General features: G+C 45.5%; 2 protein-coding genes and 1 non-coding gene across 3 annotated transcripts; 1 reads left to right on the forward strand and 2 right to left on the reverse strand.

The window, feature by feature from the left end:
* Positions 1 to 6,880: 6,880 nt before the first annotated feature.
* Positions 6,881 to 16,959, reverse strand: LOC136489062 (bisdemethoxycurcumin synthase-like). Its single transcript, XM_066485798.1, has 4 exons — positions 16,887 to 16,959; positions 11,868 to 11,997; positions 9,881 to 10,044; positions 6,881 to 7,914 (listed from the first exon to the last, which is right to left on the reverse strand). The coding sequence occupies exons 1-4, from the start codon at positions 16,957 to 16,959 to the stop codon at positions 6,881 to 6,883; spliced, it is 1,401 nt and encodes a 466-aa protein (XP_066341895.1).
* Positions 16,960 to 17,745: 786 nt separating this feature from the next.
* LOC136489063 (bisdemethoxycurcumin synthase-like) lies at positions 17,746 to 23,752 on the reverse strand. The gene is made up of 4 exons (XM_066485799.1): positions 23,719 to 23,752; positions 23,409 to 23,588; positions 23,155 to 23,158; positions 17,746 to 18,406 (listed from the first exon to the last, which is right to left on the reverse strand). Exons 1-4 carry the CDS (start codon positions 23,750 to 23,752, stop codon positions 17,746 to 17,748), a joined length of 879 nt encoding a protein of 292 aa, XP_066341896.1.
* A 41,114-nt stretch (positions 23,753 to 64,866) lies between these two features.
* LOC136490331 (small nucleolar RNA R71) lies at positions 64,867 to 64,975 on the forward strand. Its single transcript, XR_010767619.1, has one exon. It is a non-coding gene; the product is annotated as a small nucleolar RNA R71 (small nucleolar RNA).
* Positions 64,976 to 72,089: the final 7,114 nt, after the last annotated feature.

Here is a 72,089-nt window from a genome sequence, read left to right on the forward strand (position 1 = left end):
TTTCGTGAACAAGATGTTCGAAATTGGTGGTCTGGTCCTGGATACGGCCTCACATTATACTAAATAACATGAATATCATTTTTATTCATTTTTTTCATTATTCGAATGACTAGCAGTTATAATTTGAATTATCCAAGAAAATTCAATTAAATGAAATAAATTAAAGAAATATAGAAAAAGCCTGAGAAATGTGCCATATTGGAACATGGAATACTAGGTATTGTCTGAGAACTGCAGAAAAACTTTGGAGGTCAAAAGTGAAAAAAAAATATGTTTTGTCGAGTGTCAAAAAATGACACTCGACAAAGGAGCCTCTTTGCCGAGTGTCAGGAGAAGACACTCGGCAAAGGAGTCTCTTTGCCGAGTGTTAGGACCTATGGCACTCGGCAAATATTTTTAAAAAAAAATTAAAAAAACCCTCTTTGCCGAGTGCCTGGCCAGGTGGCACTCGGCAAGAATTAAAAAAAATAAAAAAAAAACTTTGCTAAGTGCTAGATCGGGGGCACTCGGCAAAGAGGGGATTTAACCTCCCGGCCCAGCCGGCCCACACACCGCACGCACGCACACACGCACGCCTGCGCCAGCGCCGCCGCTGCCCGCGCCGCCCCCGCGCCGCGCCACTGGAGGAGGAGGAGAAAGAGAGGAGGAGGAGAGGAGGAGAGGAGGAAGGAGGAGGAAGAAGGAGGAAGGAGGAAGAAGAAGGAGGCGCCAGCCCCGCCGCCGCCCTCGCCCGCGCCCGCGCCGTCCCCGGTGCTTCCCCAGCCGTCGCCTTATCCACCGGCGCCCTGGCCCCTTCACCACCGCCGCCCTACGACGCCCACTAGGTATGCCCTACCATCGTCGTCGTCGTAGTATTACTAGTAGTTGAGGTAGTAGTAGTGGTAGAGTAGCAGTGGTGGGAGTCATAGGAGTGGTTGTGACATTGTTATATATATGTGGTTGGATATAATCTTGTGCATGTCGGCCATCGTGCCGTTAGTTTTCTTGTAGGTTTTGGAAACCTCACCATGCAGGGGAGGTGCTGCCGAAATTTTGTATTGACAGTTTTATGTTTCTTTTTTTGTTGAGAATAGCCCGCCGGAGCGGAGCCGGAGTACCTCGGTGACCCCGATCGCCTTCCTCGCCGTTGCGGGTCTACCTGCACCGCGTCGCCTTGCCACTACACCGACCCACCATGGCCCCGCTAGCCTGACTCCATCGCCACCCTAGGTATAACCCCTCTTTCTGTATCATGGTCGTAGATCACGCAACCCAATTAGGCGTCTCCCGTTCGAAAGAGATACGGTAGAAAATATGCAGATATTTCTATATCTAAAACCGTATCTGTTTCGAATTGTCCACGTTTTTTGGACAGCCCGCGCATGCGTAGGTAGGGTTAGTTTCCATGGTCTGCTCTGATCCGAGACAGAGTTTCAGCATCATCTCCCTATTGTTCTCTGGATACACACTCTCCCTGGCAGGACGTGTATTTGGAGAACAGCGGGGAGGTGCTGTCAAAATTCTGTCTCGGATAGGAGTAGAGCATGGAAACTAACCCCACATACGCATCCTCGCGTGGGATTAGGACCTATCCTCACCTATTAGATAGTAGGAACATCGTGTAGATGCAATTGCTATTTATATTACTCGTCGCTATATATGTTAGAAGATGGAGGACCGTGAGTGGATGTACACGGGCCGCGCAAGTCAGGGTCAGGTCACCAATGAATGGATCGACAAGACCAATGCTTTCTTGGAATGTGCATTTAGCGTGGCTGCTAAAGGAGCGAGTAAAATTTGCTATCCCTGCAGCAAATATGCAAACAAGAAAAGACAAACGAAGAAGGTCATGGAGGAACATCTTTGGAAGAATGGATTTACGGCAGACTATACCCGATGGGTCTACCATGGTGAAGCCGATCGTATGAGAGAGGAGGTGATGAGACCACGCGTCGAGGATTATGATGCTGATGTCGGGGTAGCAGACATGTTAAATGACTATCACGAAGCACAGTTCGCTGAAGGACGTATGGAGGAGGAGCTAGAGACAACCGCAAAGGCGTTCTACGACATGTTTGCTGCGACATAGAAACCCCTTCACGGCTAGACAAAGGTTTCTCAACTGGATGCCATTGGACGCATAATGGCATTAAAGTCCCAGTATAGCCTGAGTCGAGACACCTTCGATGGTATGTTGATAGTTATTGGCAGCCTGCTTCTGGAGGGTCACCTTCTGCCAAAGAGCATGCACGAGTCATAGAAACTCCTTCGTGCACTTAAGATGTCGTATGAGCAGATACATGCTTGCCCGAAGGGGTGCGTCCTATTTAGAAAAGAATACGTCGAAGCAAAGTACTGTCCAAAGTATAAATCCTCTAGGTTCCTGGAGGTAGATTCTGGTGATGGCCAGAAGAGGCAGCTTGACATTCCCGTGACAATCCTACGGCACCTTCCGTTCATACCGAGGATCCCACGGCTATACATGATCGAGGAATCCGCGAAACAGATGACATGGCACAAAAATGCATCCGATAGTGAAGCATGAACCCACTTTGATGGCATTCATCATGAGAAAGCTAAAGAGGCTCGTAATGTACGTGTTGCACTAGCAACAGATGGGTTCAATCCTTATGGAATGATGGCTGCCCCATACACATGTTGGCCCGTGTTCGTTATCCCCCTCAATCTCCCCCCCCCCGGCGTATGCTTTCAACGACAGAACGTATTCTTGTCGTTGATAATTCCTGGACACCCGGGGAATAATATGGGTGTGTTCATGGAGCCTGTGATTGATGAATTGGTCCATGCTTGGGAGGAAGGGGTATGGACATACGACCGAGCTACAAAGAAAAACTTCAAAATGCATGTTTGGTACCACTACTCCCTGCATGACTTCCTGGCGTATGGGATATTCTGCGCCAGGTGTATTCACGGGAAGTTTCCATGTCCAGTATGCAAGGAAGGTCTGAGGTTCATTTGGTTTCAGAAGGGTGGTAAGTATTCATCGTTCGACAAACATCGGAAATTCCTCCCTCTTGACCATGCATTCAGACGAGACATCAAGAACTTTACGAAAGGTGTCGTAGTGACAGACCCTGCACCATCGATAATGACTGGTGCCGAGGTTCGTGAACAGATAGATGGTCTCGTGGTCAATCCAGAAGGTGGTTTTGTGGGATATGGAGAGCAACATATGTGCCACTACTCCTAGTCTCTCCTAGATTCGAGCAAGCAGCACGAGCAGGAGCCCAGCCATACAACCTCAGTAGGACACTTCACACCACCGGGTGGAGGCACTAGAGGTTATTCCTAGTTTATTCATCGTTCATTGGTTTTTTCATACATTTTCTTTGTATTATTGTAACATTGGGGTGAATATATTGTAGGCCCAGCTGGAATAAGAGAGGAGGATATGGGAGCAGATGCAGGCGAAGATGGAGAGGGTGGAGGCCGAGTGGGAGGCCGAGCAGCGGAGGATGGCGGAGATTCTTCAGTACATGCAAAGTCTTGGCGCCGCTACGGGTGTAGCTCTGCCACCTTCGCTATTCGCTCCACCTCCACCTCACTATTCTACTCCTGTGAGTATAAATATTTTAGTTTGTATGTTCATGCTTACGGTCAAACCTAGTGGAGTATGAAAGTTTTATTCATGTATGGTATATATTTAACTTGTCTCACACATGCAATCTCTTCTCCTTTGTGCAGAATCAATCGGCGACATCGAACGATCCTCATGCTTCAGCGAATCCTTCACCAAATCAGTGATGATACTTGTGGTTGTTAATGATACTTCTATTTGCAATTGTGGTTGACGATGATGGAGCACTTGGATTGCTTGTGTATTTATTTGTGATATATTGTGAGACATGTGACGTTTGTGATATATATGTGACGTTTGTGATATATATATGGGGTGTTGGTGATATATATGTGCTGTTGATGATATATATGTGATGTTGGTGACGTTTGTTATATATATCTTCTGTTTGTTTGGATGGGATGTAAAAAACAAATAAAAAAGGTTGTTTTTCATTCACTTTGCCGAGTGCAATGGCCTTGACACTCGGCAAAGTGACCATCTAGGAACTACCTGGGAACATGCTTTGCCGAGGGCAATGGCCATTGCACTTGGCAAACATCACAGATTTGCCGAGTGCCACGATCCAGGCACTCGGCAAAGGTCGCCACTTTGCCGAGTGTCGCGACAAGACACTCGGCAAAGTGGCCACCTTTGCCGAGTGTCTAAGTCAATGGCGCTCGGCAAATCAATTACCTTTGCTGAGTGCTTGACCTTGACACTCGGCAAAGCCACCGTCACGGTGGCGCTCGCCGTCACGGCCACTTTTCTTTGCCGAGTGTCGGATTGGCACTCAACAAAGCCTTTGTCGAGTGCCCGATATAATGCACTCGGCAAAGAGGTCTTTGCCGATAAACTATTTACCGAGTGCCCTTTGCCGAGTGTATATCAGCCTTTGCCGAGTGCCAAGTGGCACTCGGCAAAGAATCTGCCTCCGGTAGTGCCAAGTGGCACTTAGATAATCGCGTTAGCCATAAGATCACCTCTCTTAATACTATTACTATCTATCCTAAACCCGATCATGCACTCTATTGTGTCCTGGCTGACAAAACCAAATACCCTAGCATATATCTTTGCCTTGAGCCCAAGCATTTTGTTTTTCTCTTTCTTCTTTTCCATGTTGGAGCACTTGATCATCATCTTTTGGCCATCTCTATCACCATGAGTGCCATCTAGCTCCACCATGGACTTGGACCATCCTATCTCATCTATGCACTTAGAGCATAGGATTAGTCTAATAGGTTTCATCAATTAGCCAAAACCAAACTAGGGCTTTCAGGGGTTGTTTGGTTTTTAACCCTGGCAAAGGTGCTTGGGCCAGGCAGTTCCTAGGACATCGATTTTGAGTGCTGGTGGTCGGATGGACAAGCCTGGACGAGCATCCCTAGGCCAAGCTACAAACCAAATAGCCCCTTAATCTCTTCCTTTTTGGTAATTGATGACAACCTTCATAAAGATATGAATTAAATTCATTTTTGGATTTGAGTTGCTTGCTAAGCAATTTTGCCATCTGTAAAGGATTTGGGCAAGTACTACAAACCCGAATTGGTAGTATTAGCTCCCCCTACATATGTGCTCGTGTGTTTGGTTTAAAGCTTGCACATATGCATTGATATGAAATGTGGGAGAGTAATTACTACTAAATGATATTAAGGAGTAAAGAATGGACCTTTGAAGCGCGATACCAATTGGCGTGCACATTTACAACCATCCTTAGCACCATGGTTAGCTAGATGCATCAAAAAACACTAGATACCTCATGAGATCAACATTATAAGAAAGGCTCTAGTACCACTTAAAAATTCTGAATCTAGATACCAACCTATATATGCATGCTAGCTAGTTGTCAAATCATCATTCAAGTTCTATAATTAGCATACACCACAAAAGTATGTATATCAAATTTTAAAAACTTGTGCAGATGCAAGAAAGCATATGAATATGCACATAACAAATGCAACAATCAAGTTCATAAACAAATGGTCAATCTCCATACCCCTCCCTAAACAATATAAGTGCATATGTTTAACCGTTTAAGTATAGACACTGGGTATCCAAGGGTAACCTTATCATCAACCCACTACTGTCACAAGCGAATGGGAAATCTATTATATCATAGAGCGTCTCGAGCAGGCTACCTAAACATGACCCATACTCTATTTTTGAGTAGTGGAGCAAAAAAAATCCCCTCCAACAGACTACCTAATAGAGCCCCTACTTTTGTTGGACACATACTTTTCTCCTCCCACTACTTATTCCTGTTGGGCACCTCGTCGGCGCCCTTCTGCCGCCGTGACCGTCGTCCACAAGTTCAGTGAGGCTGGATCCGGTCGGCCCCAGCCTCCTCCCTGTCTGGCCCGGGTCTAGCGGCACCAACCTGGCGAGTGAGGGCGACACAACCGCTTTCCACAGGTCCAGTGAGGCCGGATCCGTTCGCCCCCCCCCCCCCCCCCCCCCCCCCCCCCGCCTTTCTCCATGCCAACGCGGCTTCCTTCCTCCCCTATCCAGGTGGCCTCCTGCTTGTCCGACCTGGTCCAGCGGCACCAAGGCGGTGAGTGAGGGCATCACAACCGGCCCCTTTCCCACCACCGTCGGCAACCTCTTCGGCTCCGGTGAGGGCAGATTCGGCACGTCCTCCTGTCGCCCGGCTTCTTCTGGCCTTTCTCGGCGGTGGACGCCCCTACGGCGAGGGCGGCTCTTTTCAGCGATGAGATGGCTGAGTTTTTTTATGATGAGGAGGGAAGGAAGAGGATGATATATGGGTCCCACATGTCGTTCTTTACTAGAATGGATCTGGTGGCCTGGTTTAGGTAGTGCTGCCGGAGGAAACAGCAAAAAAAAATGAGTAGTACCAGAATAGGTGGCCATCCAAATACAAAAGTTAGGGCCCTGTTTTAGGTAGTAGTTCTTGAGATGCTCTTAGTGTTTGGCCAATAAAAGAATGTTCCATATTAATTACATATAGACTACCAGGTTAATAGGTGACAAAATTAAAGTGCCCGAAAGATTATCCACCACTACCAAACTTATGATTTGATCTGTAGCAACGATATATTTTGGCAAAGCAAGATGACACAAAACACACAGCATAGTTTATTTATTTCTTTTCACAGGAAAGAAGTAAACGTACTGACACACAAATAAAAGGCTGCTTCCGTGAGGCATGTAGAATTCATGCATGCGTTTAGTTACACAACATGAACATATATGTATTGATGACTGAACATCTTGTTCTTGTGACTTATCAATGTAGTGGGAAGAACAACAGTGTTTCCAGCTTCCCTTTCCGCGCAATGGCTCCCACTACAAAGTACAAACTACTCTTCAGTCTTGGTGTCGGACTGACTCACCATTGCACGCATGCAACGCCATCACCTCGATTGTGAACCCCGGGCCGAACCCCACCATGAGCCCCCACTCGCAGCTCCCCTCCTCGTGGTTTCGCTGGCCACGGCGAATCACCTCGTCGAGGACAAAAATCGTAGTCGGGCCCGTCATGTTTCCGTACTCGCTGAGCACCCGCCGGCTGGCCGCCAACTTCGCGGGCTCTAGCCCTAGAGCCTCCGTGAAGCTGTCCATGATCGCGGGGCCACCGGGGTGCACCACCCAGAAGAGGCCATTCCAGTTCCAGCCAACACCACCAATGCCGAGCGGCGGCGACACCGCGTCGACCAGGCACCGCTCGATGTTGCCGCCGACCTGCGCCGCCAGCTCGCCAAACTCGAGGCGGTACTCCATGCCGTCCTTCGTGAGCTCGGCGGCGAGCGCGCGGTCCGTGCCGGGCAGCGTGGCCTGCGACGCCGACACCATCTCGAAGATCGGGCGCTCAACGCCTGCCCGCGGGTCGGCTCCGACGACCACTGCGCCGGCGCCGTCGCCGAAAAGGGCGCGGCCGATGATCCCGTAGCGTTCTTGGGCGGCGTCAGGGACGGCGGCGTAGCCATCCATGACGCTCCACATGTCCGCGCAGGCGACGAGGACTCTCGCGCCGCGGTTGTTCTCGGCGATGTCCTTGGCGATGCGGAGCCCGGCGGAGCTGCCGCTGCAGCCGTGGAAGCAGATCGCCGTGCGCTGCACGGTGGCGCTGAGCCCGAGAAGAGATGCGATGCGGAGGTCGATGTGGGGCAGTTGGGCGCTGGTGCTGGTGGCGAAGACGAGGTGGGTGATGTCTCCGGCCGGGCGGCCCCACTCGGCGATGGCTTTCTCTGCGGCAGCAGCCACAAGTCCTGGCATAACATTGGCCACGACGGCTAGCTTGCCGGGCAGAGTTGGGGCTGCAGGATCCAAGAACTCGGGGTGCTCATGGAAGAGCTCCTCGTTGACTTGCAGGTAGCGTTTTTTTACCTTCATCTTCTCACCTGAGAGACATGTAAACAAGACACCATGGTAAGTGCATTAATAATTGCCATCGTTGCTGCTAAACTTTTCACTCGAGAGGTCGTCGCCTTTGGCTCTAATACCACACTAAGTTGCACAAAACCAGTTGCATATTCTTGCACAGAATTGGGTGTCATTGTATTAAAAATAGAAATAAATTGTTTGTTACATCCGTGTCTTGTAATTTCATATTAATATGTTCATGCCCTTGTAACAAAATGAATAGCCACAACCAAATAAAGCCTAACAACCCAAAAAGAAGGCGATAATTGTAGGTTTGCGATGAGTCAAACTTTCTTTAGTTTGACTAAATTTATAGAAAATAGTATTAATATTTATATCTTTAAATAGGATTACCATAAAATATATTTCATAACTAATCTAATGTTGTTTATTTGGTATCAAAATTTTAGTGATATTTTTGTAAAAATTTGGTCAAACTCATTGGGAAGTGAAAATTGCTTCTTTTTTTGTTGGACAGAGAGAGTAATGGCTAATTCCTATAATAGCATAAATCCACAAGCCCCTAACCACCACAAGGCACCAAGGTGCATCTCCATGCCCACTTCTGATCATTTAGTAGTCTTTGGATCGACAAAGAACCATTTTCGGAAAAGACATTGTTCCATCGCTTCATAAAAAATCAAGCGCCATATCCTTTTGCCAACGCGCAAACGGATATTGATGAGCGATTGGACAGACAATGGGTGGTGTGCGCCACTTCATCGGCTCGGAATCATGTTAGGGGAGGACTGGGGTGGAGTGGCGGGGTGGGTGGTGGGTGGCGTGGCTAGTGGAGGCATATGGTAGTAGAGTTTAGCATTAGGGTTAGGGGTTGCAGCTTTGGTACATCTCTAGTGTCTTCCTTGCTTAGAAGTGATGGGTCTGATTGTGGCGGTTTGTGGGGCAGTGAGCAAGGCGGCGAGGGTGCCACCTAGCGAGCGGCAGTGGACAACCGGTTGGGAAAAGCCAGTGGTGAGGGTGAGAAAAGCGGCATCTTGCTCCTCTGATTGAGATTCGGGGATGGCGGGAAGGAGGAGCGAGAGTGGGCATGCTGTGGACGGCGCAGCTGGTGGCATGGACGCTGGTGGATGGCGTGGCCGGTGAGGGGGACACCGCTAGCCCGTGTGGTGGGTGAGGCAGGCAGCAATGGGGTGGGGTGGGGTGGGTGATGGGATGGAGATTGAAGATAAAAAGGAGGTAGAAGATGACGTGAGGGAGTGGAGGTTGAAACCAAGCGTTTGGTACTGTTACTTATGCTTACGCACAGGAAAAGAGGGTCGGCTTTGATATCATCTTGGCACAGAGAATGACTAGTATGTTGAACTCGTTGTGCAAGTTGACTGGGTGCACAAATCCTCCTACTGACTAAATAGAATGGCAGTTTGATCTATGTAATCATATTTTTCGCTAATCCATCCACTCAGACCATTTTTTTACGGTTTAGATGGTGAAAACTATTTAGGCCTTGTTTGGATGTTATCGGATTCACCTCAATCCACATGTATTGTGGTGGATTGGAGTGGAATTTAGTTTAAATTTCATCCCAATCCACCCAACACATGTGGATTGATGCGAATCCGACTACATCCAAACAAAGGCCTTAGTGTCTAAACGACATGGTCGCCCTGAATTTACCATTTAAATGCTGTTTAAACCTCTGGCCTCAATACTACACCAACAACAAAAAAATAGAGTAAACTCTACTGACATGCTGATGATAACGTATTCTTTCAACTTACCGGTTGAACGATTTCACCTGGTGGTTGTAGAAGCATTTCTATGTTAGCATTCAGCTAGTAAGCAGAGTCGTTTGTGAGACTATTTTAGAGTGTTGTACTACTCAACTACTCCCGTATCTATTTTTGTGCAGTCATCTGATATGGTAATTCTAGTACAAGGAGATACTGTATATAACATGAGAATGGAATAAAGTAAATCACTTACACATTTTCTTCATGATTGCTTTGGTGTGTGTTAGATGATCACTCTTGGTGATACGGAAGTACCAGTCAGTGTAGTCATCTTGCTGAATGCAGTTGCCAGGGTTAGCTGTGCCGACGCCGAGCACACACGCAGGGCCGCCGTTACGCCATTGCTGCCGGAATTCGCTGCAACAAACATGCATTTTTATTTATAAATAAAATCTACGTAAGAAAACAAAAAGTTATCGTTTACTATTCTCTTCCGAAATTTTATGAAATCTTTAAATTTATTTATGGTAGAAATTTTCTAGTCAGGGTCTGCAAATATATAAAATCGTTATATATATTTTCAAAAAGATTCTGAGCGGACTTGTTGGCTAAAGTTTGATGTGTTTGGCCGGGCCTCCAAACAGCATGTACTGTGCTTCTTGCATGCCCTTCTCTTTTGAATGAATGAAAATATTACAAACTAATAATCGCCAAGGGCATTCTTATTTAAACCCCTATATAATAAACATTAAGGTGTATAAAAACAGTCTTCCTCCAGCCATTTTGCTACTCAACCTCTCAAATTTAACAGCACCTTAAACCAACCAATATCTCTTCCTCAAATTTGGGTTGTGAGCCGAGCATCTTTAACAGGCTACCTAAACAAGGCCCTACTCTACTTTTGAGTGGAGGAGAAAAAAATCCACACCAACATGGTACGTACTAGGGCCCCTACTTTTTTTTTGGCCCCACTACTTTTCCCCTCCACTATCCAATTCTGTTGGTCCAACAGAAAGCTACCTAATTTTTTTTTGGCAGTTTCCCTCCGCGAGCTACCGCCCGCGAGTGCGTCCGTCGCCGCTGCCCCCGGTCCACTACTCCTCTCTAGCACTGCCGGCCTGTCGTGCATCCTCCCAGCCGCCACGACCTCCCGCCGTTGCCTCCATTCGGAGGATGCTCGACCCGCTAGTGGCCATGGCGAGTCCACAGGGAGCGCCCCGCAGGAGGCCGTAGCATGTCCCCAGGGAGCACCACGCCGGCTTCCTCTCCCATCCCCCATCAGCTCTTCCCACGTCCTCCGTCGGCTCTTCCCCGGAGGCCATGGCGAGCCTACAGGGAGATGGCCGAGTTTTTCTACGGCGATGTGAGAAGGAAGAGGATGACATGTAGGTCCGACATGTCATTCTCTAGTAGACTACTAGGATGGATTTGGGGTGCCTGTTTTAGGTAGTGCTGCTGGAGGAAACATCAAAAAAAATGAGTAGGGTATCAAAATATGTGGCTACCTTTGCATAAAAAAATAGGAGACCTGTTTTAGGTAGTAGTGCTAGAGATGCTCTAATCTGGTGCAGATAGCATGGGTGTTTTAGGCTCTGGCGCGATTTTGGTCGCCATAATTAGTGCCCCTTCGTCACATACTAACTCCAGGCAGATTGTGCCGTCCCTCCCTCGCTCCCATCCCAACATCCCATGCCGCCATCCGCCCACGATGCCCTTCCCGCTCACACCGGTGAGGCGGTGACCGGCCGTCCGGTGCCACCAAAAGTCATATGACTCCCTTCCGCTGGCTGTGCGACTTCTCCATACATGATAGCTGATGGATTCCGCCAACGTGCGCCGGCTATACTGCTTATTCCCTCAGCTAGTAAAGCTGTCACCTGTCGTTCGTTAATTGAGAAGAGAAATATGCAAAAGATGGAAGAGACAATCGGTGATATTCATACAGAGATATTCTGGCGGACCTGTGAGATTCCTGCTGATCAGCTGGCCCTGCTGATGTAGGACTCAACGAGCGGACGCCGCCGTTCGCGGCTGCAGCCACAACCAGGCGCGGACATACCAGCCGTAGCGGCGATCCACATCTTTCACGATTGTAGATAGGGGAAAAAAAGCAAATTAAACGTCCATCGATTCTAATTCAATATAGAAATACTGCTGAATGTATATATATAACAAGAATAAAATTTCAGATAATCAAGACATGCACACACTTGACAGCTCCGTAGTACTACACTAGTTACCTTAGATTGCCAGGACGAAGGGCGATGGAAGGGCAGGTTGCAGCCGCTGTGTGGAGGCGGCTGTTGCCGCGTGCCAAGCTCGCCGATTGCATGGCTGCGTGACGACGTTGACGATGGCTGAAGGGTCCGTCTGAGATATATATGACGATGGAGATAGAGCAGCAGCCTGTATATATACTGCGTTGAGCGAGGCTCTGCTGGTTTTGGTCCCTTAAATAGCGGTGCGTACCCGTATGTTACCTTATTTTACTGTTATACATCTATTTACTAAACAACACTAGCTGGCTTGCATGCATTAAGAGAACTTGAGATGACGTGGTTAGCTTGTATGAAGAGGTTAGAAGTTAGTGGCATGATATGACTACTAGTGAAAGATGATGCAGATGTCTTGCATGCTGAGATATAATATGTAGTGGGGACTAGCTTTATAAGAGATATAGTTGAGATAGAACTTGAGATGACGTGGACAGCTTGCATTAAGAGGTTGTAAGCTAGTGTCATGACATGGCTATTAGTACAAGATGATTTGTATGTCTTTCATGTTGAGATAGAACTTGAGATGGCGTTTAAGAGGTTGGAACTTGGAAGTTAGTGGTATGGCATGGCTATTAGTGGAAGATGATGTAGATGACTTGCATGTTGAGATAGAACTTGAGTTGACGTGGATAACTTGCTTTAAGAGGTTGGAAGTTAGTGGTATGACATGACTATTAGTGAAAGATGATGTGAATGTCTCATATGTTGAGATAGAACATGTAGTATAGATTAGCTTTATAAGAGAATAGATATAGATTAAGCCTCCTCTCCCTCAAGTGAAGGGGACGCATCCGCTTCCCATGTCTAAGCTGTTAGCTGTGTTGGGACGACTCTTTTGACGGTGAATCATGAAAGTGAGGTCGACCAACACGACCTACAGGGACTATGCAACAAAAGAGACACGGGGAGAGGGAGCATGAGCGAATGTGATGAGCTAGCACCACCGGACTCAGTGACTTTGCCGAGTGCAGGAGCATTCGGTAAAGCCCAATTTGTACTTGGCAAAAGCTTTGCCGAGTGCTGCACTCGGCAAAAATGGGTCGGCAAAGGTGTCTTTGCCGAGTGTTTTTTGTCGGACACTCGGCAAAGCCTTTGTCGAGTGCCCGACACTCGGCAAAGTTGGAACCGAAAAAAAACCCGAAAAAAATGGAAAAAAATTTAATCGGTGGAGGCCCCCACCGCCCAGCTCCCACCCATCTCCGGCATTTTTCGCGTAAATTTCGCAGCAACGCGGCCGACGGGATTCGAACCCGCGACCTCCCCTACGCGCGAACCTTCTCTACTACTACACCACACTGTCACTTGTTTCTGGATTCCGTTTTAGTTCCCAACATATTATACTGAACCGAGTGTAAATTGCTTGTTTGAGGCCCTAAATGAATTCAAATAAAAAAGTTGTAAACTACAAAGTTTCATAACTTTTTGAGATCTATACTTTTAGTTTAGGAAGTTTTTCCATCCAAAGTCGTTTACAAAATTTGAATTTCAAAATTTTGAAATTCAAACGCAGTTTTGCATGATAAGATGATTTCAAATCAAAAAGTTGCCAACTACAATGTTTCATAACTTTTCGAGATCTACAGAGTTTATTTTGGTTGTTTTTCCATCCGAGGTCGTTTGAAAAGTTCGAATTTTAAATTTTTGAAATTCAAATACAGTTTTGCATGACAAGATGATTTCAAATCAAAAAGTTGCCAACTACAATGTTTCATAACTTTTCGAGATCTACAGAGTTTATTTTGGTTGTTTTTCCATCCGATGTCGTTTGAAAAGTTCAAATTTTAATTTTTTTAAATTCAAACACAGTTTTGCATGACCAGATGATTTCAAATCAAAAAGTTGCCAATTACAAAGTTTCATAACTTTTTGAGATATACAAAGTTTATTTTGGTTGTTTAGTCATCTGTTCATCCGACATGGCCATTCTAACATTGTTCACAAATCTTATATATGTCTCTTGTAGTTTCATAAACTACAAGAGAGATATGTTAGATTTGTGAACAAATTTACTTTCATTTTGTCATATGAAGAAAAGACCAAAACAAACATTGTACATCTTGATGAGTTATACAACTTTGTAGTTGAAAACTTTTTCATTTGAATTAATTTACTGCTTCAAAATATGCTTTGAAATTTTCTTTGCCGAGTGTAAAAAAACACTCGGTAAAGAGCTTCTTTGCCGAGTGTAAAAAAAACACTCAGCAAAGAAGCTTCTTTGCCGAGTGTCAAAAAAAAACACTCGGCAAAGAAGCTCTTTGCCGAGTGTAAAAAAAAAACACTCGGCAAATAGCTTCTTTGCCGAGTGTCAAAAAAAAACACTCGGCAAAGGCGTCTTTGTCGAGTGCCCGAAAAATAACACTCGGCAAACCACTTGGCACTCGACAAAGAGCCGGTCTCCGGTAGTGTAGATGGTAGCTTGGGCAGATGTGGGACGGCGAGCTCCTTATCCGCGACGACCCTACCAGTAGATCGCCAGAGAGAGAAAGAGAGATAGTGATGGTGCTTGATGTTGTTGGTGTGGATGACAGCACTTTCGTCACCGATGGAGAACATGGGGAAGGGGACGAGGAATGGGGTGGGATCCTGGCCTGTTGGAGTACTTGGACCCGGGTTGGTGAGCTCATCGTTGCTGCCCGCTGAGATGGAAGGACGGAGGAGGGCTAGCCACTAAAAAAAGGAGAGAAGGAGCATCGACCATAGAGCAGAGAGAGAGAGAGATTGGAGCGAGTGAGGAAGTACCAATGAGAGTGAGTGAGGGGAATGCTGAGTGAAATATATAAACATACCATTAACCCGTGGGGCCACATGTTAACATTGGTGTTGGGGAGTGGGTTGTAGGTAATGTACTCCCTACGTCCAAAAAAGAAAGATGTTATGGGATGCATGCAGGTCAAACTTTCTTAGCTTTGACTAGATTTGTACAAAATGCGTGCAATATTTATATCTCCAAATAAGTTTATTATGAAAGTATATTCAATGATCTATCTAATGATATAATTATGTATTATAAATATTAATATTATTTTATATATAATTGGTCAAAGTTTTAAAAAGTTCACTTATCGAGAAGTGAGAATGACTTCTGTTTTGGGACAGAGGGAGTATTCGTGTAAAGGGAGGAAACATGAAAAACCAATAATAAGAGGACTTCTATACATGCTTTTCAAAGAGAGGGAATATCTAATTTGTTAGAGATGCTCTCGCTATTATTAATTCGAGACCCAAACGGAGTATATACGTTAATTATCATCGGACATGCTTGCAAAAAAAGATGAATCCTAGATTTTCTCACAATAATTAGAAAATATTTGACCTTTAATATGGTAGACTCTAATCATTATCACTAATAAAAATTACCCACTTGTGTCATTGTGAAAAATAATAAAATAGCCCATAAATTTGCAACTAAATTACCCATGACTGCTAATACGAAAGATAATCAAACTAGCATCCCAAATTTATATCTAAATTGCCTGTCACACCCCAAAATTTTCAATTTTGGGTTGTGAATAGAAAATACTATACAATATAAATGATTTTAATGTTGATATAAATTTTACCAAGATTAGTGTAAGTTTATGCAAATTTAGATATAAAAAATTGGTTTTCCAAATTTTTCTAAATTAATATGGCGGGCTTTTGTTGATGCGATGTTGCTTGTTGCTTGACTTTGGTTTATGTGAGTTTTTAAAGTTTTCAAAACACGTTTAGTTCAACGATCTTGTCTCTCCGACTTATCTTCGTCTTTTTCTATAATCAAATTTCCTATTTCCCAGTAAAAGCCTTCGTTTGGAGCTTTCCAAACACTACAAGACGTGTGGTTTTTTGACATTCTATTTGTGTCAAAATATATGGAATTATTGTCACAACTTAAGATTTATGACTTTCAAAAATTCAAACATAAAAAAACTAGCGTCACAAAGTGATCATGTGACGCTTGTATATTCTTTGTCACAAGCTTATGACAATGGATTTTAGTGTCATATAGGTTTATGACTTTTGTTTGTTGTCACAAAATCTTAGGCCTTGCCACGTGAGCAAATGTCACGTAGGATCAAATGCTGACATGGCAGGAAAAAAACGTCACAAAATGAATTTTGGCCTGCTAAAGCCCACATAGCAGCCAACCTTATCATGGGCCACAAGTTTTTTTGGGATGATATTGCTTGGCCCATTTTATCATTTTCGTTTTTTTGGCCCATTTTTTCAGCCCACATAATTTCAGCCCGTACTATTTTTTCAGCCCACACAATTGAACCCATATATTTTTTCAGCCCTCATATTTCAGCCCATACAAATTTTTCACCCCGCATATTTTAGCCCATATATTTTTTATCAGCTCACATATTTCAGCCCATACATTTATTCTAGCCCACACAATTCAGCCCATACATTTTTTTCGGCCACAAAAAATTCAGCCCATACAATATGCAATATTTCAGCACATACATTTGCATCCATAAAATTTTCAGCCCATACAAAAATCAGATTCAAATGAATCAAACATGTCCACATGATTGCGATATCACAAGCATTCCACAAGTCTTAAAATGCAATACATTACATCCATCCACCAATTCAACATACATCCAAATTCTCAAAATCTTATCAAATTATAACTTGCTGCTATAACAGCAGCAGCAGCATAGCAGTAGCAGCACAACGGCAGCAGAAGTAGCAGCTCAACAGCAGTAGCGGTACTGCAGTAGCAGTAGCAGGACAACAGCACAAGGGCCACCAAAATAGCATCCTTAGCCTCCCAGACACATATGCCACCAAAATACTACCTAATTAAGTTAGACAACTTACTGCTGAGCATCAGGCGATGCAAACTTGTTGCCAAACAAGGTACGAAGGAAACCTTGGATTTCAAGGCCTTGCTGCTTCAACTACTTAGTTTCTTCTTCGTTCTTCTTTGCTGGTTCTTCATTCTTCCTTGCTGCCTCTTTCTAATCCTCTAATTGCTTTTGCACAACAGCCAACTGTGATCGCAGTCCTGCTGATCCATCCTCTCAGCTTGCAATTCACTCTCAAGCTCATTTACACGATCATTCATTGCTTCTGGAACTTCTTCCCATTTTTGTATGGGGCATAATCTAAATTTTAGATGTTCCAAAATATCTTTTCATGAGCCCCAAATATTTTATTTGGAGCCCTCAAGTTCCAAAATCTCTAAGAATTTTTCCTAAATTTTTGGAGTTTTTGGAGTATTTTTCGAGGCTTAAATAATAATTCTGGACTTTTTTGGAATTATTTTATTCACGAAATTAATTAATTCCGAAAATAATAAAATATCTCATTTTTCCATTAACGTAAAACCCTACCAATATATATATGCCGGCGGTCTCTAGGTTTTTGACGAACTCACAGATCCAATAGTAGAAAACATTGTTGGGTTAATACAAAAATTCGATAGTGATATATCACAGCTAGGTGGTGTTTTGAGCCGAAAATGATAGGTTCCTTCAATATCGCGTAAATAGATTCTTCGAAATTTTCTAGAACTAAGGCTTAGCAGTAAAAAGCAATCGCTGCCGGTTCCATTGTACCCGGCAGTGATAGTTCGGTATCGTGATTGACTGTTTGGGCGTAGTGTGGTATAAACTATAATATAGAAAATCAAAACACATCATTCGACACGAGATTTTGAGAGTACACAAACATAGATTATTGATTGTCAAAGACAGAAGATTAGAGAATGGTGGCTCGATCTATATCGTGGAAGCAAAATACCAGTTTCTTGTCTGAATGTGTTGTTTGAACCATCTTAATCAAATGGAGTGGGATGAACACTTGAACAGCGCATCTCTTGTTTTCCCTTGCTGTGGCTCCCAGTCCCCGACTACAAAGCACTTTTCAGTCGTGGCGTCGGCGTGGACTTGTCACTGCACGCATGTAACGTCATCACCTCGATGGTGAACCCCGGGCCGAGCCCCACCATGAACCCCCACTTGCAGCTCCTGTCCTCGTGGTTTTGCTGGCGACGGCGTATCACCTCGTCGAGGACGAAGATGAGAGTTGGGCCAATCATGTTTCCATACTCGCTGAGCACCAGCCGGCTGGCCGCCAACTTCCCGAGCTCTAGCCCGAGAGCCCCCGGCAGCGCCATCAGCTCCGCTGGTTCAATGCGGTAGTCGGTGCCGCCCTTGGTGGGCTCGACGGCGACCACGTGCTCTGTGCCGAGCACCGTGGCCTGAGACGCTGACACCATCTCGAAGACCGGGCGCTCGATGGGTTCCTGCGGGTCGGCTCCGACGACAACTGCGCCGGTGCCGTCGCCGAAGAGAGCGTGGGCGATGATTCCACCAGGGCGGGCGTCGTCAGGCACGTGGCTGCCGAGGACGCTCAATATGTCCGCGCAGGCGACGAGGATTCGCGCGCCGCGGTTGTTCTCGGCGATGTCCTTGGCGGTGCAGCCGTGGGAGCACATCACGGTGAGCTGCACGGTGGGGCTTAGCCCCAGGAGGGAGGCGACGCGGAGGTCGATTGCGGGCACCTGGACACTGGTGTGTTAGAATTTCGAACCGGCGAGAGGAAGAAGATGAACAACACACACGAACACAGTGGACACACGATGATCTGTTGCTGCAAAGCGGCAGCGTTTCTGATTGTATTGCCATGCTTATATAAACTAATACAAGGAAACTAATCAAGAACTTTTGAACACAATCACAATCAGTGACCATGCGCCTAAATAGCTACTGCTAAATATGGTAAGCTAAGTATGGTAAGCTAATCTAGCATACAAGGATTACAATCAACAATCTCCTCCTAAGCCTTGCTGTGCTTATTATTTACATCAAACACGCCGATCTTTCCTCGAAGCTCCTGAAACCGAACGCGCCCGAGCGCTTTAGTGAGAATGTCACCCAGCTGCAGTTCAGTACCAATGAACTCGACGTCGATCAGCTTCCTGTCGCAGCACTCCCGGATGAAGTGGAACTTCACATCAATATGCTTACTCCGGTCATGATGCACAGGATTTTTCATCAAGGCGATGGTGGACTTGTTGTCCACCTTGAGCTTGGGTGCGAGGACGGCTCCTCCGACGAGCTCAGCCAGCAAGCGTGCCAGCCAAACTGCCTCGCACGCAGCTCTAGCAGCCACGATGTATTCCGCCTCGCAGGACGACAGCGCAACTACCTTTTGTTTCGCCGACTGCCATGCAATCGGCCCACCGGCAAGGAAGAAGATGAGACCGCTTGTACTTTTCCAATCGTTAACGTCACCTGCTAGGTCACTGTCAGAGTAGCCCAGCAGTCGAGGCACTGCTCCCTTCTTTTCTCCCGGATGGTAGTGCACACCCCAGTGCACCGTGCCCGCCACGTAGCAAAGGACGCGCTTCACAGCTGCCAGATGCTCTTGCCGCGGCGCCTCCATGAACCGGCTGAGGTAGCCCACCGCGTATGCCAAGTCCGGCCTGGAATTGCACAAGTACCTTAAGCTGCCAATGAGGCTGCGGTACTCGGTGGCGTCCACACTTGGCGTCGAGCCTTCCTTCAGCAGCTTCAACCCCATCTCCATGGGCGTGGCGCTCGCATTGCAACCTGCCAGCCCAGCCTTCTCGAGGATCTTGGTGGTGTAGGCACTTTGGCGCAGCGTGATCCCATGAGCTCCTTGGGTGACCTCGAGGCCAAGGTAGTAGGAGAGGAGCCCAAGATCGCTCATGTGGAAAGTGCTCAGCATCTGCTTCTTGAACTTCCCCACGACATCTGCATCACCTCCAGTGATGATAAGATCATCGACGTATACGCCCATGATCAGGCGCCCTTCTCCTTTGCCACGGGTGTACATCCCGTGTTCGTCGATGCAGCGCGTGAACCCGAGCGACAGCAGCTCAGCATCAAGCTTCTGGTTCCATGCGCGTGGAGCCTGACGAAGGCCGTAGAGTGCCTTGTGAAGCCGAAACACCTTGTGCTTGTGCTTGTCGTTGACGAAGCCAGGAGGTTGCTGGACGTAGACTTCCTCCTGGAGCTCTCCATTCAAGAACGCCGACTTGACGTCCATGTGATGGACGCCCCAGCCGTAGTGCGCTGCGATGGCGAGGAGCAGGCGCACCGACTCTAGTCGAGCGACGGGTGCGAACACCTCTTCAAAATCGATGCCGGGACGTTGCACGTAGCCCTTGGCGACAAGGCAGGCTTTGTACTTGACGATGCTCCTGTTCTCGTCGCGCTTCACTTTGTACACCCATTTCAACCCGATGGCTCAGCGTCCGCGCGGGAGTTCGACCAGCGACCATGTTGCATTGTCGCGGATCGACTTCATCTCCTCCTCCATCGCAGCAGCCTAGTTGGGGTCGCCGTCGGCTTCTTTCAGCGACCTGGGCTTCCCCACGCTCACGGTGTGGCTCACTGCGTGCAACTCAGCCTCCACAGCGTCGCGGTGTGCCAGTCCGGGTGCTGCATCCGTGCCAAGGATGTTGTCCAGTGTTTGGTACCGGTGCTCCCCCTCCTCATCATCATCAGCATCAAGGTTTGGGTCCATGCTGAGCGGTGTCGCGAACTCAACCTGCGTCCCAGCCATTAGTGGCATCGAGAACGGCGATGCAGGTGGCGGTGAGCTCGGTGCGCCAGGTGACGACGAACGCGACACGGACGGTGGTGGGGAAACTGGCGAGCGCTGCTCAGGAGACGTCGGCTCTTGAGCCGGCACCTCAACACGTTGGCGCCGCAGTTCGTAGTCATTTGCGATGGTGAAGGGGTACTCGTTGATGGCAACCGACGCGTCTCCCCAGTCCCAGCGCGCGCCCTCGTCGAAGATGGCGTCACGGGAGACTTGGACGCGCTCGGTGACGGGGTCATAGAAGCGGTATGCCTTTGATCCGTCCTGATAGCCGATGAAGACAACCTTCTGCCCACGATCGTCGAGCTTGCTGAGATGCGGGCGCAGGCGCTTGATGTAGGTGATGCACCTGAACACTCTGAAGAAGTGCACGGGCGGCTTCTTCTTGTACCACGCCTGGTATGGGGTCATCCCGTCAAGCGTGCTGGTGGGCGCCCGGTTGAGGAGGAACATGGCGGTGTGCACCGCCTCGCCCCAGAAGTGGCCCGGCATGCCCCCCGCGCGCAGGATGCTCCTCGCCGTCGCCACGACCATCTGGTTTCGACGTTCCACCACGCCGTTCTGCTGCGGCGCGTATGGAGCCGAATGGTGACGCTCGACGCCCTCGCCTGCACAGTACTCACCGAACTTAACTGAGGTGAACTCACCACCGTTGTCGGTGCAGAGCGCCTTCAACTTCTTGCCGGTTTCACGCTCAACGCGTGTTTGGAACGTCATGATCACCGCCGGTGCATCCGCCTTTGAGCGCAAAAGAATGAGCCACATATAGCGGCTCATGTCATCGACGAGGAGCAAGAAGTAGGCGTTCCCGGCCGATGTTGATGGCGAGATCGGGCCGCATAGGTCACCATGGACCAGTTCAAGCTCCTCCTGAGCCCGGTACTTGGCTGCCTTGGGGAACGGCGTCCTCTTCTGCTTTGCCAGGACGCAGTCCTCGCAGACTTGGTCTACGTGGTCAATCGCCGGTAGTCCTCGCACCATGTCCGCACTCCCGAGCTTGCGCAACGCCTGGAAGTTGAGGTGACCATACCGCTCATGCCAGCACCACGCCACGTCGTCGACACGCGCGGTGAGGCACACTGGTGCGGCGATGTTCATGTTGAGAAAGTAGAGCCGGCTCGGTGATCGGTGCACCTTTGCCAGCAGTTGCCGCTGCAGGTCGAAGAGGCGCAGTATGCCCGACTCGATGTTGACCTTGAACCCATCCTCACCCATCTGGCCGAGACTTATGATGTTCGTGGTGAGGCGCGGGATGTAGTAGATCCCATCTAGTCGACGGTGTTCGCCGAACTTGCAGGCGAAGAGCACGGTGCCCTTGCCGTGGATGTCGACCACCGATCCGTCCCCAAACTTGACGGTGCCAGTGACGCCGGTGTTCAGCTCGGCGAAGACAGTGCGCGTTCCCATCATGTGGTTCGTGGCCCCGGTGTCCAGTACCCAGCGGCGAGACGCCACGGCCTCCTTCTCTCCTTCACCGAGGTGGAGGAGCACCTTCGGTTCGACGAGGTGGACACGCGCCTATGGCTCAACGACGGGCGGTGGCGACCTGGGGTGGCAGCATGACACGGATGGCGCGATTACCTCGGCGTCCACGGCGATGTACATCAGCGCGTGCTCATCCTCCTTAGCCTGCGCGACATGTGCCGCGCCCTTCTTCTTCCCGCGGCAATCCTTGGCCTAATGGCCGGACTTGCCACAGTTGTTGTAGAGGGTACCGGGTGGTGGCCTCCCGCCACCGGCGTTCCCGGCGCCTGCAGTCTGGCCATCACGACCGTCACGCATCGAGGATCCCACACCGCCGCGGCCGCGTCCTCACGGTCGGCGCTTCCGCGGCTGCTGGGGCCACCGCTGCCACCGGAGTTCTCCTGCTCATGGCGCGCTTTACAGCGGGCTTCCCAGTCCTCCTCGCAGAGCATCAGGCGCCCCATGGCGTCCGTGACCTCCTTGGGCTTGGCGCGCTCCTCGAACACGCGCAGCCGTCCAACCACCTCCTCGATGGTGACCTTGTTCAGATCAAGGAACATCTCGAGGGAGACAGCGGCTTGGTTCAGCCTTTCAGGGACCACCTGCAGCAGCTTCTTCACTACCTCAGCGTCGGTGATGTTGTCGCCGAGGGACTGGAGGTTGGTGGCGAGCGCGGTGATGCGGATGCCGAACTCGTTGACGCTCTCTCCTTCCTTGAAGGAGAGATTGCCGAATTCCCGGCGGAGCTGCTGCGCGCTGGCATCGCGCGCACGTTCGTCGCCGATCCGCAAGTTCTTGACCGCGTCCCACGCCTCTTTCACCGTGCGCTTGACGGCGAGGGTGCTCCAGAGCTCAGAGGGCACCGAGCGCAGGAGCCCGGCCATCGCCTGTCGGTCGTCATGGTACTCATCTTCGTCGGGGTCCTTGGCGATGCCATGGTAGACGACGTCCCAGACTCTGAGGGTCTGGAAGTTCACCTCCATGACCAGAGCCCATTCCGGATAGTTTGTCTAGGTTAGCATCGGCCACGCGACCTTCGCTGATGGTCGCTCAATGATGCGCTCGACGACGCGCGACCCGGCGTCCCGGTTGCGCGAGCGACGGCTGTGAGAGCGGCCACGGCGACGTGGCGGCGATTTCGACGGCTGGACCTTCTTCTCGCCGGAGGCATCACCCGTCAGCAGCTTCTTGGATGGTGACCGCGACATGGCGATGTCGGGACCTGGCTCTGATACCAAGTGTTAGAATTCTGAACCGGCGAGAGGAAGAAGATGAACAACACACGCGAACACAGTGGACACACAATGATCTGTTGCTACAAAGCGGCAGCGTTTCTGATTATATTGCCATACTTATATAAACTAATACAAGGAAACTAATCAAGAACTTTTGAACACAATCACAATCAGTGATCATGCGCCTAAATAGCTACTGGTAAATATGGTAAGCTAAGTATGTTAAGCTAATCTAGCACACAAGGAGTGCTGAAGACGAGGTGAGTGATGTCTCTGGCTGGGCGGCCCCACTCGGCGATGGCCTTCGCTGCGGCGGCCGCTACAAGCTCCGGCATGATAGTAGCCACGACGGCAAGCCTGGTGGGAAGTGTTGCGGCTGCAGGGTCCAACTCCGGGTGCACGCGAAGGAGGCCTCCGTCGTCTCACCTGGGACATGTAAACAAGACACATCAGGTGCTGATCAAGAGTGATCTTTTCACATGAGCGGAGAAAAAAAACGACCCAACACGTTGGTTTCTCAAACCAAGTTTCAGAGATGCCCATTTTCTTACAATTATCAGTATCCTGGGAACCATGTTTCCACATTACCTTTACTACTACTAATGGGAAGCACCATGTTAACCTTTAGCAAACACATTTGGGTCGGAGAACATGCTTACCACAGAATTCCTAACAAAATTGAGAAGTAGTTGGTCATCGATTCGTTAAACTCTAGTCATCTTGGACAATTAAATCTATTGGATATATATTGCTTCTAAGTACAAATTATTTTGAAACCATCCAAATATTATAATTATGGCTAATTAACTATTTAAATAAAAATAATTTTAACATAACAGATGATATATATCATTATTTAAGAGTTATCTATGGATAATGTAATTTAAGATTGTTAACGATATATAAATCTTAATTTTAATCAATTTTAACATGGCTAATCATATTAATTAGTATTTTATTTTATTTGTACAGTTATATAATTTATTTTTATTTATTTAAATTCAGTAATTAATATATATTATCTATAATTTCCTTATTTTATATATTTAATTATTGAAATATTGATTAAAGTATTTTATTTTTGGTAGTTGTCTTTATGCACGGCGTTATATAGCTATATTTTAAATCCCTTCATTCATAATGATTTTATTATACTATGAAACTATTGAATAAGCAAATAGATACATGCTATCTTCAAAATCATCCGAATTTGAGATATCCATTTTGCATTAGTATCCGGCAATATCCGTATTTGTATTCAAATTCGAATTAAAATATGGTAAATAGTGGTATCCGAATCCGTATCCGATTTAAAACATTTTTTAGGTGTTGCGTTACTCAAGTAGGTTCCTTTTTTTTTGAGATGATACTCAACTAGGTTCTTGGTGCAGTCATAGCATATATTATGGTAATAATAGTACAAAGGGGTAACATCAGAATGGAAACTTAATCACGTACATATTCTCTTCATGATATGATGGATTTCATGTCTGTGAGATGATCACTCTTGGTGATATGGAAGTACCAGTCGGTGTACGCACTCATCTTGCTGAACGCGCGCAGTTAGCTGGGTTGGCTGTACCGACGCCAAGCACACACGCACGGCCGCCAGTAAGCTTTTGCCGCCGCAATTCACTGCACAAATCCAAAAGTATCATAAGCTTTTGCCTTGGATTTGTTGAAGGAGGACAAGAGATAGATACACATACACGCTAGCTTGTCAAGAAAATATTAGAAACCCACTCCAAAACACAGAGAGGTGTGCATGGTTTGTGTGGCCCGCACCGATCAGTCTTCACATCACCATACCTCGACCTCCTGGATAAAGATTCATTATTGTCTTCATATATGTCCTTGGGGATGACAATATATTCGGACCCGATTGATGTACACTAGAATATGTGTTTCTTTTTGTATGTTTGGTTGGTAATTGGTGGTATGTCTCTTGATAGTACCTGATTGATGTATCGCTCGCTCGCTTGTAATTTTGTCGTAAAATGCATGAACCGAAACAATCTCAATAGTGATGTTGTTTTGTGTGATTTTTGAAATGATGCAGTGCCAGTACCGGTGGGGCAGGTTATCTTATGACTAAAACAGAGAAAACTTCTTTTCCTGATAAAAGGTTACATAGTGATCTTATCTCCGATGGGTTGATACGTCCATTGAGTTTAATCAAAATACACTATTTGAGACTGTATGTAACAATAAAACTTCAGATCAAGAGATGTACGAAAGATTAGAAACTAAATTTTGGCTACCAGGGATTGCCAGGATGAACGTCGACTGTAGGGCAGGTGCAGGTTGCAGCCGCGGTGTCGAGGCGGTTGCTGTCGCGTGCAAAGGTCGATTGCATGGCTGCGTGACTGCGTCACAACGAGACGACGACGATGGTTGCCAACGACGTTGTCGATGTTGCACAGGTGGTGACAGTATAGTCTACGATGACGATGAGGCCCTGGATTTGGTCGTCCTTAAATAGCCGTACGTTGAGCGCGGTATATGCTACAGAAACGCAGACAGCACGGCATGGCATAATACCTAGGCCAATCTCATTGCTTTTAAAGCATCGACCACTAACCAAACATGACGCAACTATATGTTATTGAATACCTGTCCATGCCCTGCAGTGATCTGCTCACATGCAGGCATGCATGCAGCTCATATGGCTGCAGTGCTAGCTGCACCGATGATCTCTGGTGCAGCCTGCAGGCAGCGCACCGGCCATCATCTGCTCATGGCTCTGCACCGGCAGCTCAAGCGCGCTCCATCGTCTCTCAGGATCTGCTGTCGTCATGAAGGATAAGAATTCAGTGAGTTTGATGTCGGTTACAGTCAGTTGTCGGCTGATGCTGCTCACAAGAAATGTGATTGGCGTATTCCATGCCGTGATGTCTGCCTTCACATTATTTTTGACTAGTCCATCAACCCTGCTCTCTGCAGGCACTATATTAAGACAAAATAATCTTTAATTCCTGTTTAACTGCCTCGAATACGTTGTGCCAAAATATGTTGAATTGTGCGTTTTTAAGAAATAATCAAACTTTTTCTTAAAAATAATAAAGAATACTTATATTAGATCAGCAGTGCTAGCGCCCGGATGTCTAGACGGACGCCCGCACCTGTACTCCGTTTCGCGCGCTCCACGCGGGGCCGCGTTGCCCGAGCGAGAAGAGGGCCGGGGAGGGTGCAGCGCCTCTGGTTCGGAAGGACCCGGCTGCGACGTCGTATGGATGCCCAGCCGGCGCCAGGAGGACACAACGAGATGAGGCAGCATAAGGCGAGGAGGAAGATGCAACACCCGATCTACTTTTGAAATATCCAAATGCAACACTTGCAACATACGTCGAAGGCAAATAAAACACTTGAATCATGTGTTTTAAACACTTGCAAAACACACCTGAAAAACACTTGAAACCATTGTAAACATACGCAACATTCAGATAAAAACTGTGGCAAACATATTGTGTGAAACATATGCAACATCCAGATAAATACACTTGCAACATACGTCTGAAAAAACAGATGAAACATTGAAAACAGAAGCTTGCAAACATTGAAAACAGAAGCTTGCAACATACATGTATAAACATTGCAACATATGCAACATCTACATCTACTTTTGCAACAACCGTATAAAACACTTACAACATACCTATGAAACAAATGAAACATGCGCTTTCAAGCGCAACATCTACTTGCTGCTTTGACAAAATGGAGGCTCATCGACATGGAGCTCAATGCTGGCGTGGAGCTTGATGCTGCGGAGTGGCGAGGGGAATGCCAGTGGACAGGCAGCTGCATGGCCTTGGTGAGTGGCTGCACGGCTCCAGCGATAGGGCTGGCGGCTGCGCTCCCCCTCTGCGAGGGGCTCTTGCGGTGGAGGCGCCAACGCTGCCCACAGCAAGCACATGCGCTGCCTATGGGGACCGCGGCGAGGCGCCCCTGAGGTGGAGGTGGCAACACTGCACGTGGAAAGCGCATGCGCTACCTACGGCGAGCGACCCTCCGCTGGAGAAAGTGAGAAGTGGGGGGGGCGGTGGATTGTCAGACGCAGAGGTTTGATAGAGCGGTGGATAAGGCCTTTTGAATGAGCAGACAGGGGTGGGGGTTGAAAGGTCCTAATGGCTAGAGGGGGTGAATAGCCTATTAAAAATTTCTACAACAACACTTAACAAACCGGTTAGACAATTATGAGGCGAAGCAAGTGTTGCGCTAGCCTACTAAAAATGCAAGCCACCTACCATAATTCTAGTTTATATAGTTTCTATCCACACAATAGCTATGACACTACACTAAGTTAGTGTGCTCTCAAAAGCTAACTAAAGAGCCACACTAACCAAACTAACAAGCTCTCACAACTAGCTACACTAAAGAGCTTGACAACTAGTTTGCGATAATGTAAAGAGAGTGAGCAATTTGTTTATATCGCCATGTCGAAGAAGGAGCCAATCAATCACAAGAATGAATACCAATGAAGACCAATCACCTCGAAATCAAATAATGAACACAATGATTTTTTACCGAGGTTCACTTGCTTGCCGGCAAGCTACTCCTCGTTGTGGCGATTCACTCAATTGGAGGTTCACGAGCTAATTGGCATCACACGCCAAACCCTCAATAGGGTGCCATACAACCATCACAAGATGAGGATCACACAAGCCACGAGCAATCCACAAGAGTACCTTTTGGCTCTCCATCGAGGAAAGGTCAAGAACCCCTCACAATCACCACGATTGGAGCCAGAGACAATCACCACCCTCCGCTCGATGATCCTCGCTGCTCCAAGCCATCTAGGTGGCGGCAACCACCAAGAGTAACAAGCGAATCCCGTAGCGAAACACGAACACCAAGTGCCTCTAGATGCAATCACTCAAGCAATGCACTTAGATTCTCTCCCAATCTCACAAAGATGATGAATCAATGATGGAGATGAGTGGGAGGGCTTTGGCTAAGCTCACAAGGTTGCTATGTCAATGCAAATGGCCAAGAGGGTGAGCTTGAGCCGGCCATGGGGCTTAAATAGAAGCCCCCATGAAATAGAGCCGTTGTACCCCTTCACTGGGCACAACACGGGGTGACCGGACACTCCGGTCATATTGACCGGATGCTGGACCTCAGCGTCCGGTCACGCGATGCGTGCCACATGTCCCCTCTCTTCAAATACTGAGCGCTTGATCTCAACGGTCAAGTGATGACCGGATGCAGCAGCTCAAAGTGACCGGACGCTGAACCCCAGTGTCCGGTCGTTTCTAGTAAGCATCCAGAGATGACTTTTCATGACCAAATGCGTCCGATCATGCTTGACTGGACTCACCCAGCATTCAGTCACTTGGCATATCCCCTGTGCATGACCATGTCAGTGTGACCGAACGCAGCCAGCCAGTGTTCGGTCATTTTAGCGCCAGCGTCCGGTCGACGACCGACGCTGCGCTTCTTCTGCTGCTACTGACTGGACGCGCCGGTCCTTCAGAGACCAGCGTCCGGTCACTTATAGTGACCACGTTCACCTGAGTTTAGGGCACTGGTGAAGTTTCTAACCCTTGCTCAAATGTGCCAACCACCAAGTGTATCACCTTGTGCACATATGTTAGCATATTTTCACAAACATTTTCAAGGGTGTTAGCACTCCACTAGATCCTAAATGCATATACAATGAGTTAGAGCATCTAGTGGCACTTTGATAACCTCATTTCGATACGAGTTTCACCCCTCTTAATAGTACGGCTATCAAACCTAAATATGATCACACTCTCTAAGTGTCTTGATCACCAAATCAAAATAGCTCCTACCATTTATACCTTTGCCTTGAGCCTTTTGTTTTTCTCTTTCTTCTTTTCAAGTCCAAGCGATTGATCATCACCATGGCATCACCATCATCATGTCATGGTCTTTATTTGCTTCATCACTTGGAATGTGATACCTATCTCATGATCACTTGATAAACTAGGTTAGCACTTAGGGTTTCATCAATTCATCAAAATCAAACTAGAGTTTTTAATCTCCCTCTTTTTGGTAATTGATGACAACCCTTTCACAAAGATATGAATTAAAATTCAATTGAATCCATGTTGTTTGCCCAAGCATATTTACCATGTGTAAAAGGATATGGACAAGTTTCATGAACCCCAAATGGTAGCAATTGCTCCCCCTACATATGTGCTAAGAGTTTGGATTGTAGCTTGCACATATGCTTAGATAGGAAATATAGGAGACAATGTCTACCAAATGATGCTAAGGTATAAAAGATGGACCTTTAAAGCGTGATACCAATCAGAGTGCACCATTATACCATCCTTAGCACCATGGTTAGCTCGATACCACTCGGAAACACTTGGAAATGAAATCACTAGATAAACTTATGCATCCTAGATTTTCATTTCATCATTCAAACCTATAACTAGCATACACCACATAAGCATGAATATTGAAATTTAAAACTTGCGCCATGCAAGCAAACATATGAAATGCACATTCAAATACATCATACAAGTTCATAAGCTTGTTCCCCCTACTTGTGTGCTCAAAATTTTAATTGATCACTTTCCTTTGTCATATCTCTTGCCATATCTCTCCCCCTATGTCAAGTTCTCCACCTATCACTTATATCTTTATTTCTTTCCCCTTTGTTGTCTTTTCACCATCTTAGTACATTAATATCTTTGTTTTTCTCCCCATGTACTAATATCACTAATATCTTTGTTTTCTTCCCCTTTATCATCAATGACCACAAAGGTTCAAAAAGTAGATAGGTTGAGATTATCAATGTCAATCAATGGGGTGAATTAATCTAGAATACTTGCCAAAGACATTTAACTCGGTTTGAGCCAAGGACAAGCTTTTTCACACCTCCAAATAAGGGTTATCTTGTACCATGTTGAGTTAAACACTTAGAGCTCATTTTCTAGATTAAACACTAGGTTTACAAGCCCATAAACATGTCATATGCTACCACTAGATCAAGTCAAGTATAGAAGCAATAGTGGTACCATATAAACATCAAATTCATTTGATTTTCATGAATGAGCCTATTAAAATTGAGAGATGACTAGATGCACTAATCATGTCCTTAGCAAGGATGTATGCCATGCCAATCAACTTTTACCTTGGATTGCTCGAAGGAGAGGCATGTCATATAAGTGGGGGGTGCATCAACACATATTTGAGAAATCCAATATGTTCAACTCATTCCTTAGCTTGCAAAACCTTTTCTCATCCAATGGCTTGGTGAATATATCGGCAAGTTTATCTTCGGTGCCTACACTCTTAATGCAAATATCCCCTTTTTGTTGGTGATCTCTTAAGAAATGGTGGCGGACATCAATATGCCTCTTAATGCAAATATCCCCTTTTTGTTGGTGATCTCTTATGAAATGGTGGCGGACATCAATATGCTTTGTTCTTACATGTTGAACCGGATTATTGGTCAACTTGATTGCACTCTCATTGTCACATAGCAATGGCATTTTCTTGAACTTGATTCCAAAATCACTCAAAGTGGCCTTCATCCAAAGTATTTGTACACAACAACTATTGGCGGATATGTATTCGGCGGTGGTTGATAATGCAGCACTATTTTGCTTCTTTGATGACCATGAAATAAGTGATCTTCCCAACAATTGACATGTGCCCGAGGTGCTCTTCTTTTCAACCTTCCATCCCGCATAATCTGAGTCGGAGTAACCAGCTAGCTCAAACTTTACTCCTTTGGGATACCACAATCCAACATTTTGTGTATGCTTCAAGTACCTCAATATTCTCTTAGTAGCCTTCAAATGACTTTCTCTTGGTGAGGCTTGAAATCTTGCACACATGCATACACTAAACATGACATCCGGCCTTGATGCGGTCACATAGAGTAGGCTTCCAATCATAGACCGATATAATTTTTGATCCACCATATTTCCACTTGCATCACTATCCAAGTTGTCATTTGTTCCCATGGGTGTACTAATGGCTTTACTATCACTCATGCCAAACTTCTTGATCATGTCCTTGATATACTTGCCTTGACTCACAAAAGTACCATTCTTCAATTGCTTGATTTGAAGACCAAGGAAATAACTTAACTCTCCAATCATGGACATCTCAAACTCATTAGCCATTATCTTTCCAAACTCATCACAAAAGTCTTGATTGGTCGATCCAAATATGATGTCATCAACATAGATTTGCAATACAAATAGATCTTTTCCAATCTTCTTGATGAAAAGAGTGGTGTCAACCTTGCCCATCATGAACCCTTTAGAGAGTAGGAAGTCCCTCAATCTCTCATACCATGCTCTAGGTGCTTGCTTTAAGCCATACAATGCCTTCTTCAACTTGTACACATGGTCGGGCTTCTTGTCATCTTCAAAACCGGGAGGTTGCTCAACATATACTTCTTCATTGATGTAACCATTGAGAAATGCACTCTTGACATCCATTTGATAGAGCTTGATGTTGTGGGCACAAGCATAGGCTAGCAAGATTCTAATTGCTTCCAATCTAGCAACCGGGGCATATGTTTCTTTAAAGTCAAGACCTTCAACTTATGTATAGCCTTGTGCTACTAATCTTGCTTTGTTCCTTACTACTATCCCATCTTGATCTTTCTTGTTTCTAAAGACCCATTTGGTTTCAATCACATTGTGTCCCTTTGGTCTCTCTACTAATTCCCATACTTGATTTCTTATGAAGTTATTAAATTCTTCATGCATAGCATTCACCCAATCAACATCCTTCAATGCTTCATCTATCTTCTTTGGTTCAATGGATGACACAAATGAGAAATGCTCACAAAATAAAGCCAATCTTGATCTTATTTGTACACCTCTATAAATATCACCAATGATAGTGTCCAATGGATGATCCCTTGCAATATTGGTTGGTTGGAGGATTGGAACTTGATTGCTTGCACTTGCTTGATCATTGGGTTGAGATGATGTAGTAGCCACTTGATCTTGTTCATTATCATGAGAGCCACTTGTACCAGCTTGATTTGTATCATCTTGCACATTTGAGTTAGAGAGCACTTGCACTTGATCATCTTCATCATCATTCATTTGTCTAGGCCTCAACTCACCAACATCCATGTTCTTCATGGCATTTGAAAGTTGAATGCCTCTAACATCTTCCAAGTTCTCATTCTCTTCTTGTGAACCCTTGGTTTCATCAAATTCAACATCATGAACTTCCTCAAGAGTACCACTATCTAAATTCTAAACTCTATATGCTTTGCTTGTAGTGGAATAACCAAGTAGGAATCCTTCATCACATTTCTTGTCAAACTTGCCCAATCTAGTGCCTTTCTTCAAGATATAGCATTTGCATCCAAAGACCCAACAATATGCAATTTTGGGCTTTCTTCTATTCAAGAGCTCATATGGTGTCTTCTCTTTCAATGGGTGACAATAGAGGCGATTGCTACAATAGCAAGCCGTGTTGATAGCTTCGGCCCAAAAAGATTGACTCACATTATACTCACTAAGCATAGACCTTGCCATATCAATGAGTGTTCTATTTTTCCTCTCAACAAGGCCATTTGATTGTGGAGTGTACTTGGCCGAGAATTGATGTCTAATTCTAAATTCATCACACAACTCATCAATTCTAGTGTTCTTGAACTCACTACCATTGTCACTTCTAACTCTCTTGATGGTTGTTTCAAACTCATTGTGAATGCCCTTGACAAATGATTTGAATATTGCAAAAACATCACTCTTGTCCACTAGAAAGAATACCCATGTGTATCTAGTGTAATCATCTACTATCACAAAGCCATATTTGTTACCACCAATGCTAATATATTGTGTTGGCCCAAATAAATCCATGTGCAATAACTCAAACGCTTTACTAGTGCTCATCATGCTTTTCTTAGGATGGGTGTTTCCAACTTGTTTTCCGGCTTGACAAGAGCTACAAAGCTTATCTTTTTCAAACACAACATCTTTCAAGCCTCTAACCAAGTCATGCTTAACCAATCTATTCAATTGTTTCATTCCAATATGACCAAGCCTTCTATGCCATAACCAACCCATGCTAGACTTAGTGAACAAGCATGTAGATAATCTAGCTTTATTAGCATTGAAATCAATCAAGTATAGATTCTCATATCTAAATTCTTTGAAGATCAAATTAGAGCCATCTACACTTATGATCTCTACATCATCTACCCCACATATGCATTTGAATCCAAGATCACACAATTGAGCCACGGATAGCAAATTGAAGTTCAAGCTCTCTACTAGCAACACATTGGATATGCTCATGTCATTGGATATTGCAATCTTACCAAGCCCTTTGACCTTGCCTTTGCCATTATCACCAAATGTAATACTATAATAACCATCATTGTCATTGGTGTTGATTGAGTTGAACATTGTTGCATCACCGGTCATGTGTTGAGTGCACCCACTATCAAGAACCCAATGCCTTCCTCCGGCTTTGTAATTGACCTACAAAAAGAAGATCAATTCTTTTTAGGTACCCAAACTTGCTTGGGTCCTTGAAGGTTAGTTACTAAGATCTTTGGTACCCAAATGGCTTTATTCTTTGAGCCCATCTATGGTTTACCAATGAACTTAGCCTTTACACCATTTGCACCCTTGGTAAGCTTATAGAAAGAATCAAGCTTAATGGAGGATACATTAGTATTTTTGCTCTTGTTTTTGCATTCATACTCTTTATGACCAACTTGCTTGCAACTAGTGAAAAACCGACCATTGTTCTTCACAAAACTAGTCTTGTGAGGAGCAAAGGCCGCCTTGCCTTTCTTGGGGGTATAGCCCAATCCCTTTTTGTAGAGAGAAGCTCTTTGGCTACCCAAGCACATAAGCAAGCGGTCCTCACCATCATAGGCTTTAGCTAAGGTGTGAGTGAGCTTATTGACCTCCTTCTTGAGGTTCTCATTCTCAACCATTAGTGAGGTATCACAAGTGAAACCATCACTACTAGATGAGGTGGAAGTAGAAGTACTACAAGAAGGGTTAGTGGGAGCAACAACGATAGGCATAGATAATGATTCATCAATTATATCACAAGCTAAGCCTATATTGCAAGTTTCAACATGTTTCTTTTTATCTTGCTCATTAAGCAAAGAGGAATGAGCCTTTTCAAGCTTTTTGTGAGCCTTGCAAAGCTTCTCATGGGCTTCCTCTAGCCTCTCATGAGTTGCTTTGAGCTCATCAAGGGCTTGCTTAAGGGCTTTTACCTCCTTATTCAAGCTCTTGCATTCCCTTCTCTTAATATGAAAGTGTTCTTTGGCATCTTCTAGCATGTCAAATAATTCATCTTTAGTAGGTTCATCATCATCACTATCACTATCATTTTCACTATCATGTTCATCATCACTTCCATCATCATCACAAGTTTGTACCTTAGTGGCCTTAGCCATGAAGCATGATGGGGTGTTGAAGAGAGAAGGCTTTTTATTGATAGCAATGCTTGCAAGTGCCTTCTTCTTGGTGGTTTTGTCATCATCACTATCATCATCATCATTGTCACTATTGTATGGACATTGAGCAACAAGATGATCTTTGCTTCCACATTTGAAGCACCTTCTTGACTCTTCCTTGTTCTTGGATGAAAATTTCTTTCTTCTAGCATGGTACCCTTTCTTCATCATGAACTTGCCAAATTTCTTGACAAAGAGAGTCATCTTCTCATCATCATCATCCCATGAGCCATCATCTTCACTTGATGTTTCTTGCTTAGCCTTGCCCTTGGATGATGTGGCCTTCAATGCCACACTCTTCTTCTTCTCATCTTTCTTCTTCTTCTTTTCTTCCTTCTCATCATCATCTCTATATGTATCATCGGTCATTATATCTCCCAACACTTGGTTTGGTGTCATGGTGTCCAAACCACTTCTCACTAGAATAGTGACCAATGTGCCTAATCTTGAAGGTAAACATCTCAAGAACTTGTGGGAGAAGTCCTTGTCCTTCACCTCTTCTCCAAGTGCTTTGAGATCATTGACAAACACTTGAAGCCTATGAAACATCTCCGACACACTCTCATCCTCCTTCATCTTGAAGCTTGCAAACTTCTCTTTGAGAATATATTCCTTTGCACCCTTCACGGCTTGAGTGCCTTCAAATGATTCCTCTAATTTCTTCCATGCCTCATGAGCCATCTCAATATTCTTGATTTGCTGAAATGTTCTCTCATCAATTACATCATGAATGGCACTTAGAGCAATGTCATTATTTTGGAGAAGCACTTCTTCAGCCACGGTGGGATTCTCCAGATCACCAATCTCAATTTTGGTTTCTACCACCTTCCACACTTTTCTATTGATTGACTTGATGTGTGTGGTCATCTTTGATTTCCAATACGGATAATTTATGCCATCAAATTGGGGTGGCTTCTTGGTGTTGTTGATTTGAGCCATTTTTTACACTGAAGGTTGTTAAGCCTCAAATCACGGTGACCTCGGCTCTGATACCACTTGAAATGTCCTAATGGATAGAGGGGGGTGAATAGTGATGAGGACATGGCACCTTCGGATACGAACAATGATTATAAGGTGCGCTCGTTCCTACATTTGCATAGTGCCTTTGGTTATAATTCACTTGGTTCCACATGTACATGTCACTATTTGATTGTAGGTTCAAATGTGTTTTATAATGGAAGTTCATCAAAGTTGAACTTTTGGTTCGTCGGCAGCCCGACAGTGCCTCATTGGGAAGGCCATAACTCATCCATCCGGAGTGCGATCGAGGTCAATGAGCACTTGATGGAAAGCTTGTTTGATAAGCTTTCAAATAGATCTGGTCCCATCTCAATATCACGTCGGCAAGGCATCTAAATCACCAATATATTCTGTCGCTATTTCTAGCGGAAGCTACACTGTCGTCATGGGCTTGTTAGACATCCTTGGGACCCAGGCCCAAGTTGGAGCACGCCCCAAGAAGATGGAGAACGCCTAAGAGATGGCCTTGGACGTCCTCCTCCTTGGCCACCACCTTAGGAGGCCAGCAAGGACGTCCAAGCCAAGCCAGAGGCCCAGTCCAATCCGAGTTCGAGTCTGCCTCGGCCGTCAGGACCAGTCTGCAATAAAATGGACGCCCAGGACGCATCCGAACTCCGTTTTTGATAATCCACATATGGATGGAAAGATAATTTCATAAGGAAACCAATGGAAGTGGTCCCACATGAAAATTCCATCAGAATCAATGGGAATCATTGAAACAAATTGACGTCCAGAATCTGTCACGGCGCTGCATCGTCGTCTTTTGGGCCGTTGGGCCTTGTAACGTGTTGGGACACCTTTAGGACGTGAAGAGGGATCCTTGGACGTACCTTAGGCTATATAATTAGTAGCCACCACCTACTTTAGGGTTGGGGTTTTGTTTTAGATCAATCTGTCATTGAACAGTCGTCGTTATCGGTTTGCAAGACCCCAACTTCGAGTGCTTAATTATTCATCTGCAATTGTCACTTCAATTGAGTTGCGTTTTATCTTGTTCTTGCTTGTATTCTTCGATTCGCAGCAGGGATTAGCCTTGTTGGCGAGGTCAACCGAATTGTGACACAGTTGATAACCAGAGGAGACGTGGTGCTAAGGTTGCAGGGTTTGTGTCTTTGTGATCTAAAGCCGGATGGGTGTGTCGCTCTCCGAACAAATCGTTGTTTATCTTGAACCTGGCGGAAGATCGGGATCCCCGTCCCATTAAGTGGTATCAGAGCTTCAGGTATACCATCAAGTTCGCATCTTACCCTTAGTTCGAGTGTTTTTGCTTTTATACCATAGTCCAATGCCATATTTGTTTCCATCCTATAACCATCCGCGTCATAGCCTTTGCATGATTCAGTTTCAGAGTCCGCTTTGTTGAGTTTGTGTCCTAGGTCAAAGTCTTGTTGCTGGTTTATATTGTGTTCTTTTCTAGTTTGTGTTGATACCTCCACCCGCCGCTATTCCGTATCACCATCGGTTTGTATCTTGTGTCCACTAAATCCCTGATTCGAGCAGCTTCATTAAAACAGTTATAACTTTTGCATCCGAACTCGAAACGGGAAAAATTTTATATCTACGGAGAACGCCAGAAAATTTTAGATCTATTTCATCCCAGCACTGCTGGGTTCTCAAAAATTAGATTTGCGAAATTCGATTAGGAAAATTGAGTTTCTGGGCCCACAAGTTTTGGTATGCTTTTTAGAGCACAGTCCTAATTTTCTATAGGCCACATCTTTTATTCAATTGAGCTCAAATTTTTTGTGGTTTATTCTTGTGTGCTCCTTGCTGAGAAAAAAATATCAAAAGAGCAAAAGCAAGAAAAAAAAGATTGGACAAAAAAAATAAAAGAAAAAAAATAGTAAAAGAGAATAGAAGATATCGAAAAGGAGCACATAAGGAACACTCAATAGCTCTATTGTTTGTGGTACCTTTTGCCTTGTTCATATCCGTTGTTACCTTTAATACTTGTTTCCTTTCATCCTTGTTTCCTCTCTTGTTTATCACAACTGGTGATAGGAACACGTATAGGCCAGCAACTAGGACAAGTGCTCTGGACATTTATTCAATATTGCTGTCTGTCACTGACTTGTGTGCCACATATATATATATTTGTTTTTTTTTCGTGCCTCCCAAGCTCCACATATATACTTCAGATCAGTACAGAAAAAAAGTCCTTGCAATCTCGGTACCACTACCTCATAGGTATCACGAACCAGCCGCCGGTTGTACCGCCCACTGCTTGCATTGGTAAGAACTTTGTAAGAGCTTGGTAGGATGCTTCCACTTGCTGTCAAAAGTGACACCACTGCAACCACGTAGTCATTTGATAGGGATAATATTTTTGCATTGTCTTTTGCTGTCTTCTAACAATGACAGGTTGTTCGTATCCACCGACTTATGATGGTATAGGTGCTGATGAGTACATGGAGTGGGAAATTGCCATCGACAACATATTTGCTACTCGCTTTATGTGTCCAAGGAGGAAGGTAAAAAATGCAGCTAATGTTTTGCGACATTCTGCTTTATCTTGGTGGGAGTCTTTAGATCCTTCTGATAAACCTCAAACTTGGAATGATATGAAACTTCTTATGCGAGAAATCTTTGTTAATCCACCTCCTGTTTTGATTTCATATGATGAGGTGCACCATTTGGAGGAAGAATCTATTGTTATTCCTGTTGCTATGACTAACCTTCTGCAGGATAATATCCATAAGCGAGAGGATGACATGGAAGAAAATGAGGAGCTCACAACCTCATATGCAAATTCAGAACCATCACTTCACAATGCACCTATTACTCCTGCTGAGAACACAGGTAATGCCCATGGTGCTACACTCACGGAAGGTGAAAATTGTCTTAATGTACTAAATTTTTCCACAAACCATGCTATCATAGAGCAATTGTTAGTGGAACCCTCTCTTGATTTATCTTTGTCCCGTGATAATTTGCTTGATGTTCCTTGTGATAAAGATGAATTAGTTGATGATGCTTCAGTTTTCCATGTTTTGGAACCAATTACTTATGCTGAACATAAATATTTGCTTCCCATTGCTACCAAAAAAAGAAAAGAAATTATTGTATTCTTCAAATACTTTGGGTTATATTGAGTTTGATACTTTATATGCTCTTAGTAGTTTAGAAGAGAAACTTAAATGTGTTGAATTGCCATGGTTGTCTACTTGTACATATCATTTTATTAGAAAATATAATTGTAAAGGAGAGTATATGGTGCATCGTGTCTATATTTGTTCAACTCTGAAATCTCCTAATATTGCGCAAAAGTATGATCAACCAAAGGATTCCAATTGCTATAATCTTGTCATGTCGAGTTTCCCTAGTTTTGTTATAAAGAAATATGTTAAATTTCAAGAAGGGGAGCAATGTTGGCTACTACCAACAATGTTTCCTTCAGCTAATCCCAAACCAAGGACGATTTGTTGTCAAGAAGGGGAGGATGATGAGGACATGGCACCTTCGGATACGAACAATGATTATAAGGTGCACTCGTTCCTACATTTGCATAGTGGCTTTGGTTATAATTCACTTGGTTCCACATGTACATGTCACTATTTGATTGTAGGTTCAAATGTGTTTCATAATGGAAGTTCATCAAAGTTGGACTTTTGGTTCGTCGGTAGCCCGACAGTGCCTCATTGGGAAGGCCATAACTCATCCATCCGGAGTGCGATCGAGGTCAATGAGCACTTGATGGAAAGCTTGTTTGATAAGCTTTCAAATAGATCAGGTCCCATCTCAATATCACGTCGGCAAGGCCTCCAAATCACCAATATATTCTGTCGCTATTTCTGGCAGGAGCTACACTATCGTCATGGGCTTGTTAGACATCCTTGGGACCCAGGCCCAAGTTGGAGCACGCCCCAAGAAGATGGAGAACGCCTAAGAGATGGCCTTGGACGTCCTCCTCCATGGCCATCACCTTAGGAGGCCAGTAAGGACGTCCAAGCCAAGCCAGAGGCCCAGTCCAATCCGAGTTCGAGTCTGCCTCGGCCGTCAGGATCAGTCTGCAATAAAACGGACACCCAGGATGCATCCGAACTCCGTTTTTGATAATCGACATATGGATGGAAAGATAATTTCATAAGGAAACAAATGGAAGTGGTACCACATCAAAATTCCATCAGAATCAATGGGAATCGTCGAAACAAGTTGACGTCCAGAATCTGTCACGGCGCTGCATCGTCGTCTTTTGGGTCGTTGGGCCTTGTAACGTGTTGGGACACCTTTAGGACGTGAAGAGGGATCCTTGGACGTCCCTTAGGCTATATAATTTGTAGCCACCACCTACTTTAGGGTTGGGGTTTTATTTTAGATCAATCTGTCATTGAACAGTCGCCGTTATCGGTTTGCAAGACCCCAACTTCGAGTGCTTAATCATTCATCTGCAATTGTCACTTTAATTGAGTTGCGTTTTATCTTGTTCTTGCTTGTGTTCTTCGATTCGCAGCAGGGATTAGCCTTGTTGGCGAGGTCAACTGGATTGTGACACGGTTGATAACCAGAGGAGACGTGGTGCTAAGGTTGCACGGTTTGGGTCTTTGTGATCTAAAGCCGGATCGGTGTGTCGCTCTCTGAACAAATCGTTGTTTATCTTGAACCTGACGGAAGATCGGGATCCCCGTCCCATTAAATAGCCTATTAAAAATTTCTACAACAACACTTAACAAACCGGTTAGACAATTATGAGGTGAAGCAAGTGTTGCGCTAGCCTACTAAAAAAGCAAGCCACCTACCACAATTCTAGTTTATATAGTTTCTATCCACACAATAGCTATGACACTACACTAAGTTAGTGTGCTCTCAAAAGCTAACTAAAGAGCCACACTAACCAAACTAACAAGCTCTCACAACTAGCTACACTAAAGAGCTTGACAACTAGTTTGCGATAATGTAAAGAGAGTGAGCAATTTGTTTATACCGTCGTGTCGAAGAAGGAGCCAATCAATCACAAGAATGAATACCAATGAAGACCAATCACCTCGGAATCAAATAATGAACACAATGATTTTTTATTGAGGTTCACTTGCTTATCGGCAAGCTACTCCTCGTTGTGGCGATTCACTCACTTGGAGGTTCATGAGCTAATTGGCATCACACGCTAAACCCTCAATAGGGTGCCGCACAACCATCACAAGATGAGGATCACACAAGCCACGAGCAATCCACTAGAGTACCTTTTGGCTCTCCGCCGTGGAAAGGTCAAGAACCCCTCACAATCACCATGATCGGAGCCGGAGACAATCACCACCCTCCGCTCGATGAACCTCGCTGCTCCAAGCCGTCTAGGTGGCGGCAACCACCAAGAGTAACAAGCGAATCCCACAGTGAAACACGAACACCAAGTGCCTCTAGATGCAATCACTCAAGCAATGCACTTGGATTCTCTCCCAATCTCACAAAGATGATGAATCAATGATGGAGATGAGTACGAGGGCTTTGGCTAAGCTCACAAGGTTGCTATGTCAATGCAAATGGCCAAGAGGGTGAGCTTGAGCCGGCCATGGGGCTTAAATAGAAGCCCCCATGAAATAGAGTCGTTGTACCCCTTCACTAGGCACAACACGGGGTGACCGGACGCTCCGGTCATATTGATTGGACGCTGGACCTCAGCGTCCGGTCACGCAATGCGTGCCACATGTCCCCTCTCTTCAAATACTGAGCGCTCGATCTCAACGGTCAAGTGATAACCGGACGCAACAACTCAAAGTGACCAGACGCTGAACCCCAGCGTCTGGTCGTTTCCAGTAAGCATCTAGAGATGACTTTTCACGACCGGACGTGTCCGGTCATGCTTGACCAGACTTACCCAGTGTCCGGTCACTTGGCATTTCCCCTGTGCATGACCATGTCAGTGTGACCGGACGTAGCCAGCCAGCGTCCGGTCGTTTCAGCGCCAGCATCCGGTCGACGACCCACGTTGCGCTTCTTCTGCTGCTACTGACCAGACGCGCCGGTCCTTCAAAGACCAGCATCCGGTCACTTAAAGTGACCACATTCGCCTGAGTTTATGGTGCCGGTGAAGTTTCTAACCCTTGCTCAAATGTGCTAACCACCAAGTGTATCACCTTGTGCACATGTGTTAGCATATTTTCACAAACATTTTCAAGGGTGTTAGCACTCCACTAGATCCTAAATGCATATGCAATGAGTTAGAGCATCTAGTGGCACTTTGATAACCGCATTTCGATACGAGTTTCACCCCTCTTAATAGTACGGCTATCAAACCTAAATGTGATCACACTCTCTAGGTGTCTTTATCACTAAAACAAAAATAGCTCCTACCATTTATACCTTTGCCTTGAGCCTTTTGTTTTTCTCTTTCTTCTTTTCAAGTCCAAGCGCTTGATCATCACCATGGCATCACCATCATCATGTCATGGTCTTCATTTGCTTCATCACTTGGAATGTGCTACCTATCTCATGATCACTTGATAAACTAGGTTAGCACTTAGGGTTTCATCAATTCACCAAAACCAAACTAGAGCTTTTAGGGATGTGTCCGAGCGGACAGGGCGGACGGACGCCCTATTCTAATCATTATCGATATTAGATTGCATGTTTTTTTCACTGTGTTTACTCTATTTCTAACACGTAGAGAAGGCATAATAGATACCGTGTAGTGTGTATCTAGTTTTGGTAAACATACCCATTACAATTTCATTTTTTTCATCTATATCCATAGTTTTCTTTGTATGGTACCTTCGTGTATCTTCAGTATGCTTTTAATTGAAAACATAGCTTAAAATATGATGGCTATTTGTTGCAGAACATATCTTATGACCTCATAAATCTGATTTTAATTTTTTAATTTTTAATATTATTAATTGATACATATTTATTTATCCTCAACTCAGGTTGAAATTCTTATGCTTGTCGTACTTTTGTTAACTCTCCTTTCATACTTCTTTAAAATAAGCATTTTAGGCCATAGACTGCAGTCTTAATTATTCCATCTGTTCATAAAAGAATGCAACTACGGGTTGCCTGCCATCAAAAGTGGTTCATGTTTGACCAAATTTCTAGTGAATACTGGCGTAGTCCATAGAGGGACTTGTCGAGGAGGCACACAACATTGGGTTGAGTGGCGTCGACGAACCCGGTGGGTTGTTGGCACAAAACATGTTCCTTCAGGCGACCATGCAAGAACGTGTTGGAGACATCGAGCTGTTTGGTGGCCCACTTGCGTGATCGGGCGATAGTGAGCACGGTGCGCTGAGTGAAGCCGCTAACAACCCATCTGACCTTGTATCGTTCGAGAGTGTCGTTGGGCTGAAGTTTGTGCTTAAACACCCACTTGCCAGTGACGATGTGGGCGCCTGAAGGTCGATCGACCAAGCACCAAGTCCAGTTATTTTGAAGGGCCTCGAACTCGAGCGCCATGGTAGCGCGCTAGTTCAAGTCCTTCAGCGCAGTGCGCGCAGACTTTAGGATGGGAGAGATGGCATTTGGTGCTGAGGAGCGTGGCTCTGAGGATGTCGCCAATGTGTATCTAGGGTTAGGTTTGAAAATCCTGGCATGAGAACGGGTCATCATGGGGTGGGGAACGGCCGGTGTGGAAGCAGCAGCTGATGCAAGCGGTGGGTCAGATGCAGATGGCGCCGAGCTAGGTGTATCGCGTGTGGCATGGCCGGTGAATTCGAGGACTGCTGTCCAAAGCCGGTGGATGCAGCAGCACCAGGAGAAGGTGACTTGGGGATGGCAAGCATAGGCGATGCGCGACGCTGCTGAGGAACAGCAGGAGACTGAATAATAACAAGCGATTCAGATAATTCAGGCACTGTTGATGGTCGCGCTGTTGCCGACAACGCCTGAAACTTTTCAGACTTGAAGGGAAGCTGTGTTTCACTGAAAACAACATGGCTGGAGGTGATTACATGGCGACTCTAGAGATCAAGGCACCTATAGCCATGATGATTGGCTGGGTATCCGAGGAGGACACACGGTGTGGAGCGGGGACTCAGCTTATGAGCAGCAGTGGAGGCTTGGTTGGGGAAACACAAACAACCGAAAACGCGAAGGTGCTCATACAACGATGGTGCACCTAGCAATCGCTGAAAGGGGGTGAAGGCGCCGGTTGCCTGACAGGACCGGCGATTGAGGAGGTGTGTAGCCGTGGACAAGGCTTGAACCCAGAAGGTACCGGGCATGCCAGCGTGCATAAGAAGACTACGAATGCAGTTGTTCAAGGTGCGAATGATGCGTTCAGCCTTGCTGTTCTAGGAAAAGGTGTATGGACAGGAGAGACACAATTTGACACCGTGTGTAGTGAAATGAGAACGCAGAGCCTGATTATTAAACTCTTTGTCGTTGTCAGTTTGTAGAGCGAGCAAACGAAGCTGAAATTGCGTACTGACATAAGCATGAAACGCTAACAGACACTGAAAAACTTCAGATTTCTTGCATAAAGAAAATGTCCAGACATAATGAGTGAAGTCATCGATCAATACAAGATAATACTAAAAACTAGAAAAGCTAGATATGGGGGATGTCCATGTTAAAACTGTTGAATCACTAGGACCATAGATCTAGCCGGGTACAGTGGTTCTATTCGGGATAAAGAACGTAGTACATCCTAATGCATGTAGAACTAGAGAGACAGAGATGGAAGGGAGAGGGTGCTGAACCTGACACCGCAGAGGGGGAAGGTTCAGCAGACGCCATCAGGTTCGTTGGTGATGTCTGCGCACGGGCAGCGACGGTCGGTGAAGACGTCGACGTCGATGGAGCAGGCGGCGCGGCTGGTGGCTTCCCATCACTGGCTGCACCCCTCTCTGATCAGATTAGGGTTTAGATGTCGGTGGGAAGCTCAGCTCAGGTCAACCTCGTGATAAGAGTCGGCGGCCTCCACCCTTTTTATAGCCCATGGTGACAGGGGCCATCCAGCCATGGTGGGTTGGGCGCCCCCAATTAGGGCGTGAATAAAAGGCCCAACTGGGTCGTTGGGTCCAGTTTGGATTAGAGATCATCTAACAATCTCCCCATTGATCTCTTTCCATCTTTCACTTTCATATCATTTACTTTTGTTCATTCCATTACAGATTAGCGCATAGAGCATGTCTCAGCGTTACGGTCCATTGCCGATAGATTTAACAGCTACAACACACTACTCTATTCTAAAATAGATACTTATCTTTGGGCCTTCTTTTATCCAGGAATTATAGGCTTTCCCTTAAACCCATGCCGGCTACATGTTCTCTGAACATGTTGGGTGGTAAGCCTTTTGTAAACGGATCCGCGAGCATCTTTTCTGTTTTTATATGCTCAAGACTTATAACATGATCCTGAACTTTATCTTTCATAACATAATACTTTTTGTCAATGTGTTTGGCAGCACCACTTGACTTATTGTTGTGGGCATACTGTACTGCCGGATTATTATCGCAGTATAACTTAAGTGGTCTATAGATGTCGTCAACCACCTTCAAACCGGGTATGAACTTCTTTAGCCAGTTCACCTGCCCCGTTGTCTCATAACACGCTACAAACTCAGCATACATTGTGGACGTTGTAGTGACGGTTTGTTTTGAGCTTTTCCATGAAATAGCTCCCCCTGCGAGAGTGAATACATATCCAGACGTGGATTTTCTATCATCTCCCGCATAATCAAAATCTGAATACCCCACTATATGGAGTGAATTAGATCTTCTATACGTCATCATGAGGCCTTTCATTCCTTGCAAATAACGCAAGACTTTCTTTACTAATTTTCAGTGTTCTATTCCAGGATTGCTCTGGAATCTGCCAAGTAAAACGGTAACAAATGCCAAGTTAGGGCACGTACATACTTGAGCATATTGCAAGCTTCCGACAGCAAAAGCATATGGAACCGCTTTCATTTGATCGATCTCATATTGGTCCTTGGGGCATTGAAAATCCCCATATCTATCGCCTTTGACTATAGGAGCAGGTGAGGGACTACATTTGTGCATACTGAATTTCTTTAAGATTTTCTCTATGTATGCCTTTTGTGACAGTCCTAATACCCCTTTACTTCTATCTCGGTGAATCTCGATCCCTAGAACGAACGAAGCTTCACCAAGATCTTTCATATCAAATTTTAAGGACAAAAACTTCTTTGTCTCTAGTGGTAGACTGACATCACTACTAGCAAGTAAGATATCATCCACATACAGGACAAGGAAGATGAACTTCCCATTCTTAAACTTTGTATAGACACAATTGTCCTCTACATTCTCTTTAAACCCAAAATTTCTTATTGTCTGATCAAACTTCAACTACCACTGTCTTGAAGCTTGTTTTAATCCATAAATGGATTTCTTTAGGCGACATCCCATTCGTTCTTTTCCTTCCATGACAAAACCTTTCGGTTGTGCCATGTAAACATTTTCCTCCAAGTCCCCATTGAGAAATGCCATCTTTACATCCATCTGATGTAATTCTAAATCGTAATGTGCCACTAATGCCATTATGATTCTGAAGAAATCCTTACATGAGACTGGAGAAAAGGTCTCATTGTAATCAATCCCTTCTCTTTGCGTAAAGCCCTTTGCCACAAGTCGTGGTTTATATCTCTCTATGTTCCCTTGAGAGTCAAGTTTTATTTTGTAGACCCATTTGCAGCCTACTGTTTTGGCTCCTTTAGGAATTATTCCCAAATCCCAAACTTTATTGGCATTCATAGATTTCATTTCATCTTACATGGCCTCAAGCCACTTTGATGAATGATCACTTCTCATGGCTTCTTCAAATGAGGTGGGATCATCCTCCATTTGAAATTCCTCAGTGTTGTACACTTCATAGTCAGTAGGAATAGCTGATTTTCTAACTCTTTGAGACCTTCTAGGGGCCTCCACATTTGGCACATCTTCTGTTTGAGGCTGTTGTTGCTCCCCCTCATGTGTGGCAATTGATTCTATAGGATCCTAAAGAACAGGTTCCTCATCATCATTCATTGTTGCCACAGGCGGAATAACAACAGGCGCTGGCACCACAGTATCTTGTACTGTCGGTGCAGTGACAGCAGGTAGTGAGAAAAATGGCTCATGAATCATCGGAGTGGGCACATACACCCGCTTCTCTTCAAGGTCAATTTCTCGAGCCACCATGCTCCCCCTTATCATTTCATCCTCTAGGAAGACAGCGTGTCTCGTTTCCACAAACTTTGTATGTCTATCTGGACAGTAGAAACGAAAACCTTTTGACTTTTCTAGGTAGCCAATGAAATGGCAACTTACTATTTTAGGATCTAGCTTCCCAATGTTTGGGTTAAATACTTTAGCCTCAGCAGGACTCCCCCATACACGTAAGTGGTTTAATGAGGGTACTCTTCCTGTCCACAACTCATACGGTGTTTTGGGCACCGACTTACTTGGTACTCTACTGAGAATATGAATGGCAGTTTTTAACGCCTCCATCCACAGGCTCATCGGTAAGGTGGAGTAACTTATCATACTACGCACCATATCCATAAGGGTACGATTGCGCCTTTTAGCTACTCCATTCTGCTGAGGTTCGCCTGGTGTAGAATACTAGGCTACTATGTCATTCTCCTGTAAGAACCTTGCAAAAGGTCTAGGAACTTGGCCATATGGGGTATGTCGACCGTAGTACTCCCCCCCATGGTCGGACCTGACTATCTTGATCTTTAAATTGTGTTGGATTTCAGCTTCTGCCTTAAATATCTTAAATTTATCCAATGCTTCTGTTCTTTCTTTGATTGGATAAATGTAGCCATAACGGGAGTAATCATCTGTGAATGTTATGAATGAATCATAACCATCCACACCCTTTACAGGAAACGGACCACAGATGTCTGTGTGAATAATCTGTAGAATTCCTACACTTCATTTGGCATGTTTCTTAATTTTCTTTACATACTTTCCTTTAATGCATTCTCTGCATTGTTCTAAATTTGAGAGCTCTAATGGAGGAAGAATATCATTCTTAACTAGTCTTTCTATTCTCCCCCTTGAAATATGGCCTAAACGACAGTGCCATAATTTCGACAATGCATCGTGAGCTCTCTTTCATTTTCTGTTTACATCCACAGACGAGGATACATTCACATTGTCGCACACAACGTTCCCATTATCGCATACAACATTCACATCATCACGTAGTGATAACAAATAAAGCTCATTTTGTAAGATAGCAAGACCAACACATGCATTATTAAATGTTATCTTACATTTGCCATTTCCAAAATGGCAATCATATCCATCATTGTCCAAGCATGAAACACTAATTAAGTTTCTCTGTAACGAGGGAACATAAAGAACATCTCTAAGTATAAGTTTGAAACCATCAGCAAGCTCTAGAGAAAGATCGCCAACGGCTTCAACTTCTGCTTGGACTCCATTTGCTACTTTAACGTGTCTTTCGCTTCTTTCCATAGTCCTCGTTGAACAGAATCCCTGTAAAGAATTAGCAACATGAACAGTTGCTCCTAAGTCAATCCACCAAGTAGATTTCGAATAATGTACATACAGGGATTCATTTATGAATGTAATAATGTTCTCACCTTTCTTTGCCATGATCATCTTTAAGTAATCGGGACAATTTTTCTTATAATGTCCCATCTTCTTACAATAGAGACATTGGTCTTTCTCTACTGTGAACTGGTTCTGTTGAGGCTTATGCAGCATGGGACCCTTTCCCTTTGACTTTGAGGAGAAGTTGGCATTATTATTCTGTTTCTTATTGACTTTCAAATAATTGATAGAGCCACCATTGGCAGCTTTCATTCTCTCCTCTTCTTGCACACACATAGCCATGAGCCTCTCCATGTCCCATTTCTCGGGCTGTATGTTGTAGTTGACAACAAAAGTGTCAAACTCTTTTGGCAAGGAAGCAAAAATCAGATGGATAAGGAACTCATCCTTGAGAGCCAGATCCATTGGTTTTAGCTTGGATGCCAAATTGCTCATCCTTAGTATGTGCTCTCTAATGCCACCATTACCTGAGTACCTCTCTGTTATCAGCTGCTTTATCAGTTGGGTAGCATATGTCTTTGAAGGGCCAGTGAACTGACTCTTTATTCTTTCAAGGTACTCGATGATGGTGTCGCACTCTGGGATTGAGCCCACAATTGCAGGTTCAATCGTATTATTTATCACAGCCAAACATTTCTTGTTGGCAGTGACCCACTTCCTATGCTCAAGGTCATAGGACATTCTTTGGGATGCAAAATCCCTCTCTCTGGTTGCCCAAGCGGCATCAGCCTCGTTTGTCTCCCTCACCGGTGCCACAGGCTCTGTGGGACATGGTGTGGTGACTACCCAGTCCACCTCAGCCAAGATGAAGGCCAGGTCGATCTTTTTCTTTCACTCAGTGTAGTTATCACCTTTGAGAGTGGGGATCTCTTTGATACAACTCATCAAGTTGTATCCACCTGAAAACACAATTCATATAGAGTGAGAACATAATAACAATAACAATTACATGCCTTAGTTTCAACGTTGGTCAAAATTAAAACAGGCAACTATTCTCAACATTAATTATACATCACCATTGGGCAAAAATAGAATTAATGCAAGACAAAATATCATCATAATATTGCCATTAATCAACGTTGGTCAGAATAATAACAATATTATAACCAATTAAAACATATCCATTTTTAAAATTAAATTCTCCCGTTGGTTCGAATTTAATAATGAAAATAACATCTTTAAATACGCAGCGGAAAAAATGAACTCATTTTCTTCAATTTTACCCTCAGGGAAAAATACCTTTTTTTTCTTTTGAGCCAATTTCTATTTTTCAATTTTCTAAAAAAAGAAAAATACAAAATCAGGCTCATTCTTTACTGTTACTGGGCCCAAAACCAGCAATTCGGCTCGGCCCACACCTCTGCGCAGCGCTCGGCCGCACCCAGGCCGCAACGTGGGCCTGGGCCGGCAAAGTGCCATGGCCACGCACGCCCACCTGGGCCACGAAACGGCCCGTTCTTCCATCGCCGTCAGATCTCATCCGACGGCCATCCGGTCGTTTCGGCCGAACAAAAATCCTCTCCTGACCGCGGTCCCCGAACCCTAGCGGCCATTCGGCCTTCTCCTCTCTCTCTCTCCCTTCGCTGCTCTCTCTTCTCTCCTCAGCACAGCAGCACCGAGCGAACCACCGAGAGCGACGACGGTGGAGCAGGCAGCCATGGTGCCGTCGCCGGCCCCCTCGCCGACGTGCGCGCTCCCCAGCGGGTGAGCGCGCCGCCGTCGAGCGGCCTTGCCGCGACGCCTCTTTGGCTAGAGCTCGGCGAGCAGCGCCCCGGCTCGGCCTTCTTCTCCCCGCGCACCGGCAGACAGCAGCGCTGCGCAGCGGCGAGGTAGGACTCCCCTTCCCCAACATCCCCCTCTGATTTCTTCTCTGTTTCTGTTCGGATTCAACCGATTTGGGATAGTTAGGGTTAGGGTTTCACTATTTATCTTCCCCGTGATGTCTTCACGGGTTTAGGGTTTGGCTCTTACCTTCTTTAGGCCGAAACCCTCTTCTTTTTCTTCTTTCCTTAACCCAGTTAGGGTTAGGATTCAACCGAACCCTCTGTTCTTGTTCGACCCACACTAGATCTAACCTTCTTCCTTTTCTAATCCATTTACCCGTTCTAGATCTAAAAACCCTAGATAAAGCCTGGCTCTGGTACCAATGTTAAAACTGTTGAATCACTAGGACCATAGATCTAGCCAGGTACAGTGGTTCTATTCGGGATAAAGAACGTAGTACATCATAATGCATGTAGAACTAGAGAGACAGAGATGGAACCAAGAGGGTGCTGAACCTGACACCGCAGAGGGGGAAGCTTCAGCGGACGCCATCAGGTTCGTTGGTGATGTTTGCGCACGGGCAGCGACGGTCGGTGAAGACGTCGATGGAGCGGGCGGCGCGGTTGGTGGGTTCCCGTCACTAGCTGCATCCCTCTCTGATCGGATTAGGGTTTAGATGTCGGTGGGGAGCTCGGCTCAGGTCAACCTCATGATAAGAGCCGCCGGCCCCCACCTCTTGTTATAGCGTAGGGTGACAGGGGCCCTCGAGCTATGGTGGGCTGGGTGCCCCCGATCAGGGCGCGAATCAAAGGCTCAACTGGGCCATTGGGTCTAGTTAGGATTAGAGATCATCTAACAGTCCACACATCGGCGTGTACTAACTGAAAAGGAACAAAAGACACCGACTCTGAAGAAGAAAATGGCAAGCGAACATGCTTGCCCAGCTGACAGGCTTCACAAGCGGTGGACGACGACTTGGTGAAGGTGAAGTCGAGGCTGGAAAGCGTCTGCTGGAGGGTGCGACGTCCGGGGTGTCCTAAGCGCTGGTGGGAGCGGTGGCGACCATGGCTGTGGGCGAGGTGGAGGCCAAGGGGTACAGGTCTCTGGTGCTGTTACATCAGAGAATCTCCGTCCGAGTAGGAAGTTCCTTGATGGAGAAACCAAAAGGATCAAATTCGATGAAAACGTTATTATCTCGGGTAAGAGAGCTGGCGGAAATGAGATTTTTAACTAGGGACAGAGAAACGAGGACGTTGTTGAGATGAAGGGGGGAGCTGGAGGTGGCAATGGTGGTCGACGCCCGGTGCATGACAGGGAGCGAGGCACCATTGCCAACAGTGATGGAGGGGTGGGATTGGAGAGGTTGGGGGGAATGGAAGTTACCGCCACTAGAGGACATGTGGGAAGACGCCCCGGTGTCGAAGTACCACTCTGCGGCCTGGGGGCCAGAGGGTGGAACGCCGGCCGTGGTGAGCGCGGCGAGCATGGCCTTGTGATTCCATACGTCGGTGGAGGGAGTCGCTGGTGTCACGTCGGCAGCTGACGCCGGAGGACCAGCGAAGTAGGCCTGATTGGCCGGAGTGCCAGGGCGCGGACCGAGGACGCTGGCGCCGGGAACACGGAAGGGCATTGGTCAGGCCTGAACCATGCCCGTCCACGGGTTCAAGCCGGGAGCCCAACCAACGATTGGTGGACGCGGAGTGGAGTTGGAGGGTGGACCCAGCGCCTAAGCCCGTGCTTCTTGGAGCAGCAATTGTTGTCGGAGCTAGGCGTGGCAGCGTGGCCCGATGTAGGGCAGTGTTGGTGGAGCCAGATCCACCGTCGACCGGGGGTGGAAGAGGGGGCCGGGAACCGCCAATAGCCACCAGGGCATGGTGCGCGGCGGCCTTGGCATGCTCCCGATCATAGTGCTCCTCCAAGAGCAAGTAAGAACGAGCAGAGAGAAAGGTGTGGGGAGGATGCTTCGCCGTGATGACGGGGATGACGTGCCAGTACTTGGAGTTGAGACCACGGAGAAGGTTAAGCACCTGGTTTGTCTCTTGTACAGGCTGGCTGACGTCGCGGAGTGCATCGGTGAGCTTCTTGAGGCGGCCGGTGTACTAGGTCATGTCCATGTCACCCTGGACGAGGTTGTGGAACTCAGCCTCCAAGTAGACGGCGCGGTGGAGCTCGTTGTCGCGGAACTGAGCCACGATGTTGGTCCAGATGACGTAGGTGTTCGGCTTGGGGACGCGGACGATGGCGAGGACATCCTTGGCGACTGAGTTGTACAACTAGCTAAGGATGCACTGGTCGAGGAGGCGTCAGTCAGGATCACGGCGTTGCTCAGTGGTTGGGGAAGAGGCGAGGTGAACGGCGAGGCCGAACTTGCCGATGAACGCGTCGAAGAAGGTGCGCCACTCGGCATAGTTAGGCTCGGTGAGCTCGAGCACAACGGGGACATGGGATTTGATGTTAACCGTCTGGAGAATGGCGGTGGAAGGAGTGGTGATGGTTGGGGCAGTGCCGGTGTAGGACTCGGCGGAGGAGGAAGAAGAGGAGGAGGAGGCGTTGGAGAGATCGCCGTCAAACAGGGGGTTGGTTTCCATGGCAGCGAGGGACGCAGCGAGCGCGAGAGGAAAGAGGGCAGCGGAGACGGCAACCAGCGCGGTGAGCGCCGGCGGCGAGCGCGTCAGAGCAGGGGAACGAAACCGCTAGCTGATACCATGTAGAATTGGAGCCAACAGTTCTTCTCTATTGAGCTCATGAGTGTTTATACACAATTACATGGGTGCGGTTACTGGCTGACCGCGCAGAGCCAGAACCGCCTCTGCGGCGCAGACGCACGACGTGGGAACGTGGCGACCGTTGTGACCGCGCTCCGGAGAAGGCAGTTGCCGAGCAACGTTCAGTCTTCAACAAAATGGATGCTCTTGCATGTTTAAGCCGCGTTTGCATTCGATTCGATCAGGCGACAAGTCCGGCATCAAGAAGCGCTACTTCCACCACAGCGAGGACACGATCCGCGACCCCCCCCATCCTGCTCGGCCGCGAGGACAAGCCGTCGCTGGGCGCACGTCAGGCCATGCTGGCGTCCGCCGTGCCCGAGCTCGCCACGGCCGCTGCGTGCGGAGGGCGCCACCGCGGAGTGGGGCCGGCCGGCGGGCGACGTCACGGACCTCGTGGTGAGCACCTACTCGGGCGCCCACATCCGCGGCGCCGACCTCCGCCTGGCGTCGCTCCTGGGCCTCCGGCCCTCCGTCCGCCGCACTGCGGGCAGCGCGGTGCTCGGCGTCGCCAAGGATGTCGCCGAGAACAACCCGGGAGCGCGCGTGCTCGCCGCCTGCGCCGAGCTCACCCTCGTCATGTTCCGTGCGCCCGACGAGGAGGAGGCCCACCATGGCCCCTGGGACGCTCGTCATGCAGTCCTTGTTGGCCGACGGGGCCAGCGCCGCCGTCGTGGGCGCCGGGGCCGAGGAGCCCGCCGAGGTCCCGGTCGACGAGATGGTCTCGGCCTCGCAGTCCGTGATGCCGGAGGCGTCCGACGGCCGTGCCGCCGGGGCGCTGAACGAGGCCGGCCTGGTCTTCCGCCGTCCCGCGGCATGCCGGCGCTGGTGCGCCAGAACATCGAGCGGTGCGTGGCCGACGCGCTGCGGCCGCTCGGCCTTGGTGGTGGCGGCGGCGGATGGAACGGCCTCTTCTGGGCGGTGCAGCAGTATGAATTATATGAACCCATGTTGTCTCGGCGTATAGCTAGCCCCGGGTTTACGACCCTGCTTGGGCAGCCTCCTCCCAATGGCCATCCTGCCGAGTATCAACCTCAAATCCAAATTCCAAACGAATTGGGGGCAGGGGACTCGAGATTTTACCCTCTACTGCCTCGGTCCTAAAATTAGTACACATCTTGTTTAGCATGGAGTGAAACTTTTCTAAAGTTGATCAAATATATATAAAATAAAAGGTACTAATATCTTGATGGGTAATGTGTATTATTGGATTGGTTATGACACATAACATTCATAGTAAATTTATCGGGCTTGTTAGCGCCCGGATGTCCGGACGCTACGCATGCAGACCATTTTCTGCACCATTTCATGGGCCCATGTAGGGGCCGTGCCGCCCCGAACGTTACCAGCATGTAGAAGAGGGGGAGGGACGACGCATGCCCAATGCCAGGAGGAGGAGGAGATACCGTGGCAAGGCAACCGAAAGCGAGGAGGGAGATGCAACACCCGAGACTTTTGAAACATCCAGATGTAAAACTTGCAACGTACATATAAAGGCAGACGAAACACTTGAAACATGCATTTGAATAACTTGCAAAAACATCTAAAAACACTTAAAAACCATTGTAAAACATATGCAACATCAGAAGACACTTGGAACATATGCGTGAAACATATGCAACATCCAAATAAACACACTTGCAACATCTGGAAAAACAGATGAAACATTGGGAATAGAAGCTTGCAACATATGCAACTTCCCGATCTACTTTTGCAACATATGCATGAAACACTTTGCAACGTGTCTCTGAAATATCTGAAACACTTAAATCATAAGCTTGCAACATGCGCTTCTTCCTGTCATGGTGCCTTCGGCCGACCATGAGAGACGCTGTCCCAGCCAGTGACGACCGTCTCCTGGTGTTGCGGTGCACGCCGTAGCCAAGACGGGCGAGTGCGGAGTGGGGAGCGGTGCGGGATGCCCGCAACGGCGAGCCAGAGTGGGGCAGCGCGATGAGGGATGGCCGCGGCAGTGAGGCGGAGTGGGGCAGTGTGGCGCAGGATGGGGGCGCGCGTGGGAAGAAGGCTGCGGCGGTGATGCAGAGTGGGCGAGCGAACAGCCGCACCTCGTAGAAAAGCACGCGACCCGCGAGCAAGCCAAGAGATATTTTTGAGAGAGAGATGGGGGACGTATTGAGAGTTAGGCTTGTTGGACCAGTATAGTAGCGCGCAGGCCAGAAATGCGGTGTCCGGTCGAACGGACGCCCACCCCTAAGAATTAACGTAAATTTATTTAGAGATATAAATATTGATATTGATATTGTTTTTTCTATGCTCAGTGAAACTTCGAAAGAATTTGACTTCATGATAAACGAGATGTGCATTTATATTGATATTGATATTGTTTTTTCTATGCTTAGTGAAACTTCCAAAGATTTTTTTTTGAAATGATACACATCCGTAGTACATCTATAGATGTACATTATCACAAACTTGAGATTCAAACTCCATCTAGAAAAATTCATACGAGAAGAACAAACTTCATGTGCATATGCACTACGACAAGAATTTGTCTCGGTGTATATGCACCAGAAATTTATTGTTTTTCGCCTGAGTTTTTATTAAATGAGTTTGAATCTCATATTTTGTGACAATATACATCTATATATAGATGCTGTTATGGCTGCAGCTGCTGCTGCAAGCTCGGGCAGCAATATGCTCTCTAGGTACTGTAGCAGCAGCCGCTCTGGCTGCAATATGCTCTCATGGTACTGTAGCCACAGCGCAGCAGCTGCTGCAGTGAAGAATTTTTTTAGCACTTTTTTTTAACAATTTTCAAATCTGACATACAGTATATTTTTTTTCAAATCTAACACTTTTGGCTGCGCCTATTCGCATGGTGTGCCAAAAACACGCTGCCACGCCATGCCTAGCGGCGTGGCGAGGGTGACACCGTGGCAGTCAGCCACAGCGCTGACCGCTGATGTGGCAGAGCTGCCGCGCCACCGATACGGGCGCGGGGCTGCTGCACCACACATCACGGTGCGGCAGCCCCTTGTACAGGCCCATGGCCCGGCCTTCGCTTCCCTTCCTCTCTCTCTCTCACTCAGCCCATTTCGAAATGATTGGAGAGGGAGCCGCGCCCTGCGCCGCCGCCGCGCCCGCCGCCCTCCCTCACTCCGCACTGCCGCGCCGCCCCTTCGTCTCTCCCCACTAACGCGCGCCCCTCCCTCTATCCCCACTGCTGCGCCGCCCGTCCTCGTCTCCGGTGCGACGACGCCCTGTCTCGCCGCCTCCCTTTGTCCCCATCCTCTCTCCTCTCCCTCCCTTGCCACCCCTTGTCGTTCCCATGCACCAACTGTGGTCATTAAAGCCAGCCCGCGACCAGCCGCCGGAAGAAGCCCGCTGCCGGCCGGCCATCTCGTCTCGTTCGTTGCATTGGGGGTGAGCCCCAATCTTCCCCTCTTGTTTGTCGAGGTAATGCTCTTCTGCATTTGTTGCTTCAATCGAGTTTTTGTTAGCTAGGGTTAGCATTCAAATTTAGTTTGATTGGATAGTGATTTATATAATTACTTAGTAAAGTTATTTAGTGAAGTTAGTAAAGTTAAGTTTTTAATGGTTAGTTTTATTATTAGCTAGATAGGTATAGTTAGTAAAATTACTTAGTATAGTTAGTATAGGTATTAATATTAGTGTAGTTAGTGTAGTTAGTATAGTTAGTGAAAATTGTTGGTATAGGTATTAATATTAGATTAGTTAGTATAGTTAGTTGGTATAGGTGTAGTTAGTATAGGTATTAGTAGGCACGACGATTTTGATGACTTGATGAAGTTTCTTGAAATGCTTTTGTAGATGGATTGTTGTGTCAGAGTTTTTTTACGGAGGAAGTGTTAGGAGAGAAGATGGTATGTTTGAGAATATGGAAGAAGAATTAGAATAGTTTGATGAACCTCCTAGCTTCAGCGATCTTTGTGTCCATTTGAAGGAAAAGTTTGGCGGTGATTTCACACTAAAGGGGAGGTTTGATAGTGGAAAGACTAGGGCACAGTACGTGTTGATGCCCTTGGGCAACCATGCTCACTGGTCCCACCACAATAGGGTGATTCAAGGTTCCAATGTGGCCATGGTTGAGGTGGTGGTGGACAATGGGTACATGATGCATGGTCTCTAGGAGGGGCCATCCTTCAACGGTAATACTCAACAAGAATGTGGGGTCCATGTGGAACCAACTATGGGTACTATGGATTTGGTTGGTTAGTTGACGTAGGAGCAGCTTCATTCAACTCCAATAGGCTGTATAAGCAATGACTTCAATGTGAACGAGTTCGAACGGAAAGAGGAGGAGGAGGAGGAGGAGTATAGGATCAGTGATGTAGTTAGCAGTGATTCAGATGATTTGGATGATGACCAAAGAGATAGAGATGCTATGCCAACACCGGTTAATGCCATGCCAGTACCAGTTCATGCTATGCCATTACCAGTACCAATTGAGGTACTTCATGCTATGCTGGCTCAGGATAGACTAGTCACAGATTTGCCAGAGGATGATACCCCCTACGATTCATGTGCTAGAATTAGCGAAGCACAACAGTACGTTCCACCATCACCTTACACAATGATAGAGCTTATGCAACTGAGGTCGAAGAACATACCTTTCAGTGGCATTTCGAACTATAGGGATGTCAGCATGATGGATATGGCAGTTTGTGACACCGGTCTGCAGCTGTGTAGGAAATCATTGTATGAACATGAGAATGAAATTCTTAGCAAGGGGATGATATTCAATACAATGTTAGAGATGAAGCCGTTCCTTCAGGACTATGCTGTCTATCACCATAGGCCGTACATCGTCACTCATTTGGACCAGGAGTTGAGGAACCACGTGATATTAAAAAATGGTTGTATGTGGAGGTTAAATGCATGAAAGAGACAGAGTGATGGCAAGTGGAGGATAAGTAAAGTGGTCCAACCCCACACTTACCTATCAAATAAAGGGAAGGAAAATCATCAGCAGCTCACTACACATTACCTTTCTCGTCGTATATTGGGGCTCATTGATGACAATAATGACATTTCGGTCTCTTCCTTACAACAGTCCATATCTGGATTCATTAAGTATGATATGAAGTACGAAAAGGCTTGGCGTGCTAAGCAAATTGCCCTGGCAATTCATTGGGTTAGCTGGGAGGAAGCGTATAACAGGGTTCCCCAAATATTGTGTGCAATGAGTTACTACAACCCTGGCTTGAAATGGTTTATAGACACCGGAGGGATATATTTGCAGAACCCATTGAGGCATGACCTGCATCATGTGTTCTGGTCGTTCGCACAGACAGAACATGCATTTAAGTATTGTTGGCCAGTCGTACTTATTGATGGCACTTTCCTGATCAAAAAGTATAGGGGCACCTTGATGATGGCTGTTGTTGTTGATCTAGAGGACCAGATAGTACCCATAGCTTTTGCTTTGGCAGAGGGAGAGAACAATGAATCATGGTCATGGTTCATGTGGCATCTACGTGTACAAGTGCTTGGACCATCTCACACTATATGTTTGATCTCGGACCGTCATGTAGGGCTTCTTAATGCCACAGATGAACATATTGATGAGTTCCTGTCTCTAGTGCACAGATGGTGCATGCGACATTTTATCGCTAATTTCTGGTGCCGTCAGAGGAAGAAAGAGGTTTGTGACAAGGTAAAGGCTCTATGTTGTGTACATCCAGAGCACCAGTTCAAGGAGACAAAGAGAGAACTAGACAAGATGCTAAACAAAGTGGGCAAGGCCTGGTTAGAGTGGTAGATGGAACAGAAGGCTAAGTGTTCATTAGCATATAACGAGGGCAGTTTCAGGTACGGCATCATGACCACCAACTCGTTAGAGTCTTTCAACCGTGTATTCAAAGGAGTTCGGTCATTGCCTGTGTCTAGAATTGTTGAGTTCTCATTTCACAAGTGCAATGAATATTTTGTCAAGAGGGGAGAACTTGTGCAGAGGAATCTAACTGAGTTTGGGCGATTTGGAAAGGTCGGAACTGAACATTTGAAGGAGGACGAGGATTTGGCCAAGCAGCACACCGCCGAGCCGTATGGAGCTCACCGGCATGTCTTTAGTGTATGGAGGAAGGGTGGCACAAGCTTGGGCGGTGAACGTTATGGTAGAAGAAACTACCGAGTTGATCTTGACAAAGTAGAGTGCAGTTACAACGTCTCTCAGATCATGCATGCCCCTTGCTCTCACATAATCACGACCTATAGGGTCCGCGGATATGACTTCAAGGGTCTGCCATATATGTCACCCTTGTATCTCCGTTCGAACACCGTTAGTATTTGGGAGAGGTGCTTCGAGCCGTACCTTGACCCGACATAGTGGCCCCCTTATCATGGTTATGACTACTATTGGTATTTCTTAACGTGTCACTTGTTTGAGTACTTAGCCAACTAGTATAAACCTATATCTCCTAACTTTACTAGGTTGTCATCCCTAGTGATGATGCTAGAGATATGTGTTGGTACTACATAGTATTACTACTAGAATAACACTAAGCAAATCTTATTAATTATGTGACTAGAGAGAATATATATATAAGTCTATGAATGTAAAGTATCCGCAAGCGCACAGATAATATATCATTGTAGCATTTTACGCGAGAGTATTACAGGTATCGTTATTTATATTTTTACCACTAGGAAGGTCTAGCATGGATATGTATTGATAACTTATACTATTGAAAGAGAAATAAACCATAACCAATACTCTACTCACAACAGGGATAAGTCATAATATATATATATATATATATATATATATATATATATATATATATATATATATATATATATATATATATATATATATGAGAAGTAATGACAATGATAAATCACTCAGAGCACTCCTTTCTATGGCATTAGCATGGTCAGGTAGAATATTAGAGAAATAATTCCTAAGTCATTCTTAATTACAAGTCAAAACATACATTTGATTAGTGCAATTACACCTAGTAATCATGGCTAAGATCATCATCATATCTACACCTAAGGGATATTACTAAGGAAGATTGAGGACAGAGCTCGTTCTACCTTTGTAATCGGACCCTACTTGCACCTATATTCGGGGAGTGGACTACAAAGGACTCAACAGGAGTGTCACATCCATGATCTACCACATGACTCAGAATATAGGGTGTATCCACAGGTAAACAATGTATAAGCACCACTCTTACACAATGTCAACCACCCACCCCGTGTACTTCAGAGTGAGCGCTATACGAACTTATGCATAAACACAATGATAAACTAGCTATACTAAATATATAATCAAAGTAGACGTTGAACATCATAATGAAGGACATGAATAAGATGAACACTAAGATTGTCATAACAATTGTAACTAGCATATAAAAATAATAGAGAAACAAAAGAGAGAGGTACAAAGTTTATACCAAACCACGCTCTTGACAAGATCAGGAATCCAAGCGAAGTCCTGCTTGCCTCCCTATAGATCGATCCTAACTAGCTATGCTACGAAGGAGGAGCTCTGAGGAGATTAGGGTTTCTGTCTTCTTGAATGACTTGATGACTTCTGATTCCTGGGGGAGACAGGGGCTAGATTATATAGCCCTGAGGGTCCAACGTGAGCCCTTGGATCAAACTGATTTAAGCAACGGCCTAGATGCATCCTCAAAGGTGGTAGGAGACCGCCATACAAAGCTGGCTGATAGGTGGGCCCAGAGGGGGCCAGGTAGCCCCACCTGTAGGCCGAGCGGCCCCACCTATTAGGGGGTGGCCGTCCACTTTGGTGACGTGACTTTTGGACCCTTCTAGAGTCTTCCCACGTAGGTACCACGGCAAAACTCCGTATTTTCCTTTGATGATTAGGTCCTCTTTGGTGGTTTTCTAATTAAACCCTGCTGGAAACATAGATTCACCAAAACTCATAGAATTTATTAGTTTAAACCCCTAAACCTTCATTGACGATTATATTTATGCCCTTATACATGGTTAATTGACGGTTTATATTGGTTGTTAAGTACCATCAACAACTCCCCCAAACTTACCTTTTGCTAGTCCCTTAGCAAAACTAAACTTAGTAAATGGAATCTAGAGTTTAAGGATTTTGAAAACATTGAAGCAACTCCTCAAAAGTACACATGCGTTCAAACAAGAATTCTCCTCTGGATTAGAATAAACCGGTCTGACTTTTAAACTTACCCATATTACCTTCAACCATGGGGCTTCTCAGCCTTCACTTGGGTCTTGAGCAATTGAAAGACATAACGATCAAGTCAAGCACTATGTCTCAAGTTCTTTGTTCAACCATTACTCTGGAGTTTTTCTAGATTTTCAAAATAAAATTCAGAGCTTCCTATTGTATGACACTCTCAAGTCTCTCAATATATGTGGTATTTATGGATCCTCACCAAAACAATAGTGGTGTTATGCCTTTCTCTTCCTACATCTAAGGCTTATGTAGAGCTCATAGGAGTGGAGAAAGCATAAAAGAGCATACTTGCAATACGTATATTGTAAAGTCAAACCTCGAATCCAAAGAGAGTTGAGTCATACAATCAAATCAAGATGTGCATGTGTATGGATGTATATGGTGGCTAACCTAATTTTACTATGCTTCTTGAAAACATATCTCTCTTTCTGGAACCTGAAAACAACTTTGCTAGAAAACAGGGGCTATCGTATTCATCTTTTTTTCTTTTTTCAGGCGGGCATCTGAGTACCCATTGTTTTCAATATCTCAGACACTTGTCCATTTTTTCATCTCTTTTTTTTATGAATAACTTTTGCATAGCCCCATGCTTCTTTTTTCTGCAATGAAAACTTTTAAGAGATAGCAAGAAGAATTGGAGCATTTATTTGGTGGATATCTATGAAGAATATTTTTGGTGTTCACTCCCAGTGTAGGAGTAAAACATTTTTTGGTGGATCTAAATGGAATGGCATGTTGTTGCGCCTACTCCTAGTGTAGGAGTAATGCATAATTAGGTGGTGTATATGTGATCTTGATTTTAAGAGCATGACAAACCTCTCATAAGGCATCAACAAAGCTTGACTAAATTCAATGCAAAACAAGCAGCATATATGAGTGGAAGTTTTCCTAATCTAATATCATACATGGCTCTGATAGGAATTCAAGCTTTGTCATACAAGGAACTCATCATGTAGGATTTTCATATTTTTCAAAAGATAAATCTCCAGAACTTTAGTATAACTAGGAACAAGATAAACAGCAGCTCAGACCTTCTCATATCATATCCGTCAATTACCTATACTTATATCAAGCATATGCTACCCATGAGTTTTAAGTTTAGAGTAAATTCTTATATCAAAACAGTCATATCCAAAACTCGGGAGAATTCAAGGCTGAAAACTAGGTACCTGAAAGCAATCAGGATAGAGCAACTAGTCATCATTTCCATTACAAGAGATTATCCTTAGAGTCCTTTTATTTAACTCTTAAAAATAGAAAACTAGACACACACTTTTATTTTGTTTTCATTTTTAAGATCACACCTTACTATTATATATATAGCTAAGATAAACTTTTATTTTTGTTTGTTTGTTTTGCATCTTTTTATGACTTTCGCAAATATATAGAAAACTCAAAGATAGTAAAACCGAAAGGGGAAAAGAAATACTTAGCTAGATACGTGGGGGATGCTCCTCCCCGAAGCTGGATATTGTCATGGTCTTTCTTAAATTCTCTCTCATCCTTCCAGAAGTTGTTTTCCTCATGTGGCGAGTGTAGCAGCGGCTTAGGAAAATGTACTTCGGATGGATGGCTTTATTCTTGATCATCCTACAAAATACTCCAACAAGAACACCAAAAACTCATGGCATGAATTAAGATAAGGGGTTCGTAGTCATCCATTCAGAGATTTGTTGTCCTTAGAGGTTAGACAAATTTCCTAATTGACAAAGTTCTAGCAGGATGTCTATCAATATATTTTTGGATTTTCTTATTTATATAATGCAGAAAGAAGTATGTATGCATGTTTATTTTTATGCCACCACAGTGAATATTCTCGTGGGTGTTTACACACCGCAGATTTATTCACATGGGGCTTAGGATTTTTTGATGCAATGATGTAATGTAGTAATGGAACTTTTTATTTTTCTTTTCTAAATGCAATGCTAATGCATAAAAGTAAATATGCTAAAGTGAAAAATAATTCATGCAATGCTAAAAGTAAATATGGATAACTATCGATGTTGCCTCACGGCCAGGGTTTGGATTTTTAAGTCCTCCGGACAGGATTTGGCTGGAGAAGAGTCCTTTACTTTATGGGTGCATCATCTAGTCCCAGCGATGGAGACTCTGATGATTGCGCTTCTTGTGACTCTAGTGACGATGTTACCTTCTCCTTCCACACCTGCTTGGTCTGTGGACTTGACTTTGGCGGAGCGGGTTCATCTTTCACAGGCTCTTTAGGTTCTTCATCTTCCCATCCATTCCATCAGGGTTGGTTCCTTTGACGTTGGGATGATCGACGTCTCCTCCTGGAGCAACTCTTCTTCGACTGTTCATAAGTAGTATAACTATTAAAATAACAACGTACCTTTTCTCTGGGGAATTGGAAGTGGACTTGTCCAGATTCGACGTAGATGATCACGTTGGTGGTTTTGAGGAACGGGCTTCCAAGGATGATGGGTGTATCATCTTCCTCATCACCCATGTCTAGAACCATGAAGTCGGCAGGGGCATAGAGTATTCTTACCATAATATGTTTTGCTATCCCCTTCGGGAATCAGATTGATTGGTCCGCCATCTGTAATTGCATATATGTAGGGAACAAAGGTTCATCACCAAATAAATATTCATACGTTACCATGGACAATATGTTGACCCCGGATCCAATGTCCTAGAAGGTCTTGTGGAATATTCTTTGTCCAATGGTACACTCAATCGTTGGTATGCCAGGATCATTCTTCTTAGCGAGGAATGGCGAAGTGAGGAGGTGGTCGTCGGAGTGTGTTGATCATGTTGACCGTTTCTTCTTGTGGCTGACTGGTTTTGTTCTTCCTCCTTCGGTTCTTCTTCTTCTTGGTCACTGTTGTCACTTCAGGTAAATATGGCGTCTGCAGATGTCCAGGAGATTACAAGATACGATTCTTGAAAGAAAACTTCTCCTTTCTATCCTTGATTGTGAAGCAGATCTTGGCACTATCTACGTAGATGATGGCTTTAGCAGTGCTTAGGAAAGGTCGGACCAAAATAATGGGTGCCCTTACATCTCTACCTGTTTCCAAAACCACAAAGTGTACGGGAACATATGATTGTGCCACTCGAATAATGACATCTTCAAGAATTCCCTTGGGGTAACAGAGTGTCTGATCTGCAAGCTGCAAACGCATATTTGTGTACAACAAAGCATCTCCATTAATTTGATCCTAAATTACCTTAGGCATGATGTTGACACTTGCTCTAAAGTCACAGACAACTTCTTGGAAAATGTGAGGTCCAATAGTGATGGGGATGACAGGTCTCCCTGGATCACCTTTCTTGGTAGGCAAGGTGTAATCTATCCACCTTTCCATTGATGGCTCCATGTAGTAGTAGTAAGCTGCATTATGAATATCGATAAGATTTGTACTTTCTAGATCTTCTGGTTGCCCCAGAATCTTACCTTTATCGGATGGAGGAACAACAGCTGCTAGCTGAGCTATTTGTGATTCTATCATTTTATTAAAGCTATGCTGGTTCTTAATGATAGAAGCAAAGCTATTCATTCTATTATTTATGTTCTCTAGAATTTTATCATTGGAAGCTACATTTCTAGATAATCCTTCTATAAGTCTAGATTGGCCAGCAATTAATTCTCTCAAGGGTGATTGATTGAAATTACTAAAATTATTACCTTGGTAGTTCGGCCTTTGTTGCTGGTTCCATCCTTGATTCTGCTGAGGACGAGAGTAATTGTTGTTGTTCACAAAATTCACATCCTCATGGGTCTCAGGACAGCTATTCCCTAAATGCCCAGTGCTTCCACACACTTCATATGTTATGCGAGAATCATGAATGTGCATGACTTCTTGCTTCTCATTGGCTCGATCTTCAAGCTTCTTCATCAGTAGGTCCATCTTGGCAGACAGCATATCTACTCCTTGAGTTGATGTATACCTCCACCTCTTTTGTGGGTTTGAGCATGTTCTTCATTCTAGCCTTGGTTGGAGGCCATCTTCTCCACAAGAGTGGTCACAGCTGGATGTGTAAGTGACAAGAATGCACCTCCAGCAGCAGCATTCATAGTCTCACAGGTACTATTGGTCAACCCATGGTAGAACATCTGCATGAGTAGCCAATTCTCCATCCCATGATGAGGGCATTCCACAATATAATCTTGAAAGCGTTCTCATGCCTAAGGGATAGATTCATCATGTTGCTACTAAAAACTTGAAATTCTCCCATGCAGAGCATTGGTCTTGCCTGTGGGAATGAACTTTGCTAGGAAGGCAGTGGAGTAGTTATCCCATGTAGTGTTTCTATCTTTATTGGCGTAGAACCATTGCTTCACCTTCCCCAAAAGTGAAAATGGGAAGAGGCGAAGTAGTATGGCATCTCGAGTTACTCCTTTGATGGTGAAGGTGCTTCATTTCTCCAGGAAGTGTTGGAGATGTGCACTCGCATCTTCATGTGCCTTTCAACAAAACTAGTTTGCTTGCACCATATTGATGAGAGCCGGCTTGAGCTCGAATCCATTATCTCCGACATTGACTGTCGGTCTAGTATGGATGTCGGTCGTAGTTGGAGCAGAGAGTTCACGGAGAGTCCTGTTAGCCATGGCTTCAAATTCTGGTGTTAAGCTTCGCCTTATATGGTTGTCTTCCGACTTCAAAGCTGAGACTTTCTTGAGTTTAGCTCTAGTCTTCCTGATTAATGCTTCTGGATCTTTAACGTAGTTTGTCGGAAGGTCAAAATCGGTCATACATTACCCTACATAAGATACACAAGTAGACAAAATAAGGGTAAGCCTGTTTGAGCAGAGGTCAATGGTTATCTCAATCCCATCAATAAGTATAAGTTTATCAATACTTCCTTTGCTAGTTACCTTCCCTGGCAACGACGTCAAAAATGCTTGTTGGTATTTCTTAACATGACACTTGTTTGAGTACTTAGCCACCTATTATAAACCTATATCTCCTAACTTTACTAGGTTGTCATCCCTAGTGATGATGCCAGAGATATGTGTTGGTACTACATAGTATTACTACTAGAATAACACTAAGCAGATCTTTATTAATTATGTGACTAGAGAGAATATATATAAAAGTCTATGAATGTAAAGTATCCGTAAGTGCACAGATAATATACCATTGTAGCATTTTACCCGAGAGTATTCCAGGTATCGTTATTTATATTTTTACCACTGGAAAGGTCTAGCATGGATATGTATTGATAACTTATACTATTGAAGGAGAAATAAACCATAACCAATACTCTACTCACAATAGGGTTAAGTCATAAATTAATATATATATATATATATATATATATATATATATATGATAAGTAATGATAATGATAAATCACTCAGAGCACTCCTTTCTATGGCATTAGCAAGGTCAGGTAGAATATTAGAGGAATAATTCCTAAGTCATTCTTAATTACAAGTCAAAGCATACATTTGATTAGTGCAATTACACCTAGTAATCATGGCTAAGATCATCATCATATCTACACCTAGGGGATATTACTAAGGAAGATTGAGGGCAGAGCTCGTTCTACCTTCTTAATCAGACCCTACTTGCACCTATATTCGGGGAGTGGACTACAAAGGACTCAACGGGATTGTCACATCCGCGATCTACCACATGACCCAGAATATAGGGTGTATCCATAGGTAAACAATATATAAGCACCACGCTTACACAATGTCGACCACCACCCTGTGTACATCAGAGTGAGCACTATACGGACTTAAGCATAAACACAATGATAAACTAGCTATACTAAATATATAATCAAAGTAGACGTTGAACATCATAATAAACAAGAATAAGATGAACACTGAGATTGTCATAACAATTGTAACTAGCATATAAAAATAACAAAGAAACAAAAGAGAGAGGGGTACAAAGTTTATACCAAACTACGCTCTTGACAATATCGGCAATCCAAGCGAAGTCCTGCGTGCCTCCCTCTAGATCTATCCTAACTAGATATGCTATGGAGGAGGAGCTCTGAGGAGATTAGGGTTTCTATCTTCTTGAATGACTTATGACTTCTGATTCCTTAGGGAGGCAGGGGCAAGATTATATAGCCCTGAGGGTCCAACGTGAGCCCTTGGATCAAACCGACTTAAGCAACGGCCTAGATGCATCCTCAAAGGTGGTAGGAGACCACCATGTGAAGCTGGCTGATAGGTGGGACCAGGGGGGCCGAGCGGCCCCACCTGTCAGGGGGTGGGCCTCCGCTTCGGTGACATGGCTTCTAGACCCTTCTAGAGTCTTCCCACGTTGGTACCGTGGTGGAACTCTATATTTTCCTTTGACGATTAGGTCATCCTTAGCAGTTTTCTGATTAAACCCTGCTGGAAACACAGATTCACCAAAACTCATGGAATTTATTAGTTTAAACCCCTAAACCTTCATTGGTGATTATATTTATGCCATTATACATGTTTAATTGATGGTTTATATTGGTTGTTAACTACCATCAACAACTGCGTGCCGCATCCTGAGATAATGAAGGTAGGGAAGGGTAGAAGGAAGAAGAAGCGACTCAAGGGGGACATGGACGCTATGAGAGTACACGGCGAAGACAAGTACGGGGGGAGAGACTTCAACGAGACCCATGGCAGGAATCTTTGCTCTGTTTGCAAAGAACCGAGTCACAAGGCCAGTAGGCACAGACGATAAGGGCAGCTGGTGCATATAGCACACATTATATTGTATTAATGTTATTGTTTGCTATGGTATTTAAAATTGCTATGTTAGTACCAATTATGATATTAATTTATTCTCTGATTTTGCATAATACTTTATTAATGTTCCTTTTACATTTACTTTGTTTTTATACACTAATGTTCCATCATATTGTATTAATGTTAATGTTTGTTCTAACACATCCATTTCAAATTTGAACCAGGATGGGGGATCAGCATCCACAGTACCCCCTTCTTGAGGTGCACTATGACAAGGACCATCGAGCCAAGCACTTGTTGGAGCTTCAGGAGGCCTTGCTACCTCTTAGACTACGCACGCACCAGCCACACCGCTGGGACGAGTGATATGGGCCATACATATGGCGTGCCCGTTTCCTTGAGGTCATCCAGGTCTTCAACACTGGGCTACCGATCCTTGACCCTGCACTTCTCACTGCAGCTGTGGATAGGTAAGATTTCATTTAAGTTTGTTCAACATTACAGGACTAATTTGTCTCATTGTTTTAAGTAAAACTTTTGTTTTTTGAATTATAAACCCATAGGTGGAGGCCAGAGACCCACACCTTCCACCTTCCTTGCGGCGAGATGACTATCACGATGCAGGACGCAAAGATGATTCCGTATCTATGGTTGGGGGACTTCCTGTGACTGGGATCCTTGATAACGATCATTGGATGGACTTGGTCAAGCAGTTCTATGGTAGAAGGCCACCCGAGGACGAGGATGCTAAGAAAGCAAAGTAAGTAAATCTACGGTGTCATCTTTCTCATTGTCTATTAAATATTTCAGGAAAACATCTGGTGTCAGTTCGGTCTGGATAACAGAAAACTTCAGGGCACCGCTGCACCCAGAGGCTCTAGAGCATGAGATTGAGAGGTATGCTAGAGTGTGGCTGTGGCACTTCTTAGGTGCCTTCCTGTTCCCCAATGCATCGGGTAACACCTTCAGCTAGGCCTTTCTGAACATACTGAGCCAGCCATGGGAGAACATAGGAGCATATAGCTGGGGCAGCGTAGTCCTAGCATGGACCTATCGTTAGCTCTGCATTGCCTACCGTCGCACTACAGGAGGTGCCAACCTAGGAGGTTGCTCCCACCTACTATAGGTTTGGTGTTGGGAGCGATGGCCAGTTGGGAGACGCAGCACTTGTGACTAACTATCCTGTTCAATGCAGCCATGGAATCACGTTGACGTACGACCGAGTGCTCTGTACATCTGGCAAGAAGCGGAAGTAGTGAGAGGGAACCCTAAGCGGCAGTACAAGTAGTACTTAGACACGCTAGACGTCTTGACATAGAACTAGGTTACGACCACTTTGATTATGCAAGTCGGTGTTGTTGGTTTTTCATTGTTACCAAAACCTAACTTTAGTTACCTAAATTTTAGGTGACTTGGTGTCCTTGGTCCAGATTCGAGCTGGAGGGTTACCTGAGTCCTCGCATTGAGGAAGAGTCAAAGGAGTGGCTTTGTAATGTGTCACTAATTTTCTTCCACATGGTCGAGATGCACTACCCTATAAGGGTGTATAGGCAGTTCGAAAGATTGCAGCCATGTCCACCGCCACTGTACACAACAAACAAAAAGTTGGACGGATGCGATGACAATAACATAAACATTTAACAGTCATGTGCATACATACAACCACTAACTTACCTGTTCATTGTTGGTACGATCGAAGGAACAGGTACAAGTAGAAGAATTGGGTCGTGATGCACTAAGGGTACATCCAGGACTAGGAGAATAGGCAAAGGTTCCTAATCACCGAGACACCACTGCATGACCAACACAACTTTGATGAGTACCTCCAATGGTTGCATAGGAGTACCCAGATACATATCTAGGCCCCCTACACTTACAAGGCAATTGATGAGGACCAGAATGAGGATGACATTGCCGATGCGTATGACAATGCGACAAGGATGGAGACACAGCTTCAGAGAGCCCCGCTATAGAGACACGTGGTAAGAAATTTTGAATTTCAATACAAGTGGACGTCGGTGTTCCTATGAATTGTAGTGATACGAACTTACCTCGATTGTGTACGTAGGCAACACAGCTGACAAGTCTCTCCAACAAAGCAGTTGTGCGACTTCACGTGGCTAGAGGGGAGCAGCATGGCATTCTACATGTCTTCGTTGATGTACATTCTATTCCCAAAGGCATCACAATGGTTAAATGGTTCCCATGCCTCATTCATCCGTGTCATCTTTTTTGCAGAAAGTGAGGAGGAGCTACAGGAAGCTGCCTAGAAGCTCAGCTGCATGGATACTCTGTGGGAGATGCCCTACGACCCGGCACGATCTAGTCCCTTATGCTCGAGCACTTTGGCGACAGCAGCCGGTTTGTCCGACATGATGGCTGCTGGGGCCTCTTCTGTTCGTGCTCCCGCCCATGAAGGCAAGGGTCATGCGGAGCATGAGGATGAGGAGGACATGGATGAGGAGGACAAGGATGAGGACGAGGAGGATGACTACGATGAGATTGGAATGTCTCAGCTTGTTGATGCACTGTTTCCTACATAGTTCGAGGAACATGTACTTGAAACAACCTTTCGGCATATACGTGACAATGACTTAAAGATTGTAAGTAACGATGCCTATATTGTAATTGCAGGGTACTAGTTACACTCAGCAGTACTGCCGGGTGTACCACTAGCATGACCACACCGACGTTGGGTTCACCCCTAACGTGCTGTTGTCGCATCCGAAGAGACAGAGGCGTCCGTGGTACCCCTACACTCCTGGAGAGTAGTAGTTTGTGAGGACATGATGGACTAGTATTTGGACCCATGTACTTATGGAACATGTATGCTGAGTCCTGTGGAACTTATGTATTGAATAACTTATATTGTCGAACCTATGGAACATGTATGTCGACCGATGTACTTTATGTTGGAATTATCTTGTCATGTCAAACTTATATGGTAATGCCACTTATGTCGAACTTACCAAGTGTCATATGTATTCATGAACTTATGTCGAACTTGTATTATGGTTAGTTTTTCGTTAAACCATCGTGACAATGCAACACAAGTCGATGGACTGCCCTGCTCATGTCTTAATGACTACCGCGCCATGGTTGGGCGCGTGTCAGCCTTGCCGCGCCATGGCTGGGGGCACAGCGGCCTGGACGTGCCATGCCAAGCTACGCAGGAGCAATAGGCAACATACTCAATACACAACTAAATAATTAATTGTATCATCGACATCCAGGTACTATTTACAGCAATGGAATCATGTTTTGAGCAGCAATTGGAAAAAATATTTTAAAAGCTAGTCCAAGGAATGAAGGCTTTAGTTCTGTATTGGTGAAAAGAGTAGCACTTCTATCTCGAAATCATTCTTTTGTCTACCCTCTCAGCATATTGGTGAATTTTCTTGTTGCCGCCTTCAATTCCAAATTAGAGAAAAAATTATGAATTGTAAAAATGAAAAACAAGCAACACCCCGACAGGATCATGGAAGTGCATTACAACAAGAGGAAAATTAAAGTGCCAACTAACCGAAAAGTTCAGTACATGGATACAGTGCATCGCAACTTCGAATCAAATACATGACAAATGGGACACAATGAAAAGTTCAATACATGATAGGATAATGAAACACAACACATCTGATACATGCATGCCTTAGGGAATTTAAAAAACAGGACATTATGGACCTTCTACATATTGAACATTACAGTGCAATCCGAAATCCTCAGTCAGAAACATACTGAGTAAGCAACTTGTCGTCCAAGTACCAATCCTCGACCACAGCCTCATTGTTGTGGCTATGCTCACTTGCATTGCCCTGATCTGCCTGTCGCCAGTAGTAAGCAGCCTCCGCTTCATCTATGGCCTGAGATAAGAACGCGTCCTCCTCCACCTTGTTCATGTGGCTGGGCTCATCCACATTGCCCTGATCTACCTATCGTCTATAGTAAGCGGCGTCCGCTTCATCTATGGCCTTTGCGGCATGAGAGAAGAACGCGTCCTCCTCTGCCTGCAAACCTGCCTTTGCTAGAGCGATGAGCACACTTAGTCTGCCATTGTCGTCCTCATCCTCCTTTGCATGCAAGCCCGCCTCCGCAAGAGCGATGAGATCGCTCAACCTAGCAGTGTTGTCCTCATCCTCGTCCCCATCATCGGCACCACAATCGGAGATAGAACGGTGCCACCAGCTCGCGTTCTGTGCTCATGTAACTTCTTTTCCTGAAACCTTGCATGGGCCACCTCTGTGGCATGGACCTCGTTGCATCCAATCCCTTCATGTGTAAAATGCAACCAGTTAGCAACGCAATTGTATTATATTTAAAAGTAGGCAACGAAAATAACAAGGCTTTCAATCACTCACGGCACACAATGAAACAACATGGTCATTCAAGACCTGCATCTGTACTCTTGTCTCCTCCCTTACCTCCTTCCTTGCCCTCTCCTCCTCTGCCTTCCTCCATCTCTCCAACCCCCATTTGTCAAGCCTAAGACCGATCGGGCGACGAAAACCGCATTGTCTAGCAAACTCACGCATCTTCTTTATGTGTTGTTTAACGAAGAGCTCGATGAACTGAGGTCCATAAACAATCTTCCGTGCAATTACTTGCTTCGCCTTGATTTCATCCAGGAAGTTAGCTTGACCATCGTAAGATTCCCACTTGCATTTCCTAGTG

The sequence above is a fragment of the Miscanthus floridulus genome, chromosome 10 (assembly GCF_019320115.1).
Source record: "Miscanthus floridulus cultivar M001 chromosome 10, ASM1932011v1, whole genome shotgun sequence".
Lineage (NCBI taxonomy): Eukaryota > Viridiplantae > Streptophyta > Magnoliopsida > Poales > Poaceae > Miscanthus > Miscanthus floridulus.

What these genes read in the sequence shown, in the direction of transcription:
- LOC136489063 (XM_066485799.1), bottom strand. Translation starts at nt 23,752, where the DNA reads ATGTGGAAACATGGTTCCCAGGATACTGATAATT. An exon ending in TTCCCAGGATACTGATAATT is followed by an intron (nt 23,589 to 23,718) that starts GTAAGAAAATGG and finishes GTCCCAGGTGAG; the next exon opens with ACGACGGAGGCCTCCTTCGC.
- LOC136489062 (XM_066485798.1), bottom strand. Translation starts at nt 16,959, where the DNA reads ATGAATGATCGTGTAAATGAGCTTGAGAGTGAATTGCAAGCTGAGAGG. An exon ending in TCAGCAGGACTGCGATCACA is followed by an intron (nt 11,998 to 16,886) that starts GTTGGCTGTTGT and finishes TATATATCTCAG; the next exon opens with ACGGACCCTTCAGCCATCGT. An exon ending in AGCAATCATGAAGAAAATGT is followed by an intron (nt 7,915 to 9,880) that starts GTAAGTGATTTA and finishes CATGTCTCTCAG; the next exon opens with GTGAGAAGATGAAGGTAAAA.